The sequence below is a fragment of the Ailuropoda melanoleuca genome, chromosome 1 (genome assembly GCF_002007445.2).
Source record: "Ailuropoda melanoleuca isolate Jingjing chromosome 1, ASM200744v2, whole genome shotgun sequence".
In the NCBI taxonomy this organism is placed as follows: Eukaryota; Metazoa; Chordata; class Mammalia; order Carnivora; family Ursidae; genus Ailuropoda; species Ailuropoda melanoleuca.
This window is the reverse complement of record NC_048218.1, coordinates 10,027,081-10,098,539: the sequence shown is the minus strand read 5'-3', so window position 1 is coordinate 10,098,539 and position 71,459 is coordinate 10,027,081. Positions and strand designations below refer to the sequence as shown.

At 46.9% G+C, this 71,459-nt stretch overlaps 1 protein-coding gene and 2 long non-coding RNA genes across 4 annotated transcripts; 2 read left to right on the top strand and 1 right to left on the bottom strand.

Moving 5' to 3' along the window:
- Window positions 1-17,003: 17,003 nt before the first annotated feature.
- RCAN1 (regulator of calcineurin 1) lies at window positions 17,004-27,843 on the bottom strand. Its single transcript, XM_011222087.3, has 4 exons — window positions 27,645-27,843; window positions 24,590-24,763; window positions 21,728-21,887; window positions 17,004-18,758 (listed from the first exon to the last, which is right to left on the bottom strand). Exons 1-4 carry the CDS (start codon window positions 27,729-27,731, stop codon window positions 18,586-18,588), a joined length of 594 nt encoding a protein of 197 aa, XP_011220389.1. The 5' UTR covers window positions 27,732-27,843; the 3' UTR covers window positions 17,004-18,585.
- Window positions 27,844-27,856: 13 nt separating this feature from the next.
- Window positions 27,857-29,766, top strand: LOC117801448. Its single transcript, XR_004623974.1, has 3 exons — window positions 27,857-27,947; window positions 28,716-28,782; window positions 29,735-29,766. It is a non-coding gene; the product is annotated as an uncharacterized LOC117801448 (long non-coding RNA).
- A 15,419-nt stretch (window positions 29,767-45,185) lies between these two features.
- Window positions 45,186-51,927, top strand: LOC117801444. Of its 2 annotated transcripts, none has more exons than XR_004623972.1 (3): window positions 45,186-45,356; window positions 48,989-49,115; window positions 51,788-51,927. It is a non-coding gene; the product is annotated as an uncharacterized LOC117801444 (long non-coding RNA). The 2 variants fall into 2 exon arrangements; XR_004623969.1 differs by lacking the exon at window positions 45,186-45,356 and adding an exon at window positions 48,191-48,348.
- The last annotated feature ends 19,532 nt before the right edge of the window (window positions 51,928-71,459 follow it).

Below are 71,459 nucleotides of genomic sequence, written 5' to 3'. Positions count from 1 at the left end.
CTTTGAACCGTGAACACAGAGGCAGGCCTCTTCTGCCTGTTTCTCTGGGATGTTAGCCTAGGTACCTGCTTCCTGTTGTAACTTTCTGCTTCTTGAAAAGACAGGAGAAGATAAATGTTCCTTAAAATTAGGTGCTTCGACTGCCTGTCAGCTTCTGCTCTGGGCTGGATGAGGGAGGTGAGATTTGGGGGGCGTCACTCCAGAGTTAGCTGTCCTGGCCCGGAGCCCCTGGATTTCTGGCTGGCCACTGCCGTTTCCTGCTTTAGCAAGGGTGGGATCAAGCCTGTGTAAATGCCAGGGGAGGAGCTCCAGTGCGGTGGAAGTTTGGCTGACCAAGAGGGAGCTGATCCGAGGAAGGCTCTGGAAGCCCCAGTCTCAAGGAAGGAGGATGATCTACAAGTCACAGCAGGGAGTCGGACTGGGCAAGTCAAGGTCATCTGCCAAGATAAGTTACTGCCCAGATGAAAACCGGGAAAAGGGCCCCCCACATTCTTCACCACTGAAGCAGTCTGCTCCAGGCAGAAGATGAGGGCAACTCTCCAGGTAGGACTTGTCCTGGAGGGAGATACTCAATTGTCTGAGAAAGAATATGACCTAATGCTATTGGGTTCATGGCCTGCCCTCAGGCTCCTGAAGGCAAGGTGGGGGTGGATGCGAGGGTTGACAGTTTCTGGGTCTAACAGGTATGGTGGGTGAGTGGATGGGACTAGAACAGCACCAGCAGAGCCTGGGGGTGTAAGGGTTGGTAGACAGAGGAAAGCTTTAAGGACTCGGGCCAGTGCCGGTGTCCCAGGAACAAACCCAGATTCTAGAACCCTCCCCGAGCCATGATCTCACCCCCAGGAGGCCCCCACTCTGCAGCTGGCATGTCCGTAGCTTCTGTAGGCTTAAGATAGCATCTGTTAACCTCTGGTCCAGATACACCTCCATGACCCGCTGGGCTCCAGAAACAATGAACCCCACAGTAACCCCAGGCCTCTGTAAGCCCTGGGGGATCACTGGGTCTCAAGGTGGCCTTAGAATTGGGTGTCCTCACCAACCAGTGGATGTAGACCTGGAAGTCTCAAGCCTCGGGAAGAGTAAGAATGTTGATGCCCTGAGACTGGGGACATAGATGAACTCTATTTCTACAGGTATTTGCTGTTGTGCCAACCGTCTCAAATGCCTTTCCTTCTTTGATCCTGGTGCCAGAGTCCTTCCCATCTGTCGAGAATCAACAGCAGCATCACCTTGCCGAAGGAACCTCTCTCGGGCCCCCTCAGGTGGAAAGGCCTCACCCATCCTCTCGCATTTAATCCTGGCTGGATGATAAGGATTTCGACTCATCTCTATCGTCAACATTTAGCCTTGTTCAGGGCACCTCGTTGGTGCCCAATAACTTTTCAGAGGTGATTGAATGAATTCAACAGGTGAAGAAACTGGCCTGAGGGTGATTTGCTTCCCAGACAAAGTCACTTAGCTTATTACTTTTTCGTCTTTTTGCACCAACCAGGAATAAAGACCAAAACCCAGATGAGTTTTGTTTTGTGGTTTGGTTTTATGCAACGGCAGGTCCTGGCCTTTCTATGGTGAATACTCACCTTGGCGTTCTTATCGTTAGTCACTCCTAATACCCTCTGGTGTGTACCCGGATGGAGCTCACCCTGTGCCCTGATTGGGCAGGCCCATCCTCCCCCTACCCCACCCCTCCATTCCCTCACCTGACTCCACCTGGAGACTTGGCCAACGGGTCCCTCCGTCTGTCAACAAGCGATCGTGGAGGACCCACTGTGGATTGTTCTCTACCGACCCATGTGAGGTGCGAACACATGCTCCATGCACTGCCTGAGACCGGAATTCAGCCAAGGCTGGTACTGACATACGATCAGAGGTCACAATACTCCTATCAAGCCCCGTTTTCCCTTAAGAAGCACGGCTCTAGAATTTCCGAGCTTCCGTACTAATCTCATCACGGCTACCATGAGGTCTGGGTGAATTTCTCATCTCCCAAAGTCACCTTCTGCTTTTCTTTAAGGAAGGTTAGATCTTTGTGAAAAGTGGGCTGTTTGGGGGGGGGTCCAGGATTTCAACATATGCCCCCAAACCCTTTCCTTCCCTCTGAATTTTTGGAGGAGCTCCTCACCTTGTGAATTTGTAGCACTCCGAAGCCTGAACACATACATTCAAACACATGTCGATATTAACAGCTATCCACCAGTGGGCCCCTCCCCTGTGCCAGTTACACAGACGGAAGAAGACGGAGAACTTTTGGTCTAAGCAGCTGGTGTGAGACGTCTTGCCTTTGTCAGGCAAGCCCACGGTGGCAGACCCTGAGTCCCTGTGTTGACTGGCCCTGGGCCGTCAAAGGAAGGGGAGTGAAAAGGCTGGACCTTGCTGTGTGTTTGGGTTGGGTGGGATTCAAGAGGGTAGAAGATGAGGAGGAGAGGATGGGAGAATGAGACAGTAGACTGTTCTGCAAGATGAAATCCCTCCTCTCAACCCAAAACCAGTGGTCAATCAGGCACAAGAAAAGACGTTTCACGTCACCTGTCCCAGGGAATTGTAAATGCACACCACCAGGAGATATCACTTCATACCCGCCAGGTGACCAGGACGATAATGTCAGAGAGAATAAGCATCAGTAAGAATGTGGAGAAATCGAAGCCCTCATACACTCCCAGTGGCCACATAATGTGGTTCAGCTGCCTTGGAGAGCAGTCGGGCAGTTCCTCAAATGATTAAGCACAGAGTTACCACGCGACCCAGCAATTCCGCTCCTGCATAGAGAAACAGAAACAAAAGCAGTATGTCCACACAGAAACTGTTATGCAAATAGTTGTAGCAGCTTTACTCATCATAGCCCAAAAGCAGGAGAGCCAAATGGCCATCAGCCAATCAATGGATAAACACACTGACCTAAAATATACGACGAAATACTCGTCTGTGGTAAAACGGAATAAAGTAGTGATACGTGGTACGAAGCGGACGAACCGGGTAATTGTTACGATGTGTGAAAGTAATGAAGGATAGTCGGAGCAAAGGCAGGCAGGGACAAGGGGACCCGCCCTAAGAGGACACCACCTGTTTTTTTTTAAGACTTTTTTTTATGTATTTGAGAGAGAGCACGAGCAGGGGGGAGGGGCAGAGGGAGAAGCAGGCTCCCCGCTGAGCAGGGAGCCCAACTCAGGACTCAATCTGGAGGCTCCAGGATCATGACCTGAGCCAAAGGCAGGCACTTAACTGACTGAGCCACCCAGGCGCCCCAAGAGGAAACCATTTTTTTTTTTTTTAAGATTTTATTTATTTATTTGACAGAGATAGAGACAGCCAGCGAGAGGGGAACACAAGCAGGGGGAGTGGGAGAGGAAGAAGCAGGCTCCCAGCAGAGGAGCCTGATGTGGGGCTCGATCCCATAACGCCGGGATCACGCCCTGAGCAGAAGGCAGACGCTTAACCGCTGTGCCACCCAGGCGCCCCAAGAGGAAACCATTCTTAGGAGGATTTTACACCACCCTGGAAGGAACCCTCCACCCTTTCCCATGTGGTAGGTAGATCACCTGATTGGATGACAGGCACGTGGAGGGTTAATCAGGTGAAAACAGCCCGCCCACAAGCCCTTGAAACCCCCTAGAGCTAAACCTCAAATTGGCAACCCTCTTGGGTCCTCTCCCTCTTCGGGATCTTCGAACCATCTTTCAATAAACTTGGCTTTGCTGCCCACCACACTTTGTCTGGTCTACCTCTTCATTCCTCAAAGGGGCGTGAGGAAGCACCGTGGGCGCTAGAAGGAAAAGAAATCCTGTAACAAAAACAGCCGGTCACGCAAGATCACATGGTAGAGGATTCCATTCCCAGGAGAGCCCAGGGTGGGGAAATGTAGAGAAACAAGGTAGATTCCTGGTTACTGAGGGCTGGGCTGGGCTGGGGGTGGGGGAAGGATGGGGAACCCGAGGCATAACAGCTAACGGGTTTGGGGTTTCTTGGTGAGGTGGTGACAGTGCTCTCGGACGGATGGCGGTGCTGGCGGCACACGACCGGGAATACACCCAACCGCTGAGCTGCGCACCAAGTGGGTGAATTATATGTGATTGTACGTCAACAACGCCATTTAGGAAGAAAGAAGCAAAATGAAACCAAAGGTCTTCTTTCTGTGTTTTTGACCTCTTGCGGACATCAGGGACGGAGGCACACCCTGTGGCCTGGGCGATAAGGCCACAAGAGTGGCCGAGGCCGGTGCGGAAGTGTAAGCAGGCATCTCGTGGGGAGGGAGGCTTGCGCTTCCCCGAGCTACGGAATTTCCCCAGCGCTGAGAGACCCGGGCAGAAGCCTTTATCATTCGGGTTGCACATGAGTTTCTCCAAGGCTTAGCACAGTCCCTGGGCACTGGGAGTGTGCCTGTCTCCCTGTTCTTGCTCTGACCACGTGTCCCGAGTGTCACGGAGCTATCACCATGTGCATTGCTCCATTCCCCTCTTCATCTGCAAAAAGCGCAGCCCAGGGAGTGCCAACACTCTCACTGGCTACTCCAGCTCCAGGGAGCTCAGCCTAGGTCCCCGGAAAGGACCTGGCTTGGGGTGTCCGAGAATGTCACTGCCGCCTCTCAGGACACACAGTCGCTACCTCCAAGTTGCCGGAAATTCCCCTGGATGGAGCTGCTTTGTGAGACAGGACAGAGGATTCTGAAAAAAAAAAAAAAAAAGGGTGCCTGGGTGGCTCAGTCGGAAAAGCGTCTGCCTTCAGCTCAGGTCATGATCCTGGGGTCCTGGGATCGAGTCCTGTGCTGGGCTCCCTGCTCAGTGGGGAGTCTGCTTCTCCTTTGGCCCCTCATCCCACTCACGCTCTCTCTCGATCTCTCTCTCAAATGAATAAATAATCTTAAAAAAGAAAAAATTTATTAACTACAGTATTTTTAGCAGTGATTTCAACATACACTCTTTGTTGGTTGAGTTGTGTAAGCACTCGGATATCAGATGCCTTACATGAGGGGATTGTTTTATTCTCAGGCTCTCTAGGAAATTTCTCAGGAATGAATTGTTACTGTGCATTCAGAACTAAGCGGCTATACTCTTCCATATTGTAGGTCAAGGTCAGTGCCTCAGGAATGTCCTCTCTGCCTCAGCTCTTTAGCTGGGCCCCACAGATCCTGAAGGGACAACTCTTCAGAAAACCGTGCAGTGTCCAGACTCAACTCATCACGTCCTTGAAATGCTTTCCCATCACTCAGTGGTTTCTTGCTTTGGCTAACTCCACTGGCCGTGGAGACGGGGCAGATGTGGACACAGCCAGGGGGCGTGGAGATGAGAACCAGCTCCTCCTGGAAGCACCTGGGGGAAAGCCAGACCTACGTTTCCATGTTAGATGCATTGTCCCCACTGAGAAAACACCCCCTGTGAAATATTTTTGTCACCTATTTTGCCCAAGTTTCCACCACCCACCCACACAGACTCTGCCTGCTCAGTAATGCTGGGGGATGTCCTGTACCTTTATGGAGTTGAAGAAAAAGGAATCAAGTAGGGTTGGAAGCAATTCATTTTTTAAATAAATAAATATTTATTGAATGGCTACTTCATTCCAAGCATTCTGCAGGGTTCTGAGAAATCAGACACAGAAATTGAAATAATTGGCAAGCTGCTCAGGGGATGGAAGGAAAGCCAACCCCACGGTCTAGTCCAGGGTGGTCGGACCTGTGCTGGGGACACGACGGCTTTGTGGGAGCCCAAGGCAGGGACACTTGGCTCTCTGTAGGGGGACTTGCGGGCTTCAGACAAGTCTTCCCAAAAAGCGTGACACTTGAGAAGGGTCCTGGAGAATGGTGAGAAGCTGGAAAGTCAGAGAAAGGCATTGTGGGTGAAGATACAGGGGGGGGGGCGGCATGGCCTGAGCAGTGCAGATGCCCGATGGGGTCTTCGGTCTCTGTGGAGGCAGGAAAGAATTCCCAGGGTGGACGGATGTGCGTCAGGAGACTGAGTTTGGACTGAGTATGACGGTGAGGGGAAGTATGAGGATCAGATGTGCGTGTTAGAAAGCTCGCTCTGGCAGGAGTGTGAGTGTGGATGGGGAGGCTTTGCTGATCGTGAAGGGAGACCTGAGGAAGGCCTGAGGAGTGAAGGGGACACAAGGAGACAGGGCGCCTCCCACCACCCTCCCTTCAGTCACCAGGAGCAGTGTTCCCCGTCACTGAGACGTGGAAACGTGGAGGACGCCCAGTTGTGGAGCCCTTGGGAGTGGGCTGGGTGGCAGTCTTGTGGAGAACAAGGGTCTGGGCCCCCAGGAGTATTTCAAGACTTCCTTCTGACGGCAGAGAAACTTGTTTCTAATGGCGACAAACACACATCTGTGTGTCAGCCTTGAATATCTTTCTTGGGGATTAAAAGAAGGCCTGGGGGTGGTGTATCCCAGGACCTACCTTGCCCCAGAGAAGATCTAAGTCAGTGACAATGAGGAAGTTTTGAGCAGGCCATAATCCCCCTAACACAATGCCCGCCTCAAAACCCCACTGCATCATGAGCCCCGTGAGAGGCGGGAGGGCCACGGGCGATGCGGCAGCCTAGGCGTGCGTCTGAAAAATTGGAAAGACAACCACTCTGGCTTTTAGAGTATCGGTCACCACTACCTGGAGTTACACGCCATCTTTCTTTGGAGTCAGACGAACAGCCCAAGACATCACCTCATGTCAAAAGTAGCTGATCTGTGTAACTCGTGCTTTCAGTGTTTCTGGAAGGACGTCTGTGAAGGAACTCTCTCGAAAGCCTTCAGAATGACCAAGCGTTGTGACAGAATATGTTTTTCAAAACACAGAAATTGGCAAAGAGTGAGGAGGCAGCCATTAGACAACTTTATAAAAAAAATCCATGGATGGGACTAGAAATGATTAAAAAAAATGCGATATAACTAGAGGTCTTTCTTCATCCCTTTTATTAATCTGTAAGTTTATTCATGCAAGTGTTCTCATACATAGAGAGAGTTGGGTCATTTTCTTTTTTCTGTTTTTTAAGATTTTATTCATTTATTTGAGAGAGTGAGAGTGAGCACAAGCAGGGGAGCAGGAGAGGGAGAAGCAGGCTTCCTGCTGAGCAGGGGGCCCAATGTGGGGCTCAATCCCAGGACCCTGAGACCATGACCCGAGGTGAAGGCAGATGTTCAATTGACTGAGCCACGCAGGCGCCCAGGTAAGAAAAGATTTAAATCAGAGTTTTAGTCATCTGTTGGAGTGACAAATCACCCAGCAGCAGTGGCTTTCAACAACCACGATTGTATTCTCTCACCATATGCCGTAGATCGACTGGTTTCAGCTGCCAGTTTCTCTGCTCTGTGAGCTGGGCTGGGGCTGCAGCGTCTGGGGGCTTTATTTTGCTAGAACATTCCACGGTGGCTTCTTTGCGTACATGGCCGATAACTTGGTGCTCCTTCCCATGGCCTCTCCCTCCATGGAAGGGTCTTGTGCCCTGGCACCTCTCCCTCTTCCCTTCAACAGGAAGTGGCTAGACTCCTTCCGTGGTAGCTGGCTACCAAGGTGACAGAAGCAGATGCTTCCAGGCCTTCTTATCCCTCAGAACAACTATGGTGTCCTTTTGACCATGTTCTATTGGTTAAATTGAGTCTTAGGGCCAACCCAGACTCAATGTGGGAAGACATGTTGCTAGGGCACACGCCTGGGCCGATGTGGCTCCTTGGGGGCCATCTTCACACACTGGCTGTCACAACTCACGGCACGGAAGAGACTGTGTGGTGTGGCGGCTAGAGCAACAGCTCCAGATTCAGACAAATAGGGGCTGACGTTGTGTCTCGTCCACTTCCTGCTGTAGTAGGAAGTAGGACAATGTGGTGCGAGACATCACATAAGACTCCATATTACGTGTGCCTTGGTATCTGGAGGAATCGGAGGGCTGTGAAGGGTCTTCCCCTCCCCCATGCCGCTCCTGTGCGGAAGTCCCCCAGCCAAACACCTCTTCTTATCACACAGAAGCTCAGTGCCTGCTGACCCTGGAATAGTGGGTTCCAGTTCCCTCCCAGCTCGTGGAATTATTCAGACAAGCCCATCACACCCTCCCATGGGAACCAGGGCACCTCACCCTCTTGGTACTACGAAGCCTGCCTCTCACAGCCCTGCCTGTTCACTCTGTTCCCGAGGGAGACCCCGGGTGGCCCTGCGTGGCGGTTGGTGCCCCCCCCCCCCGGCTGTGACTACGTGAGACTAAAAACCTGCCATTGGCCTCACTGGCCAGCGTTGGGTGTGGCGTCTTCACCATTCTCATAACCCTGGGGCAGGAATCCCTCCCTCACCGCTGGGGTGAAGAGAAGGTGATGAAGAGAGATGACGGAAGCCAGGGTTGGAGAGCTTCTAGGAAGGGGAGCTAAAAATGCAAGGAAACGGGTTCTCCCTAGAGCCTCCAGAAGGAACATGGCAGACACCTTGATTTTAGGCCTTGGCGTCCATAACTGTGAGAGAATCCATCTGCACTGTTTCAGGCACTAAGTTGGTGGTAACTGGTTACCAGCAGCAATAGAAAACGCATACATCTTGATCTTTTTCACAGCATTGCTCTCCTGAAATTATTTGTTTATATTTTACTATCTAGTTCCTCGGACTAAGCTCTGTGAGGCTGGGCTCCATGTTTGTCCTTCTCATCCCCTCTTCAGTGCCTGGCACACCTGGACTCTCAGTCGATACCTTCTGAATGAGCACTGAAGGCAATGTTGCAATATCGCAACGGCCTGTGGATGGTGTCATCAGCACAGTAGTTCAAATAAGCACAGAAAGCCTGATTTCTTAAATTGTAGTAACTTTATTTTGAGTATTTTACAAAAATGCTTTATACCGAGAGTATCGTACCCTTTCAATAAAAATAAAAACGAAACCCACCCCAGTTCATAACTATATCTTTTTGCAAAATTGCATAGGAAAGAGCTTACTAAAATATTGTCATAAATGTATTCATTAAAAAGGAGGCAAGAGATCAGTGCTTAAATGGACATGGCCCGTGGCATGCAGGACAGGGATGCTTTGAGGACAGTTCGGGTCCATTTGGGGTTGATGGCTCCCGGGGCACACAGCCTGGCCCCAAGCTGCTGGCCTTGGGCTGACTTTATGGCCATGAGTGATGCCCTGATGACACGCCCCCTCCGAGGTGGCACGTTGCACCTTGATTGCTGCACTAATTACCAATAACATGGAAGTTTAATACACACACATTTATCCCCTTGCAGTTTCTGTGGGTCACGAGTCCAGGTACGTGTTGGCTGGGCCCTCTGCTCAGATTCTCTCCCCAGGCGAGACCACCTTGGCATCAAGGTGTTAGGCAGACCTGGGGTCTTACCTGAGCTCAGGGTCCTCTTCCAAACTCATACAGTCATTTGCAGAATTCATTTCCCTGCAGTTTTTTCCTTTTTCTTCCTGGCTGTTGGCCGGAGACTGCTCTCAGCTTCTAGAAGTTGCTGCAGGTCCTTGTCACATGGCCCTCCTCTCATCACCTGGCAGCTCACCCCTTCCTGCCATCAGGAGAGCCTTGCTGCAGCTTCTTGCCCACTTTAAGGGCTCCACTGATTAGGTCAGGCCCACCCAGGATAAATTTCCCTTTGATTAACTCAAAGTCCTGGAGTAGGACACTGAGTTCTATCTGCAAAATCCCTTTTGCCACCTAAGGTAATATAATCATGGGGGGGGGTGCTGATATCCCATCGTAGCCACAGATCCGGTTCACCTGGAGCAGGGCTGGGAATCTTCGGGCCGTCTTGACCATGCTGCCTGCCACCACCCTCCGCCCAAACACAACTTCATTCCCACTAGCCCCATCCTCTCCGACCCTGGGACACAGCCTCAGGAACTCTCTAGTGACTGGGGATGTGGGAACTGTCTCTTCAGATCGGGGACACCCAGCTACAGAGCCCCCTTACGTTCTCCACCCAGCCCTGCAGGACCTGCCCAGGTCACCTCTCTCTGCCTCCCCTCCCAACACCCCCCTCCAACTTCCCCTTCTGCCCAGCCTCCTGCTTATTTCTCCCACCCGTGCTGAGTGTGTGCAGCTCAGTTCGGGCAGCAGGGGGCGCTGCTGGCCTGACTGGTCGGCGCGCCCAGGAGGCAGCACTCAGCTACATGTCCCAGACCATCGCCGGGCTTCCTAGATCCCCAGCAGTTCTCCCCATTGTCAGCACCCTGGCACTGGAAGCGGATGGGCTGTGCTTATGCCTGACGCCTCCTCTCTCCCAGTCGGTCCCTCTGCCAGGTATCTGTTTGTACAGCCTTGTGTAGCTCCCCAACCCACCCACCCAAACCCTTGCTCCCAGCGACTTGGGTTCTCGGCTGCGATCACCCAAGATACAGCATTGGGAGTGGGACTGTTCCCCAAACCTGAGCCCTTATGGTGTCGGAAAGAACGTTAGGGTTCGAAGCCAACAGCCAAGAAAGACTTCTCGAGGCGTCTTTGGTACAAAAAGGTGGTTTTATTAAAGAACAGGGACACGACCCGTGGGCAGAAAGAGCTGCACTGGGGTCCTGAGAAGTGGTTCATTATATACTTTCAAGTTGGGAGGAGGTTAGGAAAGCGAAGTCTCTAAGGAATTTTGGAAGCAAGGTTTCCAGGACCTTGAGAGGGGCTAACTATTGTTGGGAAAAGGTCATTTATGACCGTCTAATAAAACCTGAGTCATGAGACCCTTCAGATGTGTATTGGTGGGCCATGTGCTTGGGGCGGGGGGGGGTGTGTGTGTGATTGCCAACACGTATCTTGGGGGTTTAGAGATAAAGGAAATTTCTAAAGGAATTTTTATACGGTAAAGTAGACTTACAGGACCCTGGGGTGGGGCGGGGGTGGGGCTAGGATTGCCTTTTGCGCTTAGCAAAGTATTAACACCCAGACAGTTGAGTCCCTAGAGGAATGTCACTCTGCCTGTTTCAAGGACTTGTCAATGGGCCATAGGTAGTAAGGAAATTTAATGATTTTTCTTCTGCCTTTGTTTCCCACATCATTTAGGACCATCTGTCAGTCCCTTGTTTCCGCTTCCCTGAGAACCCCTGTCCTTGGAGCATCCCAGGAGTGTATCCCAGGCAAGATTCAAATGCCTTGCTCCCTGGGGAGGAAAGCTGCTTTCCAGAAAGTACTCTGAAATTTTTTGTGGTCATTCATGATTTCCAAAGCTGGCTCAGTGCCTGCCTGCTGCCTAGACCCTGTGGCATAACCAAGATGGGGCAATAGGGGTTCATCTCATGCCCTGGGTGGCTGGTACCATCTGTCTATGGTGTAATTTCCTCCCCCCAAAGAAATTTCGTCATTTCCAGGATTCGGGGCCCCAGGCAAAGGCCTAGAATTACCACCCATGCCTCCGTCAGTATTTTCCTGGGAACGGCACAGAATTTGGCAAATTCTGTCCAAGGGAGTATGTGTGGCACGTCGGTGTCACTGGACAGGGCTGAGTCAGAGACCACGTGTGCGTGAAGAGGTTGGTGATGGAGGACAAAGAGCAGGGCCCGCTAAGGATTTTAAATTCCATTCTAGATTGAAGGATGTATTAGCTTCCCGCTGCTGCTATAACCGTTCACCACACACTTGGGGGTTTAATACACATTTCTTTTCTTTCTGTTCCAGAGGCCAGAGGGAGAGGAGTTTCACAGGCTGAAGTCAAGGTGTCTGCAAAGCCATCCTCCCTCTGGAGGCTCGAGGGGAGACTCCTTTTCCTTGCCTGTCCCAGCTTCATGAGCCATGTTCCTTGCATCCCTGAGCTCAGGGCCCCTCCCTCCATGTTCAAAGCCAGGAGTGCAGTGTCTCGGTCTTTCCTGTGGTCAAATGTCTCTAGCTTCCTTCTTATAAGGACCCCTGTGATTGGTAGGGCTGGCCCAGATAACCCAGGAGAATCTCATCACAACATGGGGAGTGAGAAAGAGGACAGTCGGGGTGACCTCAGGGTTTCTAGGTTGAGCTGGGTGAATGCTCTCACAAGCCATGGGGGCAAGATATTAAAAAAAAAAAAGAGTTTGGATTTGGGCCCATTTTGCCTAAATGAATGAAAAGGAACAAACTGAACCAGGATGAAATGAAGTCTGGCTCAGGAACCCATCATCTGAGATGGGCAGGCAGCTCAGTCCACCTTGACTCTCTCTTCCCAGGTGAGCTTCAGTTTTCCCGAAGGTAGATGGGCCCTTGAGCTTCCTAGGAAATCAGCTTCCTTAGTTCCCAGTGCCAGCAAAGGAGCCTGCCGCAAACCCAGGTCGGGGGTGAAGGCTCTGAGCGCGTTTCCCCGATCACATCTGCTTCCGTGGTAGCATTTCCCAGTGATGCATTGGAGGAAATGCAGTATGTTTATAAAAACAAGGTGTATCGGGCCAAATGCAATTTAATCTATGTTATGTCCTCCATACTTGATTATTTGATATGAGTGTGGTTTTTTGTTTGTTTTTAAATTTATTTATTTGAGAGAGACAGCGCATGTGCGAAAAGGGCAGGGTAGAGGGGCAGAGAGATAAGCGGACTCCCCACTGAGCATGGAGCCCAATGCGGGGCTTCATCTCATGACCCTGAGATCAGGACCTGAGCCAAACTCGGGAGTTGGGTACTTAACCGACTGAGCCACCCAGACGCCCAGCGATAGGAGTTTTAAGAAAATTCCCATGCTCACCCATTAGTACCTCTACAAAGTGAATTTTTTTGTTGTTTCACAAAGGACTTGCTACAAAGACCAAAAACTGGAACTATTTTTACTGTATAAAAATTGTGAATTTAGGGGCGCCTGGGTGGCTCAGTCGTTAAGCGTCTGCCTTCTGCTCAGGGCGTGATCCCGGCGTTATGGGATCGAGCCCCACATCAGGCTCCTCCGCTGGGAGCCTGCTTCTTCCTCTCCCACTCCCCCTGCTTGTGTTCCCTCTCTCGCTGGCTGTGTCACTCTCTGTCAAATAAATAAATAAAATCTTTAAAAAAAATTGTGAATTTAACTCAATTTAAAAAGGATATTTGGCAATTGAGTCTATAATACAACCACATGAAAACTACTAGAATTTGGAAGGCGTAAAGACGTGAATGTGGTCACAAGCCATTATTTATAATGGTTATTGATGATCCTACATGATTTCTCCAACATTCATGGTTCTTAAATTTCTTTTATTTCTAGGAGAAAAAGAATGATGCGCATTTTGCATAACTTGCAAGAAAAGTGTTTTTTAGAAGCTTCAAAAATAAAACTGAACTTGCAGTAAAGTGGGGTTTTTATTCTTTTTCCATAGTTCATTCATTCCAAATGCAGCACTGCAAATGCATTTTCTAGTCCAATACGTCGCTGCTGCCTGAGGTCTCATGAGAGTATGGGTTGACATTAAAGTACACGAAAGTCAATGCCATTTACCACTGATTAATGTGGGTCTATATGATTCTTGAATTAGCAATGTGCTGATTCTGAACATATAAAAACATTAGTCCTATACATTAAACTTTAAGGAAGTAAATAGGACCCAAGTTGATTTCTCCAATTAACAAATTGCCACGGACACCCCGAGTTCTTCGGGAAAGTGTTCACACTCTAATTTGGGATGCTGCTTTGCCTTGCTGTATAATATTGTTTAAAGAATGTTATTAAATCATTATACACTCGGAAAATATTTTTATGAGGGCTATGGAGAATGGAGGCCTTCCCCAACTGTTGGCCATTGAACAAGATTTGAACATTTTTTTTCTTTATCCTGATTTTTAAAAATTAAGCCAACTTTATTGAGGCACACTTTACACATAACAAAATGCACCAGCTAAGCATGCGGTTGGATGAGTTTTGGGCAAAGGCACGCTTGCCGCTGCCACTGTGTTGCTCAGTCAAGGCACAGAGCATTTCCATCATCTGGAAAGTTTTTTCCTGCCCTTTCCAGTCACTCACGCTTTAGCTGATCACTCTGTTTGAGAAGAGAAATGTAAAAGCAAAATTTTTGTTCTTTTTTCATCTATTGCCTTACCCCAATACGATTAGGTCTCCTTTTCTCCCTCTTTTGTGCTCGTTGTTCCAGAAGCCCGGCAATTTGTTGGATTAAAGCACCGAGCTGCTTATTGGCTCTATTGACTAGGAGAGGAGAACATGCCTCATTCTTTTCCTATTCTTTCTCAGGCACCTCTCACTCCTCTGCGTCTGAAATCCCCATCCATTCACCCATCCATCCATCCATCCATCCATCCATCCATCCATCCATCCATTCATCCAACTTGTGTGGAATGTCAATTTTGAGGCACAGGCTCCCAGACATCCTGCCTCCACTAGACAGGTTCAAACAGGGAAGACCAACAATTTCACAATTATGCTAAAAAGTCAACGCGCACGACAACGGGAAAGTGTGGCGCACGATGGGGGACTCAGCAGGAGCGCTGGGAATGATTCTCGGGAGGAAGAGACATCAGCGCTGCAGAACCCTAGGGTAAGTGTCGGTGAGTCAGTTAATTCTGTCAGCAATATTTATCACTTGCTGTGGGCTGGGCCTGCTGGTAGCTGCCAGGGATTCAGCCAGACATGGACCTGCTCTCACAGGGTGCCTAGCATTATCGAGTTAGCACGAGCAGGGCTGGGGCACTGGGATCATGGTCTAGGCACAGGGTGACGGGTGTGATGGTGCACAGGAAAGAGACAATACGGTGAGTGAGTTAGAAACCCTGCAAATGCCACGTGATCAGAGCTTGAATGTCAGCCAGGAGGGGGCTCGCCCGACGGTACTCAGGGCCAGAGCTGTGGGCTTGGGTTAGAGCAATGGGTTGGCTCTCATTGGCCTTGTAGAATGGTCACTGAATCCCGAATCGGCATCTTGAAAGACAAAGAAATGTTGAATGTAGACACCACAGTTCAATCACTTTCAAAGGGTTTCCTCCTGCCTTTCAGAACCGTAGCCATGATTAGAATGACCTTTCAGGAGCAGCAGAGAGGCAGTGCTGAAGAAAGTAAGGCACGGGAGGATGCAATCCTTCTACCTGATTGCATCAACTCCCGGAGTCACAGGGGTGGGAATTTCAGATGCGAATTAAAGACGGCCAAGCGTGGTGGCATCCTCGAAAAGAAAAATCCCTACGTGTCTTTAGAAGACCAGAGAACTGGGGAAGAAAGAATGCATTGCTTCTGTGTGTTCTAACTTCTTCCTAAATAATTTTTAGGTTGTTTAGAGTCTCCCTCTGGCTTGTGGACCTTTAGATGACTGCCATGTGACAGGCACTTCATATATTGAGGGGAATATTCCACAGGGTTCTGCAACCCCATGACATACATTTAGAGTATGACATACCCCAGCTGCTGATTCCTTTTGGGCCATAACATGTCCGTATGGTGTATTGAATCTGTTGTAATTTAATATTTGAGAAAATCTGTTTACTTTGTAGTGAGTTCTGTACATGTCTGTCACAGAAAACGAGGGCTCTCTGAAAACCCACATCTCCCATGGGCACTCATTCACGCTGCATTCTGGAAATACGAAATCCTAAATGCTTGCTGACTGCACATCAATCTTCCTAACCCAAATATTAATAGCTGCATGAAACGTTAGTACTTCCCCATCGATCACCACCCCCTTGGGTTTAGCGTCCTCTGTTGCAGGGAGGGCATTTCTTTTCTTGGACGACTCCATGCTGGTTTCACCAGATCAGAAATGGATTCTATCAAAATCTAAGGAACACATTCAATCAATGGCAAAAGGGTATGTTCTGCCTGATGTCACCTGGTCTGTCTGTTGCTTCGCACTTCAGAGCCCTTCGATGAGCAGGGCCGGACCAAGGGATGGGTGAGTCCTGAGCGTGCTCATGATTTGGGGCCCTTGGTATCCCCAGCCTGGTCAGCAGCGAGTGCATGCATCACTGGTGTCAGGATTCCAGCTGAGGCTGCCACAGAAGGACTCATCGGCCATCGTCCTCCCGAGTGAAGATGTTCAGTGACTTGTGATTTCTACTTGAGGCTTTGTCGTCTTCATGGGCTGTGGGACCATCGCTCCTATTTTCCCAGGTGTGCGAGGGAACCAACTGGAAATCTGAGTGAATGGACAGCACATTCTTTTTTTTTTTTTTTTTAAGATTTTATTTATTTATTTGACAGAGAGAGACAGCCAGCGAGAGAGGGAAGTGGGGGAGTGGGAGAGGAAGAAGCAGACTCACAGCAGAGGAGCCTGATGTGGGGCTCGATCCCAGAACTCCGGGATCACGCCCTGAGCTGAAGGCATATGCTTAACGACTGACCCACCCAGGCGCCCCGGGACAGCACATTTTTATCCCAGGGTTATTGATGAGAAAGGATCCTGGGCCGGCACACCGTGTAATTCACCTGTGCTCCCCAGGGGGCTCCTCACTTCTCAACGTGATGAACAAGGACAGCCCCCTCCCTCGCTAGGTGCTCAATTAGTGAATCTGCTCGATAATCAGATTTGGCCACCGGATCGAAAAGTGGTATCTCCCGCATTTAACCCTCAAACACATACGGGTTTAAGACATGGAAATTCTCCTGGACGTGACAGGATGAGGCTCTTTGTAAGAGAAAAAAAAAGAGCATGTGAATTTTCATGGAAAAATGCCTCATGTTAATCTTGACCGAGATTAATGTCATTTGCAAGAAGAAACCCTGGTTTGTTTCGGCTTTCGCTTGCTGGCCCGGGCAGGAAGCTTGCCACCACGTGCCATCAGGGCTCCAGGGAAAAGGCTGCTTGAGATTCAAACAGAAGCCTCAGAGACAGACTTTCCAACATAACTGGCCTTTGTATTCAGTATCTTGCATGGACATCTTTTCTAACAGGAAAGACAACTCTTCAAATTAACAATCAAAAACGTTGTTGTGTAGTGGAGCTGCTGGTTTTTTTGGTGAGTAGGCTTCTCGCCAGAGTATCATCTCCCTCCACAAAGCAAATACTCAGACCCCTCGATCTCAGTTTGGGCTATTTTCCCCTTTACTAAGTGGTGTCCGGTTCGTGTGGTCAATCCCTCCGTGAACCAGAGCAAAGAATAAGGAGTTTCTAAACAACACTGATGAAGGAATGTGTCCTTTTGAGACTGCAGGGTTCAAAGACTGATCACCAGAAAGAAAAGGGCACAAAGATGAACCTTTCCATATTGTGCTGATTTATTAGACTGCAGTTAAAAAAAAAAAAATTTTGAGGTTAGCCTCTCCAGTTTAAAAGCACTTAACCAGGAACATTAGAACAGCTATGCAATGGTCTCTCCCTCACCTGCCCCCCACCTCACCACGAACTGTAAACAGGGGTCTGAGAACATTCAGTTTCTTGATGGGAACAATCAAATGTATTTGCTTCTTAAAGGAAACCACCTTCCAAATTTCCAAAGCATACGCATTGTTACTTGGCATTAGGTATTTCAAAACGACCAATTTTGCTATGGTATTGTAAGGCCAAAATAGAATACCTCTTTACCAGACACACACATTACAGCTAGGAGAAAAAAAAATTACAGACTAAGCGAGTGTAACGACTCCATCAGGAATTAATGGGGAAAGGCACTATCTCTTCCGTTCCGCCACACACGTACTAACCACGTCACATGCTATGAGTTCAAGTCCCGTCCAACATTTACCAGCGTTTTCTACAACATACAAGTCACGGGTAGGGTAATATTCTGACACTGATCCTTCACTGCCGTATTTTTCACCCCAGCGTACAACAGGTATGAATATATGCTATCAGCTTTATTTACAGGTTTATATTGACGTTTCAGTGGGGTAAAAAAAAACAAAAAACCAACTATCTCAACCAACCGCTCCCCCAAAAGGTTTTTTTTTTGGGGGGGGGCTATGATTCATGTATATAAACCACGATGTGAAGAAAGAAATGGAACCAATGTCTGACCCAGAAGTCCTAAACTAAAATTTCTCACCCACTAAAAGTTGGCAGTGAAACTGCTGTTCTCTGAATTTTATAAAGCGAAACCTGACACAGGAATTTCAGATCGACTTCTTTTGCCAAAGCACAAGGTAGATGTGGCATCGGACAGGACGCGGGCTGGATGTGTTCCAGGTGGGATGCCCCATGTGAGTGCTGTTGCAAAGACAGTCATGAATCTGGAAAGGTGACATTTTTTCCAAACGCTTTCCCGTCTTCCCAAAGATGCAAAACAACAATGGCGTAACTCTATACACAAACAAAGGTTAGTTCTGAAATATCAGTAATATACATGCACAAACATTAGAACAGGGGGTAAAAAATGAAACACTACAAATACCACACTGCGTTGTTCTCGTTCTCAGGACGTTTCTGCACCACTTCGTGGCTCCAGTAGAGAGAGCCGACCCCGCAGGCTGGTCAGAAACAGAAGGCTCTCCCCACACCTGGGGACGAAGCTGCCCTTGACAAACATAGAACCTACCAGAAAAGAACAAGTACGAAACACTATTGTTATCAGTTTTCATGGAGACGGGCCCAAATGTCCTTGTGCAATCCCCTCGAGCTCAGTGCCTGGCCCAGGACATTCCCGGGAGCCCAGGACACTGGCGGAGGCGGAGCGTCAGAACCAGGGGGTGGAGCCCGGATTCTCTTCTGAGCAACGTGAACAGGCATTCCTGCCACGCCGGTCACGGCTGCCACCTTGCAGGTCGTGAGTGGCCACTTCCACAGTACAAGATTCTCCCCGCGAGTGTGATTCGGAATACTTCTGTCCCCCGGGCGCCTGTTCAGCTTAAGTGCAGAGGCGTGTACTCCGGCCTTCGGGTCTGGATGATTTTTGGTTTGGGTCTCTTCATTCGTTCCATCTCGTCGTCTTCTTCGTTCTCCTGATCGCTCTCACAGACATGCACCACCACGCTCGGCGTGGTGTCGGTCGCCGCGTGCAATTCATACTTTTCCCCTAGGGAAGGAAGAGAGATGCAGGTCACTCAGGCAAGGGCGGGAGGGCCAAAAAGCAAGAGCACATGGAAAAGCATGGAGGGGAAGGCGCGGCCAGGCTTCTCCGGACTTTCAGTGGGGATGGAGGGACACAGCCAGCTATGCTCTGGATTGGTACTCCTTTGGTGGCTCTAGCAGAAAAAAATTTATATCTAGAAATATAATATAGAAATTTAAGTATAAGTGTAATAAGCTATATATATACACACACATATATATAAAATCACCGTTATATATTCTGCTTTCAAACACTGAATCGAGGTATATAGAAGGAGTTTATTTAATTAATTAATTTATTTATGTATTTACTCATTTATTTATTTAAATGGGAGGTAGGAGCAGAGGGAGAGGGAGAGGGAGAATCCCAAGCGGGCTCCACGCCCAGCGCGGAGCCCAACGGGGGGCTCAATCTCAGGATCCTGAGATCGTGACTTGGGCCAAAGTCAGGAGTCAGACACCTAACTGAATGAGCCACTCAGGTGCCCCAAGGAGTGTATTTTTAATCACACTTAGCATGTTCACCAGGCCTCCTAAAATTCCCAGATGACTCCTTGCCCAGTGCGCATTCAGGAGAAGACAGTGCATGAATAAAACACGTTAGGAAGGGACATCACGAGCCTTCCTCTCGAGGCTCTCCAGGAGGCAGCACGCACCCGAGACAGGAGGCACCAGGGGGGCCCCACGCGAGGATGTAACTGGCTGGTTTGAACTGGGTGCTCCCAAAACACGTATGACCACAGCACCCCTTTCACAGGACAACCTGCAGCCCTGGGAGGCAGGGGTGTCGCCCTGCACGTCTAGGTCTGCCTGAGTTTGACCAAGTGCAGCCCAGCTCAGGCCCCTCTGGCGAGGCAGGGGTGGGATGATGTGTCTTCTGTAACTGCAAAGCCATTGTGGCGCTGCTCTGGCTGCCTCTTCAGCGCTGAGGGAGCGGTGGCCACATGTGGGCTGGGGGCCCTGCCGCTCAGTACCCGGAGCCCGCGGGCACACTCCTTTCCATCCCTGTGAACCGCCATCTCCTCCTCTGTAAAATGGGGTAACGAAGGCCCTGACCTCGCTGAGCCGATTAGCTTGGTGCAAGCCAAGTTCTTAGGTCCTGGCGCCCAGGTCACAGGCCTGGTAAGTGTCAGCTAGTTTTACTCATGCTTACACACAGAGCACGGATCATTACTGGTGGGAAGCTGGGTGTAGCAGAATGCTAGGATTTAAACAGGTGGGGGAACAGTTTGCTTCTTACTCCACCCCCCAGGGGTACAGGGGTGGGTTTTCCTCCAAGTTCTGGGTGCTCTTCTTCAGCCTGGAGTCCAGACCTTCCAGCCTCACGCTACTCTGGGGACTCCGAACCCAGAAGGCACTTTTCCTTATAAAAAAGGTACTTGTTGTTTCTCTAACCAGGAATGTCAGTGCAATCGCATTTGGAAACGTGAGCGAGTCTCAGCTCTCTCTCCCAGAGGGAATGAGGTGGAGGGTCACAAGATCACGTGGGTCAGGATCCTTATCTGCCAACTGGCCACGATCCATCGTAGGACCATCTTTGCAAAATCTTTGCAATCTTGTTGGCTGCAACGCACGGCCAATAGGAAATGCTGTTCCAGCTCCCTGTGCAGTAAACTGGGGGTGAATGGATTTTATTATGTCTAGTTTCTGCAAAGGCTTCTCAAATCAGCCTTCTCTGAAGGCATGGTAGATTCTGGAGTGTGAAGACTTGCCTTTAGCTGCACTTCTTGCGTCTGGAGCAGTTGGTCACCTCTTCCAGATGGAGGCCCCATTTCTTCTCTTCTCCAGCATCCCCGCGGACTCCACTCCTCAGCTCTGCTGACGCGCCCGCGCCAGGAGCTGCGGGGAGGAGGCCCACTTCTTCAGACTGGCCATCTTGACCTTCATGCCACCATTCCCAGGAAGTAATGTGATTCTTGTTCGCTCCCTCAGGGAGAACTTCCACTGGGGCGGTGCGTTCAGAAATGTGATCTTTTCAACATGAAACTGCTGATGGTCCAAGAAATAAAACCCTCCGTCGAAAGGAACATCACCAGATTGCCGGTCAAGGAGAAACGAGGAGCTGGTGGTCTCAGCGTTTGCGATGTTTGTTCTATGGTTAGTGCAGGAGGGTGGCCTCGAACCACTTCATGCCCCTCACCCAAACCCTAGCAGGTAGGACAGGAACTACCCACATTTTATGGTTTCCAGAAATCATGTATTGGGCACTGCCTGTGGGCCAGGCACCTTCAAGGTGCTTTCTACATAGCCTCATCTAGGGCTCGTTAACTACCGGGTAATACCCATTGTATGGAGAAGGAGGCTGAGACCAGAGTATCTGTTATCTCTCTGAATACTCACACCTTCCAAACCAGCAGGATTGGAACCTCTTCTTTCTCTGCATTTGAAAAGGTGTGAGCACCCTAATGGGGCCAAGAGGGGGCACGCACGATGGGGGCTCTTTCTTCACTATGCTCTGTGGTTCTCTTGAACATTCACAAGGGCAGGTGAGAAAGAGATCAATGGACGAAACCACCTTGACTAAAAATGAAATTTCTAAAGTGTGGCATGGTCCGTTTTCCCTTTCCAAGTCCAATCGCTCGTCCTGGGGTAACAGGCCTGGGGCCCGGGTCTGGATCTGCCCACACAGGCTGTGCTCAGTGGGTGACAGGAAGGGTTCATGTGACGCCGGCCGTGAGGGGTCACGGTGCTTGGTCCCCATGACTGGCTAAGGCCAGAGGCAGGCACGCAGGCTCCCAACCACCTGAGTTATGGACACAGACGAACGCAAATAGAAACAGTTCCCAAACACGCTCACACCCATCGAAGGACAGTTGAAAGGGGCCACCAGGCTCTGGCTGCTCCATGAGGGCGGATGCGTGTCTCAGTCTTGGCCCTCGAGAGCACCATTTCTCCCCATCTCTTTCCCTGCCCCCACCCCAGAGCACAGCTTACCTGGCCCCAGCTTGGAGATAGCGTATAACAGATCGTAATTTATGACGGGAGTGGCATCTTCCACTTGTTTCCAGCCAACTGGCGGCGAGGCAGGAGGAGAGATCAGAAACTGCTTGTCTGGATTTGGGGGAGCCAGGTGGGAACTTCCTATGTGTAAAGTCTGAGGAGAGAGAGAAACACGGTGGATGTTTCGGGAGGAAAGAAGCCACGTGATGCAACAGCACTTAGTGACAGCTTGCGGAGGACTGGGGACAAAGGAAGAGCCCACGTCCGGGCAGCAGAACGCCTGCCGTTCAAGGACGGCTCGTGATAAGGTCTCTGCGGAAAAGGTGACAGGTTATGGTGCCCACCTGACTGCAGCCCCCTCCCAGGACCGGGACCCACAGGCACACAAGTAATTACCATGGACCCAGACCGATGGCAAATTAGTATCGTTTTACTAGAAATGGAAAAAAATAAAGTACTATTGCTGAGGCCAGAAGCATCTCAGAATCCATTTCTTCCAGCTCTCCTATCACAGGGCATAAGCAACAGCTCGAAGATGATAGAGTTTCTCAGGGGCCAATGCGGGGACGGGGACCCAGGACTCCCGCCCACCCAGTGGTACCCCGCAATTCCCTCCCTCTGGGCTTCCAAAGCAGATGCCAGAAGCAAGGAAGGGAAAAAAGGTCCACCTTCCAGGAAGTTTAAAAAAAAGTAATAATATGAAACAATAATTACCATGACGCTAGTTTGGGCTTCGAAGTCCTAGCAGTGACTACCGGGCCGTCCAGAAAGGTGTTACATCAAAGTCTTACCAGTTTGGGTTTTCTTTGTATTTTAGTTTTCACAAGGAGCATGCATTTACTTTCGTAATCAGAAGAAAGTTGTGGAAGGACTAAGTAATGATCTGGAGCGAGATCAAATGCAGAAAGGAGTGTGCTCACAACTCTGGATCCAAGGCCAAGACCTGTGCCTACCACACGCCACCAGGGGGCAGGGCATCCCAGCTCTAATTTACACTTGAGGGGCCAGCAAGCCCTCCTTCTTCCCATCGGGAGTCTGCTCCTATGCCGGCCTGGGGAGCTCAGAGCCCCAGTGGGGGCCCCCTGTAACCAGAAAGCAGCATCGGAGAAGTTCCTTCCCCTTCCACTGCTAACCTGTCGGATCCCTGTTACATCGTCATACAGAACTTGGTGAGCTGCCTTGAAAATGGGTGACCTATCACTGAAGGTTGGAGAGAGGGGGAAGGGGGGGAGAGCTGGGAGGATGGTGAGCCCGAGAAAAAGCAAACCCGATGCACAGCTCTTCGTGAGTGTCCGGGGCCGGGACTCCTGTTACTGGGAGGATTTCTTAGCGTTTGCTACCTGTCTGGTTAACTCATTTTCTCCTTTCAAGCCAGGCCTGGCAGCCCTGTGCCCAAGGGCATGTCCGCACTTGCAGACTGCCGGAGCTCGGTGCTGCCGAGAACGTGAATGGAGTGGGGACCCACTCAGGTCTGCTCTCCGTCTGGAAGATGTCATTAGCCCTAACCCCGGAGCAAATTCCTGGAAACCTGCTGCACAAACCTTAGAGTTCCAGAGTAGCCATGCCCACAACCTTGCACTTGACTGACCACCTTTCTGAAGGAGCAGGAAGTTTCTCCCAGTGTTAGTCAAACCAAGGTCAGGGGCCATTTCTGAGATCGCTTGGTTTTAAGTACATGCTGCTGGTTTAGGGTAGGTGAGGCACTGAGAATACTGTAGAGTGTGAACTCTGCCATTCTCAAAATGAATTCTTAGAGCTTTAAATCGACACATAAGGTTCATACTGACTGGGGAGATTGTCCATCACACCCTGCTAAGTAAAGGAGAAGGCGCTAGTAACTCCATGGTTCTGTGCAAGAAAATGACCTACACTGTGTTTGTGTCTCTGTACATGTGAAGGAGACAGTGTGTAAGGATCACACTAGATTTTCAAAGGTGGTTACATTAGGGGGAAGGCTTTGGAAGGAGAGTGGAGAAATTATCTATTTAACTTTAGGGACCTTTGTGTTGTACTTGGATTGCATGAGTCAACTTGTATTGTTTTTATCGTTCCAATGACAAAATAAACATACTTTAAAAAGGGTGTAGATCCCAGACCGTGGCAGCGTCACCCATGATAGTGAAAAATGGGAAAATGATACACGTGTCTGACAGTACAGACCGGCTAAGTATGTTTGAAATACCTGTATGGCACAATATTATGTGCCTATTATAATGATCTTTTTAAAAAATTTAAATTCAATTAGCCAACATACAGTACATCACTAGTTTCAGGGGTAGAGTTCAGTAATTTATCAGTTGCATATAACACCCAGTGCTCATCACGTCATGTGCCCTCCTTAATCCCTATCACCCAGTTACCCCATACCCCCACCGTCCTCACCTCCAGAAACCCTCAGTTTGTTTCCTAGAGTTAAGAGTCTCTCATGGTTTGTCTCCCTCTCTGATGACTTCCCATGCACTCTTCCCTCCCTTCCCTGTGATCCTCTGTGCTGTTTCTTATATTCCACATATGAGTGAAACCATGTAATTGTCTTTCTCTGACTGACTGACTTTACTCAGCATAATCCCCTCCAGTTCCATCCATGTCGATGAAAATGGTAAGTATTCATCCTTTCTGATGAATGAGTAATATTCCATATAATGATCTTTTTAAACACATTTTCATGTGGCAGTAAAATGATCACGAATAATGGTGCATGAAGGGAGGGTATGGAACAGGATACACTTTGTAATTCCAATATTGCGGTCCAAATATATATGCAGAAAATAAGTCAATGTATAGCATAATCAATGTATAAGCTACTTTTAAAAAGGGGGAGAGGGAGAAGCATGCGTAAAAATGGATTCAACTCACCTGGGCAAAATATAATTTCATTTCCTTTCCGAGAAATTCAGTCTTATGCAGATGGAGCCTGGCATCTGCTGCAGATAAGGGGTTGCTGAAGTTTATTCGGACTCGTTTGAAGCTCTTAAAATACTGAAAGGTGATATCCTTGTCATATGTCCTAAAGAGGGATTCAAATTTGGCCTGAAAAGTAACAACAAAAATAAAAGGAGTTAAAACATACCCGTGTAGGAGTCTCGACGACTCCGTTACATTCCCTCTTGAGGAAGTGAACTAGTCTCATTTCGAGAACACCCAACTTCTTTCTTAAAGGAGGCAGAGAGCCAGCCTTTCCCCTCTGAGGAAGATTTGCTCCTTCTGCCCTTTTAATTCTAAGACAGGTGATTTTAGAAGAAAGTAAGAATGTATGATTTATTACATTCATTTAATCAGCAGAACAAGTACCAATACTTAAGCACCTCTTCCAGCCACAGAAACAGTCTTCTTAAAGTAGAAAAGGACAGTTCCTAACACCCAATAACCTTCCCCAGCCTTGTGAACTCTGATCCCACTGCTCAAGTTTTCGAAGTTGCTGTGGGCATGAGCTATTTCTTCAGGGCTTAAGAACACTGGAGCTCATTTGAAAAAAGTAAATTTTTTTTTTTACAGATTTTATCCATTTATTTGACAGAGAGATAGAGAGCACGAGTAGGCAGAGTGGCAGGCAGAGGGAGAGGGAGGAGCAGGCTCCCTGCTGCAGGGAGCCAAAGGATGTGGGGCGCAATCCCAGGACGCTGGGATCATGACCTGAGCCGAAGGCAGACGATTAACCAACTGAGCCACCCAGGCGCCCAGGGGGAAAAAAAATCTATTGCACTGGGAAACAACAAAGTTAATAAGAAACCTTGCATCTCTTAGTGTAAAGGAAGAGGTCTAAGAAGAAATCCTTCTATTGTTTTCCCACGTGGTCTGTTACTTTTTAACTGTCTAAAAGAATACTGGTTTAAAAATTAATGTACTGCAAATGGAGCCATTTCTGCATGCTGCCTTTAATATATGTACATTTCTAGCTTTCGTGAAGAGCACATAAAGGCTACTGAACATTATGAAACAGCATGAGCTCTTAGAATGGAAATGCCCAAGTTCAAAGGTGTTAGGCTTCCATTCAGGAGGGAGCTCATCAGCCTTCTGGGAAAAGCTCTTTTGGAGAGCCCCCTCCTGGGCTGGGTCCGGGAGGGGGAGAGGGCATCAGCGGGAGGGTGTGAGGGGAGCTGGGAGGCCATGCAGGGCCCCAGGGCTCCAACCAGAGAGGAAGTTGACAGCCAGTCGAAACTTCCAGAAAGATTATATGGATTTTGAGTGGTCATGCTTTGAGTCTTTTTTTCCAGACTGAACACGGAAGACAGGTTGTGGGAAATCTGTGAAAGGCAGAAAGGGCTGGCTGAGGGTCCAGTGGGGGCAGAAAGGGGATCCATGCAGAAGAGGAGGTGGGTACCTCAGAAACCTATGGAAAGCACAGTTTCTGTAGAGGGGTGACGAGAGGGTGGCGTGTTAAGAGAGGAGAGCATTTTCAAGAATATTCGGCACTAGGGAGGTGAGGGAATGGGATGTCCGGGTGCAAGCCACCCCACAGGCAGGACAGGACGTGTGTTCCAGCCTGTGGGGCCAGTGGTCAGCCTGACTCCCCTGAGCAGGTTGGTGGGGGTGGGGGTGCTCTCTTGTGAATTCCATGGCTTTAGCTCTTGAACATTTCTGAGGGGTTTTGCAGAGGCAAAGAATGAGAACAATGCATGGCCCATGCTTGGCGGAGGAGTTCATATGGGCACGTGACTCTCTCCCCACCTCTCCAGAGCATGAGGACCGGCAAGTTTCTGGCACAGCGTGCAGGCATAAATCTGGAATTCTGCATGACCTCATCAATAGGCATTGTGACCAATTGCTTAGTTTTGAAGTTATGATTCAGAATTTAGGGGGAGAGGACTTTCAGGAATATTTTTAGAATACAAGTCGGGGGGCTCAGGACCAGAACGCAAGAGAAGACACAGTATCTGTTGAATCCATATTACTGTGACACCATTCTCCTATAAAATAATCTTATTTGTTTTCATAACTGGTATCTGGTTATTATAGCTGTTGGATGGCATCTCTCTGTAATTACATAAATACTGATTTTGACTCACATAAGGCTAATACGAAATACATAGATTTTGTAGTGCTTTCATACATAGAATGTGCTCTGATATCTAGTTCAAATTCAAAGAGCACAGTCCTGGCTCACAAGCATCATATGCAATTATGGAGTTAAATTTGATTAAACAACAATAACAACAACACGAAACCTTCACAGGCTCCAATGTAGCATTGAGTATAAAGCACATCACATGAAATACCATCCCCAAACCGAACACACAGAATTCATCCATATCCAGTACGGCTCCAGATCAGTTAGACAGCTGGGTAGCTACTGATGGAAACCTTACATCTTAATCAAATGAAGAAGAAAAGCATACCAATTAAAATTACTAATTATACTAATTACCACCAATGAGAGCTGCTTCCCAGGAGGTACACTCACCCCCACTTAAGTTATTTATCCAGTTTTATCACTTGCTACAGCCTCGTTTTCCCTAGCTGAAGAAATCCGAAAACTTGAGGACAGGCCCTCATAATTACTACAAACATACACACATCTTTACGATATTTACTTCCTAAGATAAAATTAAATTATTCTGATCTCTAGATGTCAAAGTGAAACGCTCCATTCACTGTCAGAAAAAGCTTCCCTCCAAAAGTTGACTTACAACCTATACAGAATGAAAAATACCCTGTTAAAACTAGTTGCATTACTAGTTGGTCAAGGGACCTGGATGTTTTCCAATATTGATAGCTTTAAAAATTCTTTCGCAGTTCATTCCTCAGGCAACAGCTTTCGACTGATAAAGCTCCAAGAATTTTGGATTTATTTCAAAACCCCCAAACCCACAAGACAGCCACATAACACCCCTGCAAATATCTCAAGTTAACAGCCCCAATGAACACAATGCTTTGAAAACTCTCAAAAATCACATTATATTAGAAGCCTTACCCTGGTTTCACTTTCGCTGAAGATATCACTGTTTGCCACACAGGCAATCAGGGAGCTAAAACTGTAGTTAAAGTTTCTAAAGTGCATCTCGCTTTCTTAACAGTGAGAGGACTAGCAGCTCAGGCAGTCAAGCCCCAATGAGGTTCCCTTCCAAGAGGCTGGAGGTCGTTTCTCCGGGCAGCCCTTATAAAGCACCGAAGTCCAGCCCCCTGGGAAAAAAAAGGCCAGCTTCCAGAGCATCCTGTTTGGACAGCAAATTCCTGAGTCAAGTCCTGCATGCTTTCAGGCAGACAGAGACAGAGTGTAAGTTTCTACTGGAAAGAGGTGACGTCAACACCTTAGTCATTTTCCCTATGCTAATTAACTTTGCTTGGGGAGGATGGAAAAAACAGCCAAGGTTTGCCTTGCAGCTGCTTTATCAACCCCTCTTGCAGCATAGTTTCCACTGGTAGTAATTCCATTCAGCCACTCAGACACCATGCTCCTCAGCTGAATGGGACGACCCTTCTTAAGATGGAAAATGTTACAGAAGAAAAATGAGGAAGATCTCAGCAGTAAACAGTAATTAGCCTCCAGGGGAGTTTCGAGCCTTTCGGAAACCTGGAAACCCAAGTCTCGACTAGTCGTTTGATCCCTGTAATTCCCTGAAAACCTCAAAGTTTCGTGTTGGGGTATTAGAGAAGACATTTTGAAATCTTTCTTGGTCAATGAACTCTGTTTTTAAAGAAAAAAGTGGAATTCATTTTGAAATATGCCTTTTTTCCCCCCTAATTGAACTTTACTGGATGAATGTCCCAATTCCCGCTTGTATTCCACAGTGGGAACGTGGGAGGAGATCCTCAAGCAATCCTGGGATTTTTCATTGGAAAACTTTATTATTTGTAATTTGGGAACTAGGAATATGCAACCCTTTGATCATTTTCTAACAGCTACTGGATTCAGAAAAAGATACAAAAACATTTTAGAGAATCTCCCCTCTGAAGTTGAGAAAAGAAACATTGCGAGCAGTTGTCTTGCCTTGAGACATGTAAACAAAGTTTTTTTTGTTGTTGTTTTGTTTTGTTTTAATAGGAAAGGAAAAGAAATGGAAAGACTGTATGCTACGTTGAAAAGCTAGTCCAGCTGGCCCCTTCTCCAGGTACGATGTTTTGGTGTAGAGAAGCTACTGGGATGACAGGGTGCTAGTTCTTTCCATAGGCTGCAACTCTGAAATTCTAAGCACTTTACCAGTGTAGATCCCTAGGACAGCCTGGGTCCCAGGTCCTTCCCAATCTCCCCAATTTCATTATCACCTAAAAGCACCTCAGTTATTTATAAAAGCATTCTCTAGGCTAGAGGCACACAGAAACACCTCCTCCGGAAGCTTCCAAAAGTTAAACAGACCCTTGCCATTCACACGTAAAAATTAACTTCAAAGAATCATTAACGCCAGCCAATAATAAAACGAATATATGCAATGGATAAAAAACAAACCAGAGCATTTATCCCTCCAAAAGAGGAAAAGCAAAGTCCTCTTGGATGAATGAGCGTTGCTTCATTTCAGCGCACGCAGCCTTGCTGCCAACCGTAGGATTATGTAAGTCACCAGTTACTGTGTTTGCTTTGCCAAATTACCCATCACCCCTAGCCCGGAAAAGATCTGAATGCATACATTCTAACAAAGTTTGGAACACTGAATAGTACGGGTTTGCATCAAACATCAAGGGGAAATGGTCGCGTGAGCCGGTGCTTGGCGTTGGGGAGTGTGTGCTCAAGTGTGCTGCATTTTCAGTGTGGTCTGTGGGGGGTCTGTGACACACACACGCTCTCCGGTGGCCGTAGTGCGGCTGTGGGAGGTGTTGGTGGAGGAACGAAAGGGAGAGAGGAGACACACAACTGCCTCCCCCTCCTCCAGAGAGGCTGGGGAGGGCTCTGAGGCGCCCCCCCCAACCTCCTGCCAGCTCCAACCCCTTTTCTTTCTCCTGGGGTCCACCTTAGCAAATAGAGTTAAAAGGGGATCGGAGGAGGAAGAGGCTAATTTCACTGTCTTTTTCTTCTTTTTTTTAAATTTATTTTTTATTTTTTTAAGATTTTATTTATTTATTTGACAGCACAAGCAGGGGGAGCTGTAGAGAGAGAGGGAGAAGCAGGCTTACCCCTGAGCAAGGAGCCGGATGTGGGACTCATCCCAGAACTCCGGGATCATGACCTGAGCCGAAGGCAGACTCTTCACCGACTGAGCCACCCAGGAATCCCTCTTTTTTTTTTTTTTTAATCATGACATGAAGTTCCAGATCAGTTGTGTGGGCAGATGTGAAACATTTTTGTTCATCCTCAGATGAACAAGAGTACTGCTGCTCACACAAATTTACAGTTTTTGTTTCATTGTACGGATGAAAACAACAACAAAAAGGAACAGTGAGGTATCCGAAGGTTGTTCATCTGTCTTTGCTCATAGAAACAGAGGACAAATGATTGATCTTTCACCACGATGCCCAAAACGCCTAATAAAAAAGTGTAATTCTGTACCTGCCTTTGAATTGATTTCGAGCTCATTCAAATCCACTTCTTTTTTTTTTAAGATTATTTATTTATTTATTTGACAGAGATAGAGACAGCCAGCGAGAGAGGGAACACAAGCAGGGGGAGTGGGAGAGGAAGAAGCAGGCTCATAGCAGAGAAGCCTGATGTGGGGCTCGATCCCAGAACGCCGGGATCACGCCCTGAGCCGAAGGCAGACGCTTAACCGCTGTGCCACCCAGGCGCCCCTCGAATCCACTTCTGAACTGAGCGCTCCCATTTTTACATCAGGAAGACGAGCTCAAAATGGTGGCCAACTGTAGGGAGGCTGAAAAGAATGCTCTCTGGCAAAACTCACTGGGTCATAGAGCGACCAGGGCCTTGGACCAGGAGAGGGGCACCTCGGGGCCACAGCACAGGCTTCCTTGGCTACTGTGTGAGTGTGGCTGGCCAAGGGGACAGACACCTGTCCTTGCACCCAGAGCAACACTGCTGCAAACTCATCTCGGTTCCCCTTCCTCTGCTAATCTGACAGCTCTCCTTAGGAATGTCTGTTTTTTGACTGCATGTCTATTATACGTGAACTTGGATTTCTAAACATCCTGTGCAAAAGAATTACATTGTAAATAGTGATTTTCCCCACGGAGGATAAAAATTGTTCCAGAACAAGTATTTAGCGAGTGGACTTTCCTACATTACACCGCTTTGGGAGACAAGTACAAGACAAGTGTTTGCTAGTCGGATATAAGTGATTTGAAGACAGCAGTGCCTAATGTCTCATTAGGGCTCTTGAAAAGCATGCTAAGACTTGCAGTTAAAATAGTAACACTGATACCAGAAGTTAAGAAATGAAATGCTTTAGCCACCTGAAAGCTTTAGCTGTTTTGCATTTCTTCCATTTATACCATAAAAATTCTAAATGAATCTCTTTACCTTACACTTGCCTCCTCTGGCTCCATATGCAGTTAGAACATATTTTCACCAAGAAATTTTCTATTTTCAGTGAGGAAAAATTGAGGTTTCTGTTGAATTTCCCCAATCCCATTACAGCATTCTTCAGGCAAAGTTAGGATGACCTCACCAAGTCCTTATAAACCCAAAGGAGTTTACAACTATGCCAAGAATGTGCCCCTGAGGAAACTTGCTACAAAACCACCAGAAAGGGAAACTGAGTTTGGGCTTTGATGCGCAAACCAAAGCAGGGCAAAGAATGAGGCAATCTGCAAAAGCCAGAGGGGTGGGGAAGGGTGGTGTGGAGGGAATGACACACCTGCCTCGGATAAAAGGTGTCATTTTAAAGCCACTTATCTTGAATGCTAATGGCACTTGTGGTTTAGGCGAGTTTTTAGCTTCTGAGATAATGGAATTGTTCCATTGTTATTTTATATTTGTAGCATTTCTAGCACGAGGAGCTTTGTTCTTCCAGCCTAAATTACTCTACGATAGGAAAACACAGGGGCTCACTCTGACCACTCCGTATCATTTCCCAGTCTAAAAGATGTTATTAACTAAGGGACGTGTCCTTGTCCTCAGCTTGTAAACCGGGTTAATATCGAATTCAGAGCTGTGGTGGGATCAAACAATGTGATGTCGGCAGAGTGCCTGGCACAGAGCCTGAAATACAACTGGTGGCTGTGGCGTTTCTATTTCCTCTTTCACCTCTAAGGATGCTGAGGTCCAGAAGGGCACACTTTGTTAAGGAGAGCCAGGACTCACCCTGGCCTTTGGATCGCAGTTTGCAGGCTTGCTCCATGGAACTACAGAACCACGCCCACCTAGCAGCAGTGCCTTCTGGTGTCCTAGCTCATTTCCCCATCCCTGTTCTCTCAGCCCCTCTGGTTGGACCGTCTAGGGCATCTTGGATGTCTTCCTCTTCTAAGTGCCCCACCTGGAGGTCCATGGAGAGTTCTGCGGATTCTCTGTACCACCCTCCACTTTGCACTCTCAGCACACCACGTCAGGCAGCTTCTGCCATTGCAATACCTATTAACTGGCTTCGCTGTGGCCAATTTCTTATGTCTCCAATATCGTACAGAATTCCACAACATAAAACTTCCTGAAGCCGGCCTTGATCACATTCCTCTCCCACTGGAAAAAATTCCATGACTTCCCATTGTTCCTTAGGTTGAAGATGAAGACTTTCACTTAGCATTCATCCACGTACCCATCCATGTACCCATCCATGCATGCATGCATCCATCTGTTCAACCATCCAACCATGCACGCATCCATCCATCCACCCGACCACGCATCCATGCATCCATCTGTTCATCCAAACATCCATCCAACCATGCATGCATCTATCCATCCATCTGCCCATCCAACTATGCATCCATCCATCCATCCATCCATCCATCCGTCCATCCGTCCGTCCGTCCATCCATCCATCCATCCATCCATCCACCCATCCATCCATCCATCTGTTCTTTCACCCAAGCAGTGTTGGGGATTCAAGGGTGAACAAAACACACAAAACTCCCTGCCTTCATGGAGCTTACATTCTAGACAGGAAGAAAAGAAAAAGAAGAGAAACAAGATAAATGGGTAAAATACACAGTGTGTTTAGACAGTGCTATGTGCTGGGGAAAAGGCACAGAGGAGGGATAGGAAGACCTGGGAAAGGGAGTGTTGAGTGAGAGACTAGCCAGAGAAGGCATCTCTGAGAAGATGACATGTGAATGCATTATATCTGAAGTAAGTAGGGGAGTGAACTGTGGGATGTTGGGGAACAGCATTCTAGTTCTGGGAACAGAATACACAAAGGTGCCAAAGCAGGAGAACTGGGCACATTAAAGGCCCAGCAGGAGGCTCCGGGTGGCTGCAGGGGAGAGACATGGAGAAAGTGGTTGGGAACAAGGCCATGTGAGCCTTTTAGCCTTGAAATAACTCTGGCTTCTATTCTGACCAAGATGGCAGCCATTGGAGGGATTGGAGCATGACCTGACCTCCATACCACAGAACCAGAATAAACAGCGAGGTGGAAACAAGATGCCCAGTAAGGCCTGAGCCTTCCCCAGCCATGGAGCCCACAGCACTTTGCAGCACACCCGCAGCTGTGCCTGCTTTCCTCAGTTCCCTCAGCCAGCTACTTCTCTCTTCTCTGCCCATCAGACTCCTATTCATCCCTTAAAGCCCACCACAAACACCGCTTTTCCAGGAGATGCCCCTCCCGACTAAATGTCCTCTCCCTCCTTTAGCCCCGGTGACCCCCCTGGGCTCTCACCATAGTCTGCCTGACACCCTAGTTCTGTTCTTATCTGGCACCTTCCCGAATGCAGTGAAAGCCACGTGGGGGCAACACCACTCACTCTGTGCTTCCCGGAGTTGCGGATAAGTGCTTGTGACATTCAGACTGCCCCAGAGAGGGCCCCTCTGAGGCACGTAAAGAGCCAGAATTCACCAGGCATCCAAGGGCCATGGTCCTCGGTGGTCCTGACTGAAGGGTGTCCCGAGTCTTTGATTTGAGCAACGGCCATGCCCTTCCTTTTCATCCTAGAAGGTGCTGTAGCGTCAGTAAAGGCGCGCATGTGTGTTTGGAGTGTGCCAGGCCTGCTCCCAGGCGTACGTTCTCTGTCCTTGCCGTGCGGGAGCCCGAGGGGCGCCGGGGCATGGTGGACTGAGCCATCAACTCCAGACTCAGAGGCTCCAGCCACAGGATGCTACCAGAGGACTCTGATTCCTACGGCCATGCAGCGGTCTCAGCAACCCTCTGCACGTGGGAAAACATATTCAACTCAATATATTTTCGCCTCTTTCAATGCCTTTTTATGTCTTTTTTAAACGCCTATTTTTAGGGTATGTTTTATAAGGTCCCCAGTGTAGAGTTGAAATTGCGCAGAATTTATGAACACAAACGCTTCCACTGGCAGATGTACTGAAAAATCTCTTACCAGTGAGATTCATGATCAAACCCACAGAGACCACTTGTCCAAGCAGGAATTTTCTTTGAGCTTTGTCCTAACCATCAAGAAAGAGAGGAGGAAAAAACGTGCTTGTTTTTGATCTCCAAAGGAGTTTCCATTCTTGTTCTCTTTCAGGAGTAATCAGGGAGCTGGGCTCTGAGAGGCCAGATTTGGGCGCAGGAATCTATTAATTTTAGCTTTGCTTTATTACTGGTAACATCGGCTCGGTCACAGGGAGGGGCCTCCAGTTTCAAAGACAATGTCACACAAAGCAGCTAACCTTTCTGCTGATGGGCTTCAAGGTTCTAAAGGAACCTTGAACAAACAGGCCAGTGGTGGTTCTCCCAGGACAGGGGGATGATGCCTAAAATAAGAATTGCACATCTAAGAAAACCACCTTAAATGAAGATCACGTTTATGTCTCCTAAGCAGTCATCTTCTGCATCTGTAGGATAACCCAGAAGAAATGACATGAATGCCAAACTTCGCCTGGCACATTTGTGCTAAGTTGAAAAATAGAAGAGCCTGAGGGATCTGATACTCTGCACGGATTCATACAAGACAGTGCGCACATAATCGGTGTTTCTGGGATAATCCAGAACTTTCAAGGACTTAAATAGATAATATGGGTGGCTTACGGATGCCAGTGCCAAAAAGGACTGATGCAATGGTGAAGCTGCCAGGGGCACCCGGGGGGCTCAGTCGGTGAAGCGTCTGCCTTCAGCTCAGGCCATGATCTCAGGGTCCTGGGATCGAGCCCTATGTTGGGCTCCCTGCTCAGCGGGGAGCCTGCTTCTCCCTCTCCCTCTGCCCCTCGCTCTGCTTGTGTTCTCTTCTGTCTCAAATAAATAAAATCTTAAAAAAACCAACAATGGTGAAGCCGCGGACCATGTATTTTAGCAAAAGGGTGCGCATGCTCTGTTAACGCTTACGGTGAAATTTTAAAAAATTGCAATCGTCAAAAAAAGAAAAAGAAAAAAGAAAGAAAAGAGAAGAAACAAAATGAAATAAAAATCAGTGGATTAAGAAAAAGTAGGGAGGAAAAGCATGTTCAAATTTATACCTTAAAGAGGTCAGAGTTCATACGAGATTTCATCTTGGTTGTTAAATTCCACAGGCGCTCAAAATCCCATTAACTTTTGTTTCCTTATTACCTCACTCTTTCCTTAGTACATAAAGGTTAACCACCCCTCTGTAACTTCTTGGAAACCGACTGCTTACAGGGCTTACGAAGGAGAAACAGCCATAGGCAAATCAGAAGACGCTTAATGAATGACCCGCAGACCAGCAGACGGGGGATTAAGGGAGGTAACGTTTATTTAGAGATGACTGGGGCCCAAGCCACCCTAATTAATCATCCCTTATTTGCTCTCTTTCGTCTCTTCCTTTCTAGACCCACCTTGGTTTAATTATTGATTTTAACTTCTGCCTTGGTGTCAGCAGGGGAGAGATCCGATCCCATCCCGTGGTGACAAAGCCCCAGGGGCGGGGGCAGGAAATGGAGGCGAGCACTAGCCACAGTCGGCCCCTGTGCTCCTTACTCTCCAGGACCTGGTTCTCTCTCGTTCCAGCGTGCAGCCTGCCCTCATTCATTCCCATCAAGGAAATCCCTTTTCCTCCAGAGCATGGGCTCTCCTTTCTCGTGTGAATGCTGATGGAAGGGCCCTGAGCCTTTCAGTGCCATATTCTACACTCATCTGGACAGAACTGATGCAGCTGAACCCTGGCCAGGATGTGTGCTGCCTGGAGGCGAAGGCCAGGTGTCTTTCTAGTAGGTTCTCCCAGGGAACCTGGCCCAAGGCTGGGGCCCTGCAACAGCCTATAGATTCCAGGGGAAGCATCTGGCTGCATAGGGAGAGAGCGTGGAGCAAAATCACAATCTCTAAGTCTGTAAAATCACCAAGTAGAAAACACAGTTTTCGAGAACTTTGCTGGGCAGAGCTTGTATCCACACCCACTTTAAAAACTCAGGAGTCGGCTCAGAAATCGTTTTCTGTCTTCTGTGTCCTGTGTGTTTTTCCTGCTCTTTGCATTCCCACCCCTGGGCCCTGTTTCCATGTCTGTAGCTGAGAGCTTATGCTGTCTTCTCATACTCATGCTGCCTTTTTCGCTGATTATTTGCAAGTCTGATAATAAGCTGCATGAGGAAGTATATCCTGTCTTCCTGAGGATGGCACAATGACTTCAAATATACTTAGACAAAAAATAAACCACTTTGGATACTAACACTCGCCATCAGAAAAGGGAACAACTGGGCCGACTGTTTGTTGGGGACATCTGGGTGTTGCCGTCAAGGGACGAGAACTTGGCCACAGGCCTCTGCACCACGGCGTCTGGGACGGAAGGCCTGTCCTCTTGGGTCTAGAACTGTTGTGAGTTGGCAGCATCCCAACATTTAAGAAGTTAGTTGTCAATATTGAAACACTGGGAGGTTTCACATGGAAACAGAACATCTGGCTTCTTGGGAGGTAAAGAAGGGAAGATGAAGCCATTGGAGGCCCAGAGGTCCACATGGCTATGGCTGACCTGGAAGCTAAACCCTGTGTTCTCCAGATGGAATTGTCCCCATCGCTCCTGACCCCAGAGGCATTTGAGCTCTTGGCCTCTGGCTTAATTAAGTAGTCAGCAAAAATAGATTAGTCCCTTGCTGTGAGCCAGACACGGAAGGGGTAGGGGTACGCGTGAGGCTGCTCACCCACCCACCCCCGGCGCCCACAGTGTTCTCTGTCACATGATCCACTTCGAATAATACACTCAGAGAGCATGTCTGTCACTCCTCACGTGGCAATTCTTTATTTTTTTCTGGCCCGTTCACTGACACAACACATTTTCATAAGTGACTCCCTGGACATTTGCCGAATGTTCTCTTCCACCCCTGAAATCATACGGTAACGCAAGCGAACAGTGGAGACATGAGGAGAGGGATGACACAGATTCTGCTCAAACGTCTACAAACCACAGTTGGTTCTTTAGAAATTGTTAGTAAGACGTGATTGGGTCATACCAGGGAGGCAGACAGCACGACTAAGAATAAGAATCTTAACACACTTACTGACTTCTACAGAACGAGCCTGTGATCGGTGGAGACAGAAAGGTTTTGTCATGAGTGGCCTTAGAAGACGGGGTTAGAGCTGATCAGAAAGAAAGACAGAGATGCAGGTGTTTTCAGGGTGAGGCTTTTAAGGTAGTTCTTTTCTTTTATTTTTTTAAAGATTTGTTTATTTGTCAGAGAGAGAGAGCATGCACAAGCAGGGGAAGCGGCAGGCAGAGGGAGAAGCAGGCTCCCCGCTAAGTGTAAGAAGCCCGACGCGGGACTCGATCTCAGGACCCTGGGATCATGACCTGAGCTGAAGGCAGACACCCAACTGACTGAGCCACCTAGGCGCCCCAAGATAGTTCTATAAAAGCCCATTTAAGGGGCACCTGGGTGGCTCAGTCGGCTAAGCATCTACATTCAGTTCAGGTCATGATCTCAGGGTCCTGGGATGGAGGCCCCCCTCTGGCTCCCTGCACAGTGGGGAGTCTGCTTCTCCCTCTCCCTCTGCCCCTTCCCCGGCTCATGCTCTCTCTCAAATAAATAAACTAAAAATCTTAAAAAAAAAAAAAAGACCATTTAAGCTGCCTTTGCAAATATCTAGCATACAGTTTGATCAATCTTCTTGTGTCTGAAGTAACTCTTAGGAAGATTGTGCCCGACTTCATCCTTTAAAGGAACCCTCCCCAAGAGTCTAAGCTGGCCTGGCTCTTCCATCCTGAAGGAGGTCACGGTGGTATTACAACCCTCTGTAGAGGTGAATCATGTGGCATGTACGGTAATCAACCACCGGGGTCTGCTGAGCCCCCACCCCCTGCAACCCCGCAACCAACCAATAAATTCAACAGGCACTGGCTGCTTCCAGCCCTGGAGACAGACGTTCTTGTGCAGGAGGTTTATTTGGGGGGTGCTCCTGTGCTCAATACCCAAGGAAAGGAGGGTGGGGGGATGGTAAGGGGAGGAAAGGAGACTCGGCAGAGGAAGACTAAAACTACGATGTTCCAATGGAAGCTTTGCTGGTCCTGTGGGGAGTTCTGAAGATGGACCTACCCTCACTGGAGCCGAAGGGCTGGGTGTTGATACCCCCACATGGGTCAGCTCTGGGATAGCAGCTACCTGGAGAAGGGGGGGAAGTTAGGGAGGTGGCTCTCAGCTGAAGTAAAGGGGGCAATCGCCAAGGGCACCTGGGGGGCAATTCCTTTATTACTGAGGGGTGCTGGCGCGTCACTGTGTCCACCAACCAACCAAATAACCAACCAACCGACCACCAAATCACTCCCAAGATCAAGAAAAACCAGTAAGTTCTGAGGTCAAAGAGTTGTACACTAAGTTAATCATTTGAAATATCTCACAAATAGGACAGACTTTAAGCTGGGCACCATGAGAATACTACTGATTCCACTCCAGATCATTGGATCATCTACGCATGTTAAGGAACTTTCAAAAAAAATATGGTTGAAAAAAAAAAGGCAATAAACTCAACAGTTTTAGACTCTCAGCATTAACTATGTCAACTGAAAACCCAACAATTTTACTCCTAGGAAGTTATTCTAAAGGAAATCCACATAGCTGTGGGCAAAGATTTAGATGCAAACATATTCCCCTACAATGCTGCTTATGCAAATCACATACCGAAAGCAACCTCAACATCCAATCAGTGACCGGCTAATTAATACGCTGAATCCATGCCATTGATTACAGAGCTTCTCACAGTAAGGAGGTGAAAACTATCTCATGACACAATAAAGATGTTCACAACTTGCTGTTAAGAGAAAAAAGCAGGTTACAAAGCAATGTTTATTGCTGTGATCCATTTTGCTGAAAAGAAAAAATATGCACGTTAGTATGAGATTGCAATGTTTTCCTTTTTTGCCTATTTGGACTTCACTAGTATTTCCGCAGTGAACATTTATGACGTTCCTAATAACCAAAAGGCTTCTCTCTTTCCCCTCCCCCCACTATCTCTTGTATATCAATGGTCACAGAAACCTTGGTTAACGTAAGTTATTCAAGGTTAAAAGTTAGGGAGAGGAAATCCACTTCCTCTTTTTTTGCATAATGCTGTGGTATGTGTCTCTAATTTCTTTGTACTGCGAGGATTTGATACACGCAATTCCCAAACCCGGTGTTTTTTAACCCATGAATATTTTGGGGTGCCAACTGTTGAAAGAACCCCATCTCTTACCTAAATACTTTTAAAAATAGGGATTTCACCAGAAAATATTTTGTTTTTCTTTGATAACCTCTTTGGTCAACCATTTTTATCTGGTGAAGAGGCCAGATATCAGCTGTGTTGACTGGGCCATTCTCGCTAGAGTCAAGGCCACGGCCTGCCTGCCCGGAGACGGCACGAGGCTGTCCTGCTCCGCAGTGCTGAGTTCCACAGGAACGTGAACAACTCTCACACGGCACATTCTACAGGCTCCATGGTGTGGCCGGCAGAACACATCTGATTCTGGAAAATCTCCTATCCAGGCCTTGCCGACGACCCCCGGCATGCTGCCTTCTTTGAGCAGAACTCTTAAATTCCGTCACTGCCATGTCCTCACCCCTTCCCCCTTCCTCATCCGTGCTTTCTGTACTCTTCTTGCTGTCCCAGAGTCACATTCCAGATCTCTTCCTTTCTCCCTGGGATGGCCCTGCCCTCTGCATCCCCCTTCTAACAAGACTGGAATGTTACCTAATGAACTTGTTTTCCCATTACAGCGTTAATGATGACAGCTGTTCGAGTGCAAGAAGGCCTCCCGGAGAAGATGGATTTAATCAGCAAATTATGGAGATCAAAGTCTCATCCCCAAAGGAGTGAATGCATGGCTAAGAGGAAAATTCCAGGCAGCAAATGAGTTACAGGGGAAAACTCCCTTAGACAGGTGGGCTTTTCTGGGGCTGGGTTCTACCTACTGGAGATGAAATGTGTATGCTTTGAGCACCTTTATTGAGCAGATTCTTATATGGGCTGTTTGGGATTAAGAACAGACTTTCAAGTGCAAAGAATAACCATCCCTTTGTGCATTTCATTCAACTATCATCTATGAATCCCCATCCTCCTAGGACCTTGAGCAGAGAACCCAGGAATGCCATGCCCAGGCTTCCGACAACAGACTTGTCAGCTAATGGCTGGGTGTTGTGTTAAGCCACTAAATCTGTGGTAATTGATCATACAGTTACAGAACAGATTTCCCAAATCAGAAGCTCTGTTTTTTGTTTTAAATTTTTATTTATTAGAGAAAGCACACAGTAGGGGAGTGGCAGGCAGAAGGAGAGGGAGAAGCAGGCTCCCCTGCTGAGCAGGGAACCCGACTTGGGACTAATCCCAGAACCCTGAGATCATGACCTGAGCCAAAGGCGGACGCTTAACCCACTAAGCCACCCAGGCACCCAGCAGCTCTATGTTTTAGTAAGTCCTCTAAGTGATGGGACGCACACTCAAGTTTGAGTACCTCTGGTGTACAGAAAGGGCCAACATAGCACAGCTCAGCGCAAGCAAGTCTGGGGTGAACGGCAGCCGCTGTACTATCATTATACATTCTGGGGATCTTCTGGCTCCTTTGTCGCATTTGAAACCATTTCTAAAAGTACAAAAGAAAAAAAATCTTGTGACCTGCCCTTCAGGTGTGAGATCAGACTGACCACGGGACATTCTGCAAATGCCATACAAGGGGGCCATGCAAAATTCCCTATTCCCCCTTCAACCTAAGGGTCAAGGGCAGCCAGAGCTAATTCTGAGCTGCATTAGAAAAGTTCTAACAGAACTGGAGCAGGAAAAGGCGGACTGAGTCCCCTATTCCGAGAGGCTACACCAGGGGAAGGTAGACCTGAGTCTCCAAAACTATAAAGGTAGGACCTACTTCTGAGGGCCGTGGTGAGCCGTGGAGAACCCCGCCTGGGGCTCAGCACAGGGCCTGGCTCGTTGTGGATACCCAGAGTGAACCGTGACTGCACTCCCCTCCCTCTCCCACCCTCCATTCCACCCTTTTGCATTCCTCTCGCTTCTTCCAGCTTTTCCTGACCCTTTTCTGATTAGTGTTAGCATGGGTTATCTTTCTCCGCCCATTTACTTTTAATCTACACATATCTTTGTATTTACAGTGGGTTTCTCGTTGACGACATCTGGTGGGATCGGGTTTTTGATCGCCTCTAACAATCTTGGTCTTTAATTGGTGCATTTTGATCACTGAACGTTCAAAGTGATCTCATGAAGTTGGATTCATAGCTACCGTATTGCTTACAGTTTCTGACTCTTTATCCCTGTTTCCTCACCCCATCCTTCTTTCCATCTCTCTGGTTCCTTCCTCCACCGCCCTTCTCTCCTCCTAGGAAGGCGCCTTCACCAGGGGCTGCCAAGGGGGTGACAGGGAGGATACCATCTTGCGGGTGGTCACGGGTGCCTTTATGTAGGCTTAGGGAGGCCTGTTTGTAGGAACAGATGGCTGGAAGCCTTCATCCAGTTCTCTGCATGCTACCTGACGGCACACAGGGAGGAAGAGCATTCTAGAAGGTGAGCTTTGGAAAAGGCATCACCACGGCCTCTTCGTTGAGACATTAGGAAACACTCTGTCCCTCTTTTCCTGTCAGCCCTGCTTTGGCCTCCACTCGCTCTCAGGAGAATATCCAGCCTCTAGACCACGAGTGGCTCCTGCGACCTCTCCATGCAGGTACCGCACACTGTCCTGGTTCATCAGGGCTCCCCAGGCTTTTAGGGCTCAGGGGCTCTCATCCAAGCTGCTTCCTCTGCATAGAGCACCTCCTGCGTCTTCTCCTGGCCGAGTCCCGCTTTTATAATAATTTAAATATCATCTCCGGGGGCACAGAAATTGCCCCAGGACCCACGGATGTGGTTAACTTTTCTGTTAAGCACTCCTATTCCTTCCTGACCCCGATGATGACTGCAAATGGTTCTGGGTTGATCTCTTTAACATCCATTTTCCCTTCTGTGCCTCCTCAGAAGCTGGAGAACTACAGTCTGACCATGTTTTCAATGACTTGAAAACATGACATAGAGCATCAAGTTAGCAATTTACATGTGATGTCTAGTGCACCAGAATAGCACCCGCGGGGCTTAATTCTGCAGATTTATTGTGATGATCCGCACCAAGTTGTTCCTCTTGCTGTAACAACTTATACGGAGGGTGTGATCTAAGCATACTGTGTCAATGCCAAGGTTTAGAATTTGCTATGGGAGTAGAACATGTATTGAATTTTGTATGAAGAGCTATTTGTTTAAATTACACAGCTAGGCTATCTTGCCACTTTAAAAATGAATTCAGAAGAGGTCCTAAAACACTAAAATCAAGAATATAGGTGGAAATATGTTTAGATGTTTAAGGTACATTTGCATAGTGTGATGAGAACATAAGTAAAAGGCACAGTAGTTGTCAGAGGATTAAAGTACAGGGCTGACCCCGACTTGCCGAAGCAATCTTGAGAAAGAAGAACAAAGCCGGAGGTCCCATGCTCTCTGATTACAAAACTCAGTATTCAAAACAGTGTGGCACTGGCACAAAAACAGGCACACAGAGCTATGGAACAGAACACAGAGGAGTCCAGAAATAAAGCCACACTGTATAGTCAAGTAATCTTTGACAAAGGAGGCAAGGATATCCAACGGGGAAAAGACAGTCTCGTCAATAAATGGTGCTGGGAAACGACAGCTACATGCAAAAGAATTAAACTGGGGGCACCTGGGTGGCTCAGTTGGTTAAGTATCTGCCTTTGTCTCAGGTCATGATCCCAGGGTCCTGGGATCAAGCCCTGCGTAGGGTTCCCAGCTCAGCATGGAACCTGCTTGAGATTCTCTCTCCCCCTCTATCCCTCCTCCCCCTTATGCTCCCTCTCTCTCAAATAAAGAAATACAATCTTTGGGGCGCCTGGGTGGCTCAGTTGTTAAGCATCTGCCTTCGGCTCAGGGCATGATCCCAGCGTTCTGGGATCGAGCCCCACATCAGGCTCCTCTGCTGGGAGCCTGCTTCTTCCTCTCCCACTCCCCCTGCTTGTGTTCCCTCTCTCGCTGGCTGTCTCTATCTCTGTCAAATAAATAAATAAAAATCTTTAAAACAAACAAACAAAAAACAAAAAAAAGAAATACAATCTTTTTTAAAAATAAGAATGAAACGGACCACTTTCTTATGTAAAAAAATAATTCAAAATGGATTAAACACTTCCATGTAAGACCTGANATCTTTAAAACAAACAAACAAAAAACAAAAAAAAGAAATACAATCTTTTTTAAAAAGAAGAATGAAACGGACCACTTTCTTATGTAAAAAAATAATTCAAAATGGATTAAACACTTCCATGTAAGACCTGAAACCATAAAACTTCTAGAAGGAAACACAGGCAGTAAGCTCCTGGATATCAACCTTAGCAATATTTTTTGAAGCCAGTCTCCTCAGGCAAGGGCAACCCAAACTAAAATAAACAAATGGAACTGTATCAAATGAAAAAGCTCTGCACAGTGAAGGAAAGCATCAACAAAATGAAAAGACAACCTACTGAATGAGAGAAGGTACTTGTAAATAATATATTTGATAAGGGGTTAGTACCCAAAATATATCAAAACTTACACAATTTAATATAAAAGAACCTGATTAAAAAATGGGACAGAGGAGGGGCGCCTGGGTGGCACAGCGGTTAGGCGTCTGCCTTCAGCTCAGGGCATGATCCCGGCGTTATGGGATCGAGCCCCGCATCAGGCTCCTNCTACTGAATGGGAGAAGGTACTTGTAAATCATATATTTGATAAGGGGTTAGTACCCAAAATATATCAAACCTTACACAATTTAATATAAAAGAACCTGATTAAAAAATGGGACAGAGGAGTTGAATCGATATTTTTCCAAAGGAGAAATACAGATGGCCAACAGGCCCGTGAAAAGATGCTCTACGTCACTCATCATTGGGGAAAATGCAAATCAAACCACAAGGAGATACCACTTTACCCCTGTGAGATTGACTAGTATCCAAAACACAAAAAATAACAAGTGTTGGTAAGAATATGGAGAAAAGACAAGCTTCATCCACTGTTGGTGGGGCATAATTGATACAGCCACAGGGGAAAACCAGTAAGGAGGTTCCTCAAAAAAAATTAAAAATAGAACTACCATAAAATCCAATAATTTCACTTCTGGGTATTTATCCAAAGAAAACTAAAATATCAATTCGAAGAGATGTATGCACCCCTACGTTCATTGCAGTCTTATTTACAATAGCCAAGATACCGAAGCAACCTAAGTGTCCATGGACGGATGAGTGGATAAGGAAAAGATGTGGTGTGTAAATCTATATCTACATATCTACAGTGGAATATTGCTCAGCTATAAAAAAAGAATGAAATCTTCCCATTTGGGACAACATGGATGGGTCTAGAGGGTATTGCGCTAAGTGAAATAAATCAGAGAGAAAGACAAATACTGTATGATCTCATTTATGTATGGAATCTAAAAAACAAAACAAAACAAACAAAACCAAATAAAGCAAAATCAAATCCAGACTCATAGTTACAGGAAACAAACTGTTGGTTTGTTGCAGAGAGGGGTTGGGGACCGAACAAAATAGTGAAGGGGATAAAGAGGTACAGACTTCCAGTTATAAAATAAATGAGTGTGTGGATGTAATGGCTAGTGGAGTGAATACGGCCAATAGTATTATAACAACTTGGTGTGGTGACAGGTGGTAACTACTTACCATCGGGATCATTCCATAAATACCAAATCACTACGATTTATACCTAAAACTAGCAGGATATTATGTCAATTATGCTTCAATAAAAAAAAAAGTAGGTCTAACACGTGCCAGTTACACTTTAACTTTGTTTTTGTAGTTGAAGAATATATGCAGCATTTCCCTATGTATTCTCTGCGCACTGAAACCCTGACTTGGTGCAACTATGTTATAGGAAAGTAGTGACTGTACTCTTTATTGTCCAACTTCCTTCTCTGTTATCNACAGGATATTATGTCAATTATGCTTCAATAAAAAAAAAAAAGTAGGTCTAACACGTGCCAGTTACACTTTTAACTTTGTTTTTGTAGTTGAAGAATATATGCAGCATTTCCCTATGTATTCTCTGCGCACTGAAACCTTGACTTGGTGCAACTATGTTATAGGAAAGTAGTGACTGTACTCTTTATTGTCCAACTTCCTTCTCTGTTATCCTTCCAAGTTGATGCTTGAGCATCAAGCTGATTTCACCGTCACAGGCGCTTGGGAAAAAGTGGATGTGGACTGCAAGGAATGATTCTCTCTGTGAAGCATTTTCAGATGGCATTCAGCGCTCAGGTAAGCAGTAAGCACTGTAATCCCATGGGGACAAATGTGTGGACTTTTTTTTTTTTTTTTTTTTTTTTGGGGGGGGGGGGGGGAGNAAAGGCAGAGAGAGAATCTTAAGCAGGCTCTGAGCTCAGTGCGGAGCCCGACACGGGGCTCTATCTCATGACCCTGAGATCATGACCTGAGCCAAAATCAAGAGTTGGAGGCTCAACTGACTGAGCCCCCCAGGTGCCCCAATGTGTGGATATTTTGAAATGTTTTGCCATAATTGCACAGTCTGGGGGCATTTTTACCTGATGGCATTGTTTCTTATCATAAAACCCACTGTATTTCCACAGCTAGCCCAGTTCTGGAGGCCCAGGAGCTGGCTCAGTCACTATCGGTTAGCCAAGTGACTGAATGAATTAATGATCATGCACTCTGTAAACTCCACAATATTGACCTAGACAGAGGAATTTAGGGGAAAAAAAAAGTAATCAGAACCTTTTAAAACCTGTAAATGAGGGGTGCCTGGGTGGCTCAGTCGGTTAAGCATCTGACTCTTGATTTTCGCTCAGGTCATGCTCTCAGGGTCATGAGATCGAGCCCCGTTTTGGGCTCCACACTCACTGTGGAGTCTGCTTGAGATTCTCTCTCTCCCTCTCCCTCTGCGCCTTGTCCTGCCCCACCCCACCCCCTGCTCCTGCTCTTGTGCTCTCTCTCTCTCTCTCTTTAAATAAATAAATAAAATCTTAAAAAAAAAAAACACTTGTAAATGAGTGGGGGTTGATCTTTTGATCGTCTAGCACCCCTTTCCCTATTCACTCAACAAGCATTATCTGAGCATCTTCAGTGTCTGAGGGGCCACGCTGGCCCCTGTGAGATCCGGGGATTGAAACACAGCCCTGCTCTCAGGAAGCACCCACCCAGGTCGGAGGAAAAGGCCCAGACATGGACCTAGCCTTCATGTCTTAGCAAGCAGTGACATGAGCCCTGAACAGGGAGCAGTAAGTCCTCCAAGGTCAGGAAGCAGATAGATGGAGGTAATTTATCTGTGACTTTATGTTGACAAAGCTGAACGGAATTCTCCAGCCCACCGTCACTGCTGTGACAGCAGCAGGGACAGTCCCTCCTGAGCCCCGTGCCTACAGTCGGGGGCAGGCTGGACTGGCCTTCTCGGTTCAGCAGCCCCGAATACTTCTCAGTGGGATGTGATGCCTCAGAGAAACCAAGTCAGAAAGCTAAAGCAAAGCAAAGTCACAAAAGCAGCATGCCCCACGCACCCCCAGCCTTGTTTCAAGGTCATGACCTCAAGTTTGCTCCTTGCTCACATGGGAAATAAAAGAGCACGGCACCTGCTGGTCAGCACGTGTTACTCATGCTTCCAGAACCCAGCCAGAGGACAATCTCGACCCTGCCTGGCATTTCCTCACAGAAGCCTGTGTTGGTGGCGTCCTTGGGCGCTGCTTGCCCACAGAAAACTGATGCGAGCCCTGACCAAGAAAGTCGTTTTAGAAATGAGGAAGTAGACCTCGGGCCCCTTGTGGTTTCTGACGCAAACTGCAGCAATGTGGGACAGCGGTAAAAGGAAACCCTGAGAAAAGCAGATGTGTGCACTCCTTTTGCTCTTGTGCAGAATGAGGGAGAGGAGCCTGTGTTCCACTCTCCAGTGTTTATCACCACGCAGGTCTCCCACCTCCCCCCTACGCGCCCCCCCCCAGTGCCAGCAGCTCTCCCGCCATTGCTGTGACCCCCATGTCTCCCCTGGCTTTTCAAGCGCCCCTGAGGGGACAACTCTGGGATCTAAGATGAAGCAGGCTTGTTCTAACACGCCAAGAATAGTCCCGGCACGCAACACATTCGTACGTTCACCCACTTTCTTGGTCAAAAGCGAAGGATGGCCTCTTTTCATACAGGGCTCCTTTAAAACGCGTCATTTCAAAGGGGTCCAAAGAAGATAAATGTCTGATTCTCAACTGCTTGGTTGGAAACGCATGCGGGAATGCTGAACGATTTCAGCCGATCCTGAATGAAATGAAATTCCTCAGAGATATAGCATGCTCTCTGAACATCTGAAGGATGGCGAAAGAAAGTGATTTGCAGAATATCCTGGCTAAGAGCAAACGTCTCAGTGACTCAGAAAATGGTTAGCAATCACATGAGGCGAAAGTTCATCTTTTTCCATAAAAAAAACACAAAAATAAAAATTCGGCCTATCAGCAACGTCCCGCTCCAGACATTCACCAGCAGGCTTGCTCAACTTGGCTCTAAGAACTTTTACAATTTACTTAATGTTGGTTCTAAGAAGTGACATAAAAATACAGACTCTATGTACTTGTTTGCTCTTTCTTCCTTATTATTAATTTTTTTTAATGTAGAAACCATTTTCTCTGCTTCAAACTAAAGAGCTTTTAACTTAAAGTCATTGGCCAGTTATAATTGAGCATTAAGTTATTTGAAAAACCCCAATAATGTTGCTAATACGTTGTTGTCAGCAGGTGTGTTAACTACTAGCTATTCTCGAAGCTGATGCAAAGATTACATAAATGTAAGGCAAAATCATCGTAGCTGAGGAGCAAAACTGTCTTTACCGTTTGCAGATAAACACGGCATTCTCAAATACTAATTAAGCAAATAAGTCACGATAGCTCTCCAGATCAGAAAGTAGAAGTCACAAGAGCTGGCAACATTAACCGTACCAGGAACTGAAGAATAGGAGGAAGCAAGCTGAGAATAGCGATGGGTTTTCCCCGGAGATGTATATTTTACAAGAAATGTTCAATTCCATTCGAGATATGGAAAGACAGTATGTTTTTCCCATGAAAAGGGGAAACAGGAAAGGTATAAGTAGCTTGACCCGTTACTATGTCGTATTTGGAAAATGGAAAAGGTTGAGAAAATGATTAGTCATAAGTGCATGACTTTTAAAAAATGACTTTCTGATAACAGGGACATAAACTGAATGAATGACCACTTCCCAAAAGCTCTATTTTGGCGTCCACCCTTTTGAAAGTTCTCACAGGTAACAAGATAGTGCATTTTAGGGGGTGGTGTTTTCTTTGGAACCCAAAGGGTCACAGAAAGATTCTCACCACGCTGCAGCCATGTTGCCTCCAGAATCAAGGGGCACTGGTGTCAGGGAACGGCTTGGGCCCCCAGCACCCAGGAGAGTCAGGAGCCTGAGCCCAGGCACAGGGGACCCCCTCGCTCCCAGCACACTCAAAAGAGAGGGGCATTTCCAGTGGAGCCAAGAGGAGAAGTTTCATGGGCAAGCAGGTCGCCGGTCACTCAGGCCTACTGCTCTCAATCCGCCACGCGTCCCCTTCTCCACTCCCCCTCACCTACTCCTGCCATGTAGGCAGAGAGTCCCTAGGAGATAGAGAATACGGAAAATATAGTCCCAACAGAAAAAAGGAAAAAGGCCAAGAAAATGGGATAAATTAAGTATCTTGGCTACTGCTATGGGTTAAATTGTCTTCCCCAAATTCAAAAGTTGACATTCACGTTCCCACTGTGGTGGCCTTAAGTGGTGGGGCCTTTGGGAGGTAATCAGGTTTAGATGAGGTCATGAGGGTGGGACCCCGATGATGGGATTAGGGTTCTTACAGGGAGAGAAGGAGAGGCCCGGACACTCTCTCTCAATCTCTCTCTCTCTCTCACAGCAGGAAAGCAGCCATCCTCAAGCTTCCCTAGAGAGACTCAGCGGCCTCTCACCAGAACCAACCATGCCAGCGCCCTGATCTCCAACTTTCCGAAATCTAGACCTTGAGAAGCCATGGAGTCTATACGGTATTTTGTGAGAGCACCTGCGCTAACACACTCCTGCCACTCAGCTTTACAGACAGCAGTTTGAACCAAAGCCTGCGGCTCCTGAGCCCATGTTCTTAACAACTGTGCTTTACCACTTAATGAGAAGCCCTAAATCAACACATTCAGTGTACCTTTTGCTTTCAAAGTTACATATGGAGTTTGTTTTATAGGGTTAGGGGTGTACTGAATGAATAAGAACTTGGAAATTAGCATATCAGTGTTTAAGGGGTTAAGTTATAACATAAATAAGGCACAGGGATGAAAAAGTACAGCGTAGAGGTACAGTCAGAAATGTGGTAATAACTTTGGACAGTGATACACGGTAACTACGGTAACTACGCTTACTGTGAGCATCCATGATGCGTATGAACGTGGAATCACTATGTTGTGCACCTGAAACTAATGACGACTGTATGCCAACTATACTTCAATTAAACTAAATCCTAAATAATGACATTAGTTCACTTAATAAAATGACATATCTTTGATATCTGCAAAAGCTCCCTGATGACCTCTTAAGCTGGAAAAGCTGGGTTTTCAGATTTAAACAGGGAAAGCAGGGGCGCCTGGGTGGCTCAACCAGTTTGTGTCTGACTCTTGATTTCGGCTCAGGTCATGATCTCAGGGTTGTGACATCAAGCACTGCGTTGGGCTCTGTGCTGGGCATGGAGCCTGCTTTAGGTTCTCTCTCTCCCTCAGCCCCTGCTCCGCAACCCGCCCTGCCCCCCCAGCCTCCTGCCTGTCTCTCTAAAAGAAAAAGAAAAAAAAAGATTAAAATAAAAAAAATAAACAGGGAAAGCAGAGTTTTCAAAAGGGTAAAAATGATAAAAAATATCAAGTCAGTACATGCTCGGGATTTAAATTCTCTGCAATATCAAAATTTTTCCAATATGAGTATGGTACTTCTTAAACAGCCTTATTTGAGAGATAATTTAAATATCATTAGAATATCTTGAAAATCTGTCTTTAAATTGTGATAAACTAATAATTTCCTTAACATCATAAGAAATATTGTGATGACTGAAAAACATCGTTCATGATCATTTCAAAAGCTATTATTAACTTCTATATCCACCAGTAAATCTTAGGTCTGGTACAAATGTGCTGGCAGAAGACTGCTGAATTCTGTCTTAACACCATTAAACAAAATGCTATTTCTTCTAGGTTATATTGTAAATCCAAGCGAAGGACAATACCCGAGTATAAAGCAATTACAAAGACACGCATGCTGTTCCTGTCTGCGTTTATCTTGCGTGTGTGTTTCTTAGTTTGTTTAGTTTGTATGATTTTGCTAAATTGCACTGTTAACACACTGGCCGTCAACCACCCAGGAGGAATGGTGAGGCTTGCTGGATGCTGAGATCTGACGAGTCATGTCTGAAGTCCTCCTTCATTTGCCTTCTGTTACTCCTGCCCTCTGCTGTCTCCATCCCGTGAGGATGGGCCACTGCCTGTCCCAGGCGTGACCGAGGCACTGTGCCAAGCACATGCTATCTGGGTCCCAGCACGCCCCGACCCATGTTGGCAGTTGCCCTCGAAGGCATGGGCTGAAGAAGAGAGTCAGACAGCCAGTAGCCACACTTGTGGCAGCCTGTGTGCAAAAAGGTGAAATCTGCCACAAAGGCACTTTCTAGGACTGCCTCTGACTTTCTAGAATTATTATTTTCGATTCTTTATAGCAGCGTTCATTTTCTAACCCGGTGGTGGTTTAGGTGATGTTCTCATCTGCTTCTGAGTTTGGATATGCATCTTCTAGATGATTCGCTGTGATGGATCGAAATCGGTATTAGTGGTTGGGTGCCCGAGACACCAGAATGACAATTTCTGGAGGTCAGCTTGGAGAACGAATGCAGTCTCACAGCCAGGGTTGTGCTGCTGTCCCTCGAGTCCAGGTTACACTGGGACTGCACCAACCTGCCTTTATTTCCCCCAACATAAAGCAAAACTGGGTTTAACTCCACCAGGGGCATCGAACCCAGCCGTCCCTCCCTAAAGGACCGCACAGGGAGAGCGATGATGGGGGACTTGGCAGGAGGGCCATAGCCTCCACGGCTGAGCCACGCGCAGCTGGGTGTGAACTGGTTTGCCATTGACATCAACTCATTCGTTCGATCATTCATCCACTGGTTAAGTATTTATGACAGGCCCAGGTGCTAGGGCCCAGAAAAGACTCCACCAGAGTTCCCTGAGGAGCCAATGGGCCCACAGAGCACACCTGGCCACCCAAACTGAACCCAGGAGTTCCTGAACCCAGAATCCAGGTGTAATCCTGAGGCCCCTCCCCCAGGGGCACTTGGAGGGTAAGGAGGAGCAAGTCAGAATTGAGGAAGCACAACAGAGACTCATAAGCGGCCAAGGTCCACCCTGTTCTCTGCAGAATCCCCCGGCTGTACTTCTCCAGAAGTCTTCTCGCAGAGCAGAACCATCTCCAGTGGCCCAAACTATCATTTAGAGATTCATGTGGCTGTTGTTTTAATTCTTACCTTGTTTTTTTAAGTAGGTTCCACGCCCAGTGTGGAGCCCAAATGTGGGGCTCGAACTCACGACCCTGAGATCAAGACCTGAGCTGAGATCAAGAGTAGGATGCTTAACTGACTGAGCCATCCGGGCCGCCCACCCAGGCAATTCTTTCTTCTGTGCTCTAATTCCAGACCTGCACACACACAGGAAAGACCACACGAGGACGCAGAGAGAACGCAGAGAAAGCAGGGAGAGAGGGGGCTCAGAAGACACCACCCCTGCCCACACCTTGATCTGGGACATCCAGCCTCCGGAACTGTGAGAGCCTAAATGTCCCCACGGGAAACTTATACAGTCTGTACTGTAAGAGTGTGTGACAATATAAAATGCATGCATCTCGAACTACCAGTCCTCTGTCAACATCCTTACAGGGGGATCTGCAGAGCCCAAGTTCCTGCTGTTCGCCTTCAGGTTTCCAAGGAAAACTCTCTGGAAGAAAAAGATTGGATAGGACTGTAAGGAGGGCTCCAGGCCACCACAGGAACCACATGGGGCTGCCTCCAGACAGGTTTGGTGGTGTGAGCATCCCTTCATCACGCATCTGATGGGATTTGCACCCTGCACCAGCCCCTCTGATGCCATGAGCCTGTCAGTCAGTCCTTCACATATGCAAAACCACAACTCAAACGCTGATAAAGACAAGCCACTCTAGGACAATGATTAAACTCACCTTTTCAAATGCCACATTCTTGGCAATCATTTGGAATGGGACTTTTTTTTTTCTTTTCCCCTAAACAAAACAGTGGAAAGGCTTTCAGGGGTGCCCAGTACACTCCGGGAAGCCATCAAGGATGCCTGCGTGCCAGTGGGAACTATTTTTACTCCTACATTCTGAACACTGTTTCTTTACAACTAAAGTTTAGGAAAGGTCGGCCGGCTGGCTTCTAAGTGGAAAAGGCACAGAAATTTACCCTCGCAGAAAATATCTATACCAGTTTCTTCCTTGGAAAAACGAATGACGAATCCTGAATCATATTTCCTAGGATCTTAAAATAATGATGTCGATTTGCTGGTTTATTTGAAAATTCCATGGTAATAAAATAACCAGTTAAAGATTTAACCTACTTCCATTGGGGCAGTTGGGGAAAAAAGGCGCCGGAAATCAGTTCTGTCACTTTGGCTTCCCGAATCTTCAGCAAGTCCAAACCCATGTTCTGACCATGGGTGGCTCTGAAATCCAGGATCGGCTCAAATTTCTGGACTGGGATACTCCCCTCGTAACTTTCTTTCTTGACTCTTTCTTTAAATCAGCCTTAAGGAATTCGTAAATCTCGGAGGCCTCCTTCACAGACGTCTAGCATTGCCTCCTTGGTCAGTGAAGGTGAAATCCCCGTCTTTCTAAACTTTCTGAGCCCTTTCTCTCAATGGCAGAGAACAAAGGCAAGAGGGGCGTGTGAAACATTTTTAGAATAAATGCCTAAGAGTTGGTGTTGTGGGGGCGCCTGGGTAGCGCAGTCTTTAAGCGTCTCCCTTCAGCTCAGGGCGTGATCCCGGTGTTCCGGGATCGAGTCCCACATCGGGCTCCTCTGCTGGGAGCGCTTCTTCCTCTCCCATTCCCCTGCTGTGTTCCCTCTCTTGCTGGCTGTCTCTGTCACATAAATAAATAAAATCTTAAAAAAAAAAAAAAAAAAGAGTAGGTGTTGTGGGTCCCCTGGGGAGACTTGAATAATAACCAAGAGTCATAGAAATCATCCTCATACTAAGAAAGGCTCTGGCCAATGGAGAAAGGGAGGGAATTTCCAGAACTTTCCAAGGCTTTGGCAGAGTTAGGGGCACACGGCCCTGTGCTCAGAGGATGAAATGAAGTTTGAGATGCTGGGTGGGAAGGCCGGCAGGGGACTCATGCCCTGGGCCCATGAGGGCTGCTCCAGACCGGAGAGATGCCTGCTGGGGGTGGCGTGAATGCGATGTAGAGACTTGGGGTCGCCAACACACAAGGGCTCTGTATGTATTAGCCTCAGGCAGCAAGCGACACCCTTTAGGGTTTGGCTTCTTGCTGACTCTGCAGACATAGCTCACTTATACAACCCTGGCCGGGACAGCCTGGATTTTCACAGGGTGGCCCTGAGCCAGCAGCACTGTAAGCTTACGAGAAAGACCGAGCGTTGGCCCCACCCGAGATCTACTGAAGTACAGTCAGCATTTTAACAAGATTCCCAGGTCACCTATGCACAGTCTCTGGCAGCTTCTAAACAACATTTATTTTGCACGGCTCTGGAGGCTGGGAAGCCCAAGATCAAGGCTCTAGCAGATCTGGTGTCTGGTGGCGGGCGCGCTTCCTGTCTTCTCACTGCGTCTTCACACTGGTGGAAAGGGAGCGGGAACTCTCTGGGGTCTCCTATATAGGTCACTTATTTCATTCATGAGGTCTCTGCCCTCATAACTTAATCACCTCCCAAAGGCCCCGCCTCCTAGTACCATCACACTGGGGGCTGGGATTTCAACATGTGAATTTCAGGGGGACATAAACATTCCATCCAGGGCACACGGTAAGGTTTGAGGAGGTTTCTACCCTAGACTAGGTAGGGGAGAGAATTGTGCTGACTACCATCTGATTGCCAAGTGATACCACATGACAAGAACATCACCCCATCCTCGGGCAACTTGTAGACCAATAATAATCCATAGGAATCTTGCCAGAGTGCCACAAATGGCAAACAAAGCAAACCTGGTTTACAGGATTCTTCCAGAGAAAATGTTTACCGGGTTGCCAAGGACATCAGAGTCACCTAGAATGTCATCAATGGTGAACAGGGAGCGTGAACGCTCACAGAGAGGCTCCACTCTGAACTGAATTATCCTATTAGATACGCTGGTTAAAAATACATAAATATATATATATGTGTGTGTGTGTGTGTGTATAAAATATGATATCACTCTCCCCAGCCATCATGATCGAATGGTCTATGTACCTATCAAGCAATCAAGCACAACAGAGGAGGAAGAGATGACTTGCTTAGTTGACTTGTGTTGCCAATAAAACAACACACTTCCCTCCCTGTGCAGTTTTAATGGGTAACTATGTATTTTCAGCATGTTCCTCTAGCGATGTAGTTTTACAGACCTCATGTAATTCAGACTTTTAATCCACCGCATTTCCACAGGTGTTTCTTTTCTCTTTAACAGGACGACGGGACACGGGAACACGCTGTGTTATTCTGAATTTCAGAGTGCCTTTTCTGAAGGCACGCGCAACACAGGGCCAGACAACTCTGCTGCAGACCATAAATGGCATGGCGGATAAGGCGCAAGACCTGGGGTTTGCGAGAAAGTATTACAAAAGAAAGAGACAGATTCCTCGCTTTGTCATGGGACTCTGTCAAGGCCAATCGCCTTTCGGACTTGACCCAGCAACCCCAAAGGGCCATGGGGTGAATGTCCTTGTCCCCACTGGAGTGGGAATGGGTGGAAATCCATTTGAGCAGACAGCAGGGATAGCGAATGACTGAAAGGAATGTAGCGCTCCCTAATACTTTCCGATTTTATCTCAAAAACTATGATTGAAAAAAAAAAGACTCCAGGTGTCTGGAGCATTATGCCACATGATTTACAGTACATAAAATCATGGAAAGTCACGCCACTTCCTGATAGCACACAGCTCATGCTGGCCACCGAAACCCTTCTTCTGACTAATTCATTCCATGCTGTAGCTTTCCAGGTCTGACTCATGACTGTATCCTACTTTTCTCATTTCCTGAAATGATTCCGATGAAGGTTATTCCATATAAAAAGTGGAATGATATATAAAACCCAGAAACCTAGGTATAATTTTAGTCTTGACTGTGGGTCCCAAATAAACTATTGGCCATAAATTCGTAAGATGGACCCATGTTTCTGGATCCTAAAGGACATCATATATTCCAGTAGATGAGCTTGGAGCACAGTGCTGGGAGGATCAAAACTTAGTAAATCCCGGTCCAGAATCGGATCTACTTGTAACGCAACAAATAAGCTCTAAGGCAAAAATCTTTTCAGACCACATGGAAGTCTGAAATCAGGAAGTATGATTAGGATACAAAGGGGATTAGAAGCAGTAAAGTGTACCCGGCCTGAGAGATGGCACACCAGCATGCTTTACCTAAAGGGCATTTCAATATTTAATCACAGACATTGTTTTTTAAACATTATTACCAAAAGGAATGTGGAGCACTTTAAATTGCCTTGAGTTGCTCGTGTTTTATGGGAGAGAAATGCTTTAAAATCACTGTGTTCTCTTAAAAAAAATTCTTGGAAACAATGCACATTTCCAATCTTCCGCTGGGATTTATGAGAAGAGAGTAAACAAGCCAACCCTTGACTAATTATTTCTCATACTTACCTTGTTTCTTTGGGAGTTAGAATTATTTTTATTTTTCTAGTTAGAATCCTGAAAGGTACATGTGTCTATATAAAAACATGAAAACGTTTTGAATCATGCTAATGCCTGAATGAATGAATCCCCTGAATATTCACCTGAAATTCATTATTTTATTAGAAATCACTGAGTATTTCTAAGACCCTCTTGGGAATTTTGGAAAAATCTTTCAAAATGAGTTATGCATTGGATGCTGAAACCATCAGATGAAAAGCTGCTGGGGAATTTTATGGACTGGATAATACACTGTAATCCCGGGAACGATCAACCTGACACACAAAAGGAGAGCCAGCCCATCACTATGCACCCCCAACGCACAGCAGTATCAATAACAGGACATCTCAGGTAAATACAAACGAAATAAACAAAACACTCTGATTCCGACCAAGTTCCCAAACCTATGAGTTTCCAGTAAACCCAGGGCTAAAGAGATATGCTAAACAATGTTAAGGGGAGGCAGTCGCTGCTCCTGGATTGTGGGACTTTCTACCAGACAAGTCACCCAGTATCTTCAAATACGAAAGACTGGGAAACCTGATATTAAGAGACGTAAGAAATAGATCAACTAAATGCGACAGATGCATCATACTGGATTCTGGTTCAAACAAGCTAATTATAAAAACAGATTCATGAGGCAATTGGGGAATTTGAACACAGAATGAATATTTGATATTAAGAAAGTACTTTTATCTTTTTTTTTTTTAAAGAAAAGAGTCCGTATCTCTTTGAGGTGGCATGCAATTGAAATGATACCATATGTGGGAGTATGTTTAAAATTACCCCATGCTGTGAGGATGGGAGGGGGGATTCCATGTGTCCATCATTGTTGAAACTGGGTGATGAGTTGAGTATGGGGTTCGTTCGGTCGTCTTCTCTGCTTTTATACCTCTCTGGAAAACTCCAGAAATAAAAAATTGTGTTTTTTTTAAGAGTTAGAAGGCATAAAAAAAAAAGTGGTAAAGAATTGGAATGGAATTTAAAATAAAGTCACCACTCTCTGTATGAATTCTATTTTTTTTTAAGATTTTATTTATTTGTCAGAGTTGAGAGAGAGACAGAGAGACAGAGAGAGTGCGCGCACAAGCCAAGGGAATGGCAAGCAGAGGGAGAAGCAGGCTCCCCACTGACCAGGGAGCCCGATGTGGGGCTCGATCCCAGGACCCTGGGATCATGACCTGAGCCAAAGGCAGATGCTTAACCAACTGAGCCACCCAGGCACCCCTCTCTGTATGAATTCTAAATAGACACGCGTAAGAGGAGTTTCATAATAAAATGTATAATTCGCACAAGATGAAAACACATAATTTAATTTTTAACAATATTTCAAGCAAGTAAGGCTTCTGATAAAAAGTTTCATACTGACGCTAAACGTATACAACAGAGGGACGCTCAGCCAGTTAAGCGTCTGCCTTCAGTTCAGGTCATGATCCCCGGGTCCTGGGATCGAGTCCCGCACTGGGCTCCTTGCTCAGATCGGAGCCTGCTTCTCCCTCTGCCTGCCACTCCTCCTGCTTAAGCTCACGCGGTCTCTCTCTCTGATTAAAAAAAAAAAATGTACAACAGAATTCTCTTGGACTAGGTTTCTTTTCACCATTATTGGCAATACAGTCAGTAGGGAAAATACAGAGACTGCTTTTCAAAGTGCTTTTCAAAATGCTGGAAAACAGGAGCAGGGACACCTCTCAGCACACCTTGCAGCGGAGGACCAAGTAGTCTTGCCCTGTGACGGACCTGCCACAGGTCAACCGCATGACCTGATGGGTCTCAGGGCCCGGCTCACAGGATGCTCTTACTGTGCTGTTGATGAAACGCTGGATATTTCATCCAACTTGAATGGAAACCTGCGCCACTGAAAGCCAATGCCCGTTGGGCCAGATGCTCCGTGAGCTGGGGGCGGGTGTCTTTCTCGCCATCTGTTGCAGAAGCAGCAGGTCCTGACCCACAACAAATCCACCCGGTGTGGAGGGGGCGACCTGGATGTTTTCATTTCAGCTATGAAAAGCCTGGCACGGGTCACATGAAGGTTGGAGGCAGGGACAGGTTCAAGAGGAATGCCAGAAATAAAACCCAACCCAGTGAGATCCCATTGTGCCCTTTCAACCGTGGCGTCGGAGACGCGAGCCTCAATGACATATTCAGGTGCATGCTAGCGAGGACAAGTGGTGGATTTTAAAATTTCCAGATCATTCGAAAAAATAACGAACACTGAAACAACTTTCACAGTTAGCCATACTTAAAGGACGAGAAAGGTGGTACCCATTTTTCACAGAAGGGGACGCTCAAAGACTGAGCTGCAAATCCCAACTAGGACAATGATGCAGATGAGGGCATGGGCAGCTATCATGTGACAGCTCCCTGTCTCCCAGGCTCTAAGGCCAGCGCTCTGCCTACACTCTCTTCATCCTCAACCTCGTCGGTGAGATAGATGGGCACCGTTTCTCTTCTACAGATGAGGAACTCAGGCTCCGCATCATGCTGAATTCTCTCGGATGTTTGACTCAGAATCAGAATCTGAAACAAGGCGACAATGAAACTGTACCCAGCCTAACACAAATTCTTAAAATAGTGAAGAAAGATCCATCATACCCAGCGGCAAACTATGTTGACAAGTTCAAGCTGTCAAGGAGGTGCCTGTGGTCCCGTGTACGACTGATGGAAAAAGCACAGTTCTCTTAATGCTGCTGACAATTTGCAAGACGTTTGGCCACTCCATCGAAGATGTCGCCAAACTAACAAAGTAATGCAGTGGAGAAAGGCAAAGAACGAAAGGTTTGCAAGGCCAGCTGCCCTTTCCAAGAAAGAAGGGCCTCAGGCCCAGGCCATTTTTCACCCTATACATCACACCACCACTGCCTCTAGCAAAACACAGACGAACTCTCAGGATGATTGAGGACCTGGAATGATCTAGAAAAGGCACTCTCAAAAATTACCAAGAAAGGAGGTTATCAAGAAAAAGCCTTTCACCCCTATCTGAGAATGCAGGTTTGCACTGTCCATTTTAGACACTGATCTTGAAATGGTCAGACATTAAACTTCTAACAATCAAACTGTTATATACACTTCTCTCCGGAAAACCTGGCTATCTAAGGATTTTTGAATAGCAGAGGTTCTCCTCTGGCTTTCCAAGGATCCAGGGCATCTTAGAAAGGACACTGGTCCAGGACCAGGTTTGGTTTCTAGCCCCGGCTTTTTAGCAAAAAGAAGCCAACTGTGCAGGGCGGAACATTCCACCTCCCTGGAGCGCTCCTGTCTGTTGCAAAGTCCATGGTGTAAAGGGTCCTTCAGCTCCAACGCTCTGAATCCAGAGCCTCCAAACGGACAACAGCAGAGATAGGAAAGGTTATAATCCCGAATAATATGATTTATGTAACAGAACGAAGTGTGGGAAAGCAGGCAGAGATAGTAACAGTCAAGTGTCTCACTATCTATGCTAATGGGGCACTATAAAAGCATTTCACCTGAACACTAAAAACAGGCTTCCAAGTAATCATAATAATAAAATAAAAATCATAAATCACTGTCAACCCAGCTGCGTGAAAGTCCCCTACGAGTCACTGGAAATTGTGAGAAGCCTAAGATGGATAAACGTAGCCTACTTATTCCAGGAATCGTTGGAAAATTCAGAACAAGGCCAGGACTGGGAAAAAAATAAAAGAAACTTGTCTGACAAATTAAGTAGTGTCAGGAAGTTTAATACTGACTGTGCTTGATTCACAGCACAGGATTCTTTCTGTAAGAACTTTCATTAAACCCCGTTTGTTCTGGATAAAGACCGACATGCTTATAAATGAGTTCAGACAAGCACCAGCTCCATGATGAATCCTATTATGTAGGTGTTTCTGTAAGTTTCACAGGCAAGCAAGAAGATAAAGGGCTTGTTTGTAAGGTGCACAAATGTCCTGCTGGTAATGGTCTAATCAGCCTAACGCTTTAAATGCCACGCTCTCAAATATCCCCTTGTTCCAGTGGATTAAGTCCTTTGAAATATACGGAACTGGGTCCCACAGAAGGTCCTGATGTTCCTCTGAGACTGTGGCTCACGTTTTCCAGTTTATTATGCAGGCTCTGACTGATGATTCTAAGTTACATTCAACCTACGCCTTGAGATCTACAAGGTCTTTTCAAATGTATTAACTCACTGGAGTTTCCTGAAACCCTTGAGAGGACAAAGGGAAGGCATTCTTATCTTTACCTTAGCAGAAATGAGGCTCAGCGAGCTCAGATTACTTGTCCAAGGTCATGCAGCTCATAACTGGCAGCATCTGCAAGCACGTGGGTGCCTTCTCTCCATGACCCAGGACGGCTGTACCCAAATTTGCCTTCCTGTAAATGCCCAAGAGAGTACTGAAAAAGAGACAGTTTGGGTACATGGACATGCCCTCAAGATTATGGTGGTGAGTCAGTCAACACTACTTAAAGGGAACACTGGTGAGCTCTTTCAGGTCTCGGGCTCTGAACTGAGATGGGGTTAAGATCACTGAAAAAAACTTTTCCCCCAGATTTATCTTTTAATATAAGAAGTCAGATTCTAGGTATTTTAAAAAAATTTTTATTTAAATTCAATTTAGCTAACATAGAGTGTTTTATTAGTTTCAAGGGTGGAATTTAGTGATTTATCAGTGGCATGGAACACCCAGTGCTCATTACATCAAGTGCTCTCCTTAATGCCCATTACCCACTTACCCCATTCCCCCCACTCACCTCCCCTCCAGCAACCCTCACTTTGTTCCTTATAGTTAAGAGTCTCTTATTGTTTGCCTCCTTCTCTGTTTTATTTTTCCTTCCTTTCCCCTATGTTCATCTGTTTTGTTTCTTAAATTCCACATATGAGTGAAATCATATGGTTTCTCTGACTTATTTCACTTAGCATAATACTCTAGTATTATAGTAGTAGTAGTAGTAGTAGTAGTATCTAGCTCTAGTAGTAGTAGTATCTAGCTCTAGTAGTAGTAGCAGTATCTAGCTCTAGTAGTAGTAGTAGTATCTAGCTCTAGTAGTAGTAGTAGTATCTAGCTCTAGTAGTAGTAGTAGTATCATCTAGCTCTAGTAGTAGTAGCAGTATCTAGCTCTAGTAGTAGTAGTAGTATCTAGCTCTAGTAGTAGTAGTATCTAGCTCTAGTAGTAGTAGTAGTAGTAGTAGTAGTATCTAGCTCTAGTTTCATCCATTTTGTTGCAAATGGCAAGATTTCATTCTTTTTGATGGCTGAGTAACATTCCAGTGTATATATATATACCACCTCTTCTTTACCCATTCATCTGTCGATGGACATCTCAGCTCTTTCCATAGTTTGGATATTGTGGACATTGCTGCTACAAACATTGGGGTGCAGGTGCCCCTTCGAATCACTGTGTCTGTATCCTTTGGATAAATACCCAGTAGTGCAATTGCTGGGTCATAGGGTAGCTCTATTTTTAACTTTTTGAGGAATCTCCATATTGTTTTCCAGAGTGACTGCACCAGTTTGCATTCCCACCAACAGTGTAGGAGGATTCCCCTTCCTCCACATCCTTGCCAACATCTGTTGTTTCCTGACTTGTGAATTTTAGCCATTCTGACTGGTGTGAGGTGGTAGCTCATTGTGGTTTTGATCTGTATTTCCCTGATGCCACGTGATATGGAGCATTTTTTCATGTGTCTGTTGGCCATTTGTACATCTTTTTTGGAGAAATGTCTGTTCATGTCTTCTGCCCATTTCTTGACTGGATTATTTGGTTTTTGGGTGTTGAGTTTGATAAGTTCTTTATAGATCTTGGATACTACCCTTTATATGTCATTTGTGAATATCTTCTCCCATTCCGTGGGTTGCCTTTTAGTTTTGTTGACTGCTTCCTTTGCTGTGCAAAAGCTTTTTATCCTGATGAAATCCCAACAGTTCATTTCTGCCTTTGTGTCCCTTGCCTTTGGAGACGTGTCTAGCCTGAAGTTGCTGTGGCCGAGGTCACAGAGGTTGTTGCCTGTGTTCTCTAGAATTTTGATGGATTCCTGTCTCACATTTAGGTCTCTCATCCATTTTGAGTTTATCTTTGTGTATGGTGTCAGAAAGTGGTCTGGTTTCATTCTTCTGCATGTGGCTGTCCAATTTTCCCAATGCCATTTGTTGAAGAGACTGTCTTTTTTCCATGAATAGTCTTTCCTGCTTTGCTGAACACTCTGCTACAAAGCTGGGATCTGTTTGAGTGAGTAATAGAAGTTGCATGATTTATGACTCTAACAAGCTTGCTCTAGTCTATGTTGGCACAGACACAGGTGACCCATGAAGGTGCCAGTGAGGAAGAACCCGCACTGGAAAGGGCTGCAAGTTTCTTTGAGAAGGCAAATTTTAAAATTCCTCCTGTGAACTGCTCCATCTGAGGACACCGACCTTGACTTCTGTATAAATTTAAAAGCAGGATCTTCCTATATCATTTCTCTATATTTTACGCTTAGAACAAACAGGTAATATAGAATAAGAATGAGAACTGAGGAAAAAGAACAGAAGCAAATGAAGAATATCTGGACTGATATTCATCTCAAGGCTGTTGATGTCTGTGGGACATCTGGTTACTGGAAAACATTGTTACGAGAGGATTGTTGTAAAGTTTTAAATGATGAAAATAGGGTTTTATAATGGAAACTATTTTGCAATTCTTTAATAATTTTAATACTTAATAATTTGAAATGTACCAGAAGAACATTGGGTTGAAATGGCAACAAAAAGAAAATAATGTGTTAAAAATCGGAGTTTCACAAAGACATCAGAAGAATGATCCATCTGTTTGGGAATTGCAGTGAGCGCCTGGGGGAAGCTAAATGGAGAATCAGTGGTGAAATAAAGACATGAAGGACAGTAAAGTTGGGCAAAGCAGTTCTGACGATACAGGTATACCCCACTTTTTGAAAGTCCTCATTATGGCCCTTGGCTCTTACCAGAGGCCTGTATTAGTGGCAGGTTTCTTGCAACTGAAAGAAATCTATAGGGGACTTTTGCTTCTATGAAAAAAGGGCAAAAAGTGAAAACAGCATTCAGTGTTGGTTTTGTAGTGAGCCATAGTGAGCATGCGCGCAGCCAGTGGCAAGCGTGGCGCCCCCAGCGCCTTCCCCAGGAACTACATCCAGCATCTCCGCAGTCAACCCCTCTTCCAACTGTGTCTTCGAGCACTTGGGCTCCACCTTGATCGATTTTGTGCATTCTTTAGCAAAATGCATCTGAAGAAAAGCCAAAGGGGTGATTTTGGGGGGTCTGGAAACACTCAAAATACTTTTCCATATAAATTAATGCTAACTGCTTCTTTACACCATTTCGGCTCACAAAAGTTTTCGTGGGAACACTCTACTTTCAGACAGTGGGGGAAACCTGTCTTTACAAACTAATGCTGTGCCGAAATCATGATCCATGTAAAAACAGGATAAAAGTTCCCAATCTATGCCCTTTTCTCCAGCACCAAGAAACTCTTTTTGGCAAGTGGCTATTTTAAAACTTTTATTTTTAGTACAAAGAAAAATAATCCCCAGAGTATATTTGTAAGCCTGGCTGGACTCTGCACTGTCAGAAATAGTGATCTGCCTGCCTACCCTGTTTATTTTACATACTGTCCTAATGCTCTGTATGAGAACAAAAATACATCTGAACAGTTTTATCTTCCTCCAAGAGTTAAAAATATTGTTGTTAGTTTTACTTGGCTGGCTTGAATACCTGAAGACAGAGTTGAAAGAACTCGCACTTTCTGGAAAATGTTTACCTCTTTCTGGATTACTTTACATAGAAGTTCGTTACCTGAGTAATCTGTTTATGAAAGGAAGAGAAGCTAATACACGGTGTCAAGGCCAATAAAATCTGAATCTTAACACGGAAATAGTGTCAATACTGGCCCCATGTCAGGGACCACAATAGTCCTACTGTTCAAAAGAGCTGAAGCATAGAGTCCGCTCCTGCTTGACTGCATTTTCCACGGGCACATAGGATTCAGGGATTTGGCTCCTTAAAAGGCCCAAGATCCTATCTCTTCCAATTCAGGAATCCTCCCAGAAAATTCCAGGTTGTTTATCACTCCGGTGCATTAGTGCTGCACTCAGTTACATTTTCTTTAATGCGAGTGCATTAACTGAAGTGGGGCACTCCCAGCTCAGCCTCATATTTTCTGTGAGGTCATGCAGAACAAGTCCTTCAAGGAAATCTGACCGAATGCTTTGTGAATTCCATTATGAAAGCACACAACACGATCATCTTGCTCCATGTCGCTCAGGGGTAATCTCTCCAGGTCACATTTTGGCGAAAAATCAATAAAGACTTCACGGAGCACTAATTTCCTCTGTAGTGACAACAGCTGGGTACATTCTTATGGTCCCAGAAAATCAAATTCCTCTACAGTCCCTAATTTCCCCCAAGTATTCTGCTTCACGCGGTGATCATGGATGGCACACCTACTATGTGCCAGGCATTCCTAAGGAAGTGTCTTTCTGGGAGGCGGGGGCGGACCCACAGTGGCACATGAAGTCACGTGACAATGCCCTGGGGAGGCACCTGCAAAGGGCCCGCGGGGTTCCACCAGGGGGAGGGCAGGAGGGAGGGGTGGCGATGCCAGCGGAGCCCCCCACGCTGTTCTCGCCTACCTGAAGTGTCTAGGACACTCACCCAAGCACACTCTCACGCAACAACTTAACACTATTGACTTGTCCATTTAGAAATGGCTAAGATGGTAAATTTTATGTCATATGTATTTTGCCACAATTAAAAAAAGAAGATCCACAATCTCAGTCTAATTATAGGGAGACATCAAGCAAAACCCAGACGGAAGGACATTCTACCAGATGACGGGCTTGTAGCTCTCACAAGTGTCCAGGTCAGGAGAATGCAGGAGAGACGGGAGTTGTTCTAGGCTCAAGGACACTCGAGAGGTAAGACACCCATTGCCATGTGCAAACCTCAACTGCATCCCTTCCCTACACAGGACGCCCCTGAGACAAATGGGGAACTGTAAATGGAGCCTCAGGGTTACACAGCAGCAATGTATCCGGTCAACGTCTGGATCCTCAGTTTCATTGAGATCATCTAAAAGCATGTCCTCGTTTTGGGGAGATATTCTACTGTATTCGGGCATCACGTTGGTAACTACCTTCAAATGGCTCGGAAAAAAAGTGACTTGTACTGAACTTGCCACTTCTCTATCGTCATGACAACCATCACAGTCACAACTGCCAAAGAAGTAGCCCATCAAAAACCCGGCATTGTCACGGGGTGCTGTGAGGCTCTCGGCTGCCCGGGATTGCAACCCAGCCTCACTCTGAGCGCTGCGCCCTTACCGCCTTGGGCCAGGCATCCAATGCCTATGTGCTGTAGTTTTTCATCTGTAGAGAGGGTGACAGCACCCCGCTACTGGCTCACTTTGTGAGGATTCAAAGGGCGAAGTGTTCATGAGCACCCACGTTCACTAGGCTATTCTCACCGCACGTCGTTAAACAGACTGCTGATGCCGTAGTGATGTCCGCCCTTGCCACCAACATGCCTCGATGGATCATCTGCTATGAGCTGGCTCTCTGGGCTCCTCTTCCTCGCCCCCTTTGCTGGGCGCACAAGGAGGGACAGCTGGCAAAGACAAACCTTCTACCTTCATTTCTGCTCGCCTCAGCATCAAACCTGACATCATTACCATCGTTGTCATCACGTACCAATTATGTGTCCATTGTTTCCAGGGTAAAAGAATGTTGGAAGACAGGCCTTTTTGCTTTTGCAGAAGTAACATACAGCGGGAAGCCAATCCGTCTGACATTAGTTATTACAAACCTATCTTAAACCTTATCTTGGGGCCAATGTTGGCACAGTATTTCTGAGTTAAAAGTCAGGATTTCCTAATGTTGACGCTGAAAAGTGGCTCAACCTTTCTAGAAGACAAGTCGGCAGTGTGCAACGTTTATAAACGGTCCATCATCTTGGACTCTCTAATTGCGCTTGGGGGAATGAATTCCTATGTCCAAAAAAGATTGTATGAAAGTGTTTTAAGTGGGCGCTGTTTGTGATAGAAAACTTTCTGGAGAAATACAGCAAAATATAAGTTCTCTGTAGGAACAAACAGCTTCGGTTCACTAAGTGTGGGTGCAAAGGGTGGTTTATCGATACCCCAGGCAGGGAGGCATGGAAAGGCAAGAACCTTCCAGAATGGCATGGAGCTCAGTGGCTGAAGCACACGGATGGGGTGGGAAGGGTCACAGCAGAGGAAATAAATAAGAAATGAAGCCAGAGAGGCAAGTGGGGGCCAGATCAGGCCGTGGAGGAACAGAGACATTGTCCTGTAAGGTGTGGGATGCTGGAAAGGATTCTGGAAGACACTCGGGCACCTCGGAGGGCTGGCCTTGAAACGGGGAACAGAGGTGAGAGGAAAGAACAGTGTGCTGGCCGGGACAGCCACCAGGTGACCAGGTGGCAGGTGAGGAGACTCAGACCCAGGAAGGGGTTCTAGGGATGTAAGTGTGAGAAAAGCGCCAGTGAGTAAAAACAGAATAGAAACTTGGTTAAAGACTATAGCCATATAAAATGTGTGCTTACAGATTTTAAAATAGATGAAAAGTAATGCAAATTGAATATGATGCACATTGATTTTTTTTCCTGAAAATTTTATCAAAAACTCATCGTCATAAATATACATATTTATAATTTTAAATCCAGGCTTTGACCTCTACTTGTCATTTAGGTTAGTGCTACCCAAGTATGGTCTGTGACGGGGGCCAGTCTGCAATGAGGTCAGCACAGAAACAGGGAGGAAGGCATTTAGAAACTTTTAAAGCAATTTATCAGAAAAAATGCATGTCTGTTACATCTAATAATAAGAAGTTAAGGCTTGTGTATTGTAGGTCTTTCTGTTCTACTTCATTCTTCTCATAATTTATTTTTATTATGTTGTATTTATTCGTTGGCAAGAGGCTGGAAATTGAAACAAAGCAGGTCATCCTCACAGACGGTTTGGGAGGCAGTGATTGAAAACCCCGCATAGTTGCCGGGCTCGGCTGGCGCGGTCCACGCAGAGCCACCTGCACCTCAAGGCTGAGCCGCAGGCCTGCTCAGCCCACCCCCTGCCCCCAAATATGGGCCGCGGACACATGTGTGCTTAGCACCAAGCAGAGACACACCGTGAGCGCTACCCCCTCAGGTTTGAATGGCACACGACTGTTTAAGGCCATTTCCCGCCTATTGTCTGGGGGAGCCGCACCCTGTCTCCTGCCACCCCCCCCCCGAAAGGAAAGGCGGATTGCTCGGCTCGCTCAGGAACACCTTCTCGGCTCCCTGCCTCAACTGCCACCTTTCTGGATTGTACTAGTCGATGCCCAGTGGAATGGGCTGGAATGGATGGCTAGTGGAAATGGGCGTACTTCTGGCTGCAGAGAAGAAGGAAGTATGGAAGGATGGAATGGGCTGCCTGGGCCCGGAGGAGGGTGTCCCTTCCCGAGGCTGAGGCTGGGTGAGCCTGTGGCATGGACCTGGATGCGCATGCACAGACGGCTTCCGGATGTGAAAAGTCTTTTTTCCCAGCCCCGGGTCTCCAAGTCCCGTGTGGACACTCCTCTCCTGCTCAGTCTCCCAGCGCTGGGGTTTAGAGCAGGCTGCCTTTCCTGAACAAATGTAGGCCCGCATACCATGGCCCTCAACGGTGATAGGCTGCTGATGGGTAGTAAGGAGGGCACGTATTGCATGGTGCACTGGGTGTTACACGCAACTAATGAATCATCAAACTTTACATCAAAAACCAGGGATGTACTGTATGGTGACTAACATAATATAATAAAAAAACATTAAAAAAAGGACATCAATGATAAGTTTTAAATAAAATATGTTCTATCTTCCTACCTTAAAAAAAAACCCAAAAAAACCAGTTACTGTAATGGTACCTGGAGGTGGGGCCTTAAGGAGGTAACGAGGGCATGAGGATGGAACCTTCAGGAATGGGTTGGTGTTTTTACAAGAAGAGGGCCTAGAGCTAGCTCGCTTTTTCTGCCATGTGGGGAGACAAGGAGAGATGGGCTATGTGCAGGCCAGAGGAGGGCTCTCTCCAAACCCCAAGCACGCTGGCACCCCAGTCTCAGACTTCCAGCCTCTGGAACTGGGGGAAACACATTTCTGTTGTTTAGAAGCTACCCAGTCTGTGGTACTTTGTAAAAGCCACTCACGCTGACAGATGGTCCCAGTGACCTGCAAGGCCAGGCACAAATTTAGGGTTCTCAGACTCCCCGGGGCCCCTCATTAGAATGTGACAATAGAGAACTAACCCCTTTTCTTCCTACCAGCCTGCACCCCATCCCCTGGGGTCACACTCCAAGGGGCCTTGCCCACTCCAGGTGGGCACCCAAGTTGACATGTTAAAGCTCTGTCCACGGTGCACCTGCGTAGCTCAGTTGGTTAAGTGACAGACTCTTGGTTTTGGCTCAGGTCATGATCTCAGGGTCATAAGATCAAGCCCCACATCGGGCTCCACATTCAGCAGGGCGTGCTTGGGACTCTCTTTCCCTTCCCCTCTGCCACTATCCTCCCCAGCTCTCTCTCTCTCTCAAATGAATACATAAATCTTTAAAGAAAAAAAATAAAGCTCTGTCCATAACCCCAGGAGACAGCCACTCCTCAGCCACCCCATGGCCTAGAAGGGCTTGATCCACAGACCTGGGGAAGAGACCCATACAGGCCTTGGAAGAGGATCTGGACCATCTGGGGAGGGTGCTGTAGTGTCCTGGGTACCTAGGGTGTGGCATAAATGGAGAGGTGTAGGGTCTGGGTGGTGGGTCCCTTTGGGAACTGGGGGTATGGCCAGAGGAGGGCTACAGAGGGGAAGCCCATTGCCCGGGTCTACAGGAGATCCTGATAACAAGACAAGCACCACCATGCTCCCCACTCCACCCCTCAAAAAACATGGCTCCTTTGTCCTCTAGCTTCTCAGTGGCAACAACTAAATGCTCCTTACTTTTTGTTTCCCGTTCCTTTTTCTTTCTCCCTTCTCAGTGCACACACACACACACAGGCAAACACCTGCACAGGTGCACATCCGGGCACGCATGCACAGGAGCGTCCGCACGCAGGTAGGTACAGAACGTAGGTGTGGCCCAATCACTTGCTCCCCAGGTCAGACAGAAAGTGGCTGACCCCGAAGACACACACGACCTGTAAGACTCAAACCTCACCTGCAGAGGGGCCAAGGGAAGGTCAGAATCATGCTTAGCACCCTCCCTTCAGAGTTGTTTGACCTGACGGCTCTAAACTAAATATCTGATAAATGGTATTGCTTTGCCTTCCACCCACCCCCACGGCCCCGAACCCCATTAGGGTTCTGAGTGCTTCTGCAGTTCGAGGCCATGTGGGCACAACCCAAATGCTTTCGAGTAAGACAGGTACAGATCATTTCCACTGAAAAGAAATTTGGAATACTTCAAAGATTGAGAACACAAGCTCTAAGAGGCATCGCTCTGTTAGCAAGAGGTAACCAGCCATTCAGAATCTCAAATCAACTTTGAAACGGAAAACTTCAGCCTCGTTACTGAGAGGAAAAATGCCTGGGGAAGTCTTTATAAGGGTTAACCTACAACCAAAGAAGTCTCTAGCAAGTCGGGGCTTCATTAGAATTTCCTACTTGTGGCTGCTGGTGTTTCAGCAGCCTAAGAGGAAGAAGGCGGGAGGGACCATGTGCTTCTCTTTTTCCATTTATACTCCAGAGTTCCCGTCTGCTCCGTGGACAGAAGATAATCAGAATGAAAGAGATATTGTCTTGTGTCTCTCATGCATTTGGTTGGTTGTTCTCACCATAAGGACCAAATGCCACTTGATGGATAACTGCATAGAAGGGCTGAGCTCTGAAAACAGGGGAGGCATTGGCAGATCCGTGTGGCAATGCACTTACAGCAGCTTCCAGGGGGGACGTGAGCCTTGCACTCATGACCTGAGCTCCAGCTTTGAAAGCCCACCACGGTCCCATTAAGAGGAAGTTCAACACACCCACGGAAAGCCGACCTCCTGCTTCGGGACCACAGCTGGCTATTGACTGGCTAATGCCTCCTCAGCTCCTTCAAGTCAGAATTCCACCTGTGAGTCTAGACACTTTTTTGCACTCACATTGGGCAGGAGAAAGGGCAAACTGAAGACACTCTTTATTTGATGGAATTCTTCCCACACCAAACCCATCAAAAGACCTTGCTAATATAATTAGATTGGCTAAGAGCTTGACCTCAAATGTGTGTGTTGTTTTTTTTAAAAGATTTTATTTATTTGAGAGAGAGTGTGAGCGGATGAGCAGGGAAAGGGGCAGAGGGAGAAGCAGACTCCCCACTGAGCAGGGAGCCCAATGTGGGGCTCATGGGGCTCGATCCCAGGACCCTGGGATCATGACCTGAGCCGAAGGCCCACACTTAGCCGAATGAGCCACCCAGGGGCCCGTCAAATGTGTTTTAACCTTTTGGTTAACTTTGAGGATCCAAGTTTCCAGCTTCGCAATAATGTGAAGCTGTAACTGAGTCAAAAAAGTGTATCTGCTTGTGAGAGAGGGCAGAGATGTCAGGGAGCAAAGGTGTGCTGGGGCCACCCTGGTCCCCTGACATTTGCAGTAGACCGGCTCCTTAGAAGGGTCTCCCTACATCCATGGGGTCTCCCCTGTGGATCCTATGTTAAGGGCCAGGGGCTCTACGTGGAAGAGAGCTTTGTTTCTCTAAGTTTCTGTGCTCAGGGAGGACTGGGGCAGAACCAGTTGAAGAGGATTCATTCAGACCTGCCTTTTCACGGGCAGGTGGGAAAATGCCTTTCGAGTACTCAATGGCAGGCTCACAGGGAGATTTTTTATGGAATAAATCTTATTTTTGAAGTTGGGGGAACTGCTGTGTAAGAATGGCCATAAATCCTAAAAGATTGAGCCATTTTTCTTTTAGGTATTTAAAAGAATTTAATACAAATAATAATGAATGAATGTTACCTTTATTCTGTGGTGATTCTTTACACGTTAGCATGTCTTAGAATAGAGCCCCATTTTTGACTGTTATCCGAGAGGAAAGACTATCCAGGGCTGCAGACAGAAGGCAGAAGCCTCTCCCTCCCGGAAAGCAACACACAACATGGGCGGCTGCAGGTGGAGAAGACACGGCAGAGATTCCAGAATGGGGCGTGTGAGGGGTGGGGATGGAGGGATTACTGGACAGAAAAGGAAAAGGAGAAAGCAATGAATAATTTCAGCACATCATGTGTGCCAGCAACTGTGTGTAGGTGTTCATGTATATTAGCCTTTAAAATTTGTCCTCTTTGAGAAATGTATAAAATTGTTGAATTATTATAATGAATTATTATAATTGAAATATTATAATGTTGAATTATTATAATGTATAATATAATGTTGAATAATTATAATGTATATAATGAAACAACAGAACACTGTATGTTAGTGCTACTTGAATTAAGAATAGTATTAAAAAAGCTCTCCTCTCGGTGAGGAGGTATAACATTATCTCTATTTAC

Coding starts and splice junctions, on each gene's coding strand:
- RCAN1 (XM_011222087.3), bottom strand. CDS start 27,731: ATGCACTTTAGAAACTTTAACTACAGTTTTAGCTCCCTGATTGCCTGT. Junction 21,888..24,589: donor TGAAATTATATTTTGCCCAG/GTGAGTTGAATC, acceptor CTCTCTCCTCAG/ACTTTACACATAGGAAGTTC. Junction 18,759..21,727: donor TATCTCCAAGCTGGGGCCAG/GTAAGCTGTGCT, acceptor TTCCTTCCCTAG/GGGAAAAGTATGAATTGCAC.